Below are 72,089 nucleotides of genomic sequence, written 5' to 3'. Positions count from 1 at the left end.
TGTTGCTTATTAAAGTAGAGAAACAACAATTGCATTCTTCCCAAGTGGAAGATCCAAATATGTTCTCGACAATGGCCGGATTCTTCTAAAGAACATGCTTAGCACTCACCTCTCTGCTTTTGCAATATGGGTCACTATGTTTTGCTGCTCTAAAGAATGGCTCGAGTTTTGGCATCTTCAATTGTCTTTGAATCCCATCCTTTCTGAGCCTGCAGCTACAACCCCTCCTTGTACTCTGCGGAAACATCGATTCTAGATGTCTTAGATTCAGAAGATTCATCCTCTTCCTCCTGTGTGTCATTCACCCCCAAAAGCAGAGCACTCAGATATGAGGATCTGGGTCCTTGACCCTTGCTCATAGGCATACTGAGCTATCTTAAGACGCTGTGTCGTAGTCCTTCTCCCTGAAACTGAGAGTTCAGACATAGCACTACCTGTCTAATCAAAGGCCGTGGAGAAACTTACCTAAATCCTTTCATGCATCCTCCTCTAACAATATAGTCAGTTGGAGGAGCTGCTCCGGCCTGGCTGCTGCTCCCGTTGCCCCCCTCCCGCCACCGCCTCCTTCCCACTCCCCCTCCCCACCTCGCCCTCTACCTCCTCCGCTACCTCTCCGCTCCCCCCTCCCCGTCTCCCCTCACCTACCTCCCCCGCCTCCCCCCGCCTCGTCTCCCCGTGCTGCCCCCTCCCGCCTCCCCGCTCCCCTCCTCCTCCCCTTCTTCCGCCTCCCCCGCTGCCCCTCCCCGCCTCCTTCCACCACCTCTACCTCCTCCCCCCGCCTCGTCTCCCCGTGCTGCCCCCTCCCGCCTCCCCGCTCCCCTCCTCCTCCCCTTCTTCCGCCTCCCCCGCTGCCCCTCCTCCTCCCCTTCTTCCGCCTCCCCCGCTGCCCCTCCTCCTCCCCTTCTTCCGCCTCCCCCGCTGCCCCTCCCCGCCTCCTTCCACCACCTCTACCTCCTCCCCCTGCCACCTTCGCCGCATTTGGCACAGTGCTCGAGTCCCCGCCAGAGTCGGCCACCTCAATTTTAGCAGATGATGGAGTCCCCAAGATCAGACTAGTGGTTGAGAGCCCATAGTCCCTCCTAGAGTTGATCCTTCTCGAGACCCTTGAAGGGGGCACACTTTGCCAGAGGGTGGAGATTTCTGGGTTACTAGGCGAGTGTCTTTGGTGCATACAGATGGGTCACCTCACCAACGATTGCCCTCATGGCCTCCCTCGTGCGCCCCCCCCCCCTCCGCAGAGTACACAGAGTCAGCAGGCTCCGGCCTAGCATCCTCTCAGGTAGGAGCAACAGGAGTCTCAGACCCCTTGGGTTACCCCCTCAAAAAGGGGACTGGACCCAAGTTAAAAAGAAAAAGAACCCAAGCAAGCAGGCCCGCAAGTGCCGCAGACAGAGGGCCAATCGCAGAGAGAGAGACAGGATTGTTCAAGAGGCTCCAAAGGAGGAACAGCAGGAGTCACCTCCTCCAGCGGCAGGGGCCACCGTCCATCCAGACGGTCCTCCAGCTTCGGAGATTAAGCCTCCTATTCCACCCTTGCAACACAGCGAGCCTCTGGAGCTCCAGATGCGGCGATGGCAGAAGCCGCAAACGCTAACCCGTTGGGAGCCGTGGAGGAGCCGGTGCATTGCCCCAGCGAGCCTAACCACTGTTGGGGTAAGTATGATCAAGGGCTTGCTCTATGGTGCATGTGTGCATCTAGGGGAGTCACATGTGTGTTTGTGTGTGTGTTGTAAAGGCACATCAAGTGCTATGATGTGTCTAGTGTGTGACCTAAGTGATGATGTAAGACAAAGGGAATCCCACTGATGTAGGGATTGATTTCCACTGATGTAGGGGCTGATTGCCACTATGTAGGGAAGGTATTACCTTCTCCCCCTTTCTATAAAAGAGAGTCTTCTCTCTCACAATCAAAATAGAGATTTCATTGTGCTCTCACACCTCTTGCAAGATGCATCTATTCTATCCTACGGGATCCTACAAATGGTATCAGAGCTTTAGGTTCTAGATCTAGCCTAGCCTAGCATTAGATGCTATCTCTAGCATAAACTACAAGTTTCTTCATCTTCTCCATTTTCCTCCTTCTTCCCAAAATCTTTGAGAGCTCTGTTCTTTGCCTACAAACGACCATTGCCCAAACCCTCTGAGCTGCAAACTCCTCTTGTATGGGCGAACTTCCAGCTGCAAGCTTTTGGTGAAATTTCGACTGTATGAGAAATGCCAACACTTACACTCCTTGACACCTTTTCTTACAATGCGACTTGCTGGAGCAGCCATTCCAAAATTCCACTGAGCCAAGCTTGCACAACAGTATGAGCTAGCTCCTGTCCAGATTTGAAGGGAAATGGTCCACCAGGGAGGGAGAAACAGCAAAAAAACCAGTCGACTTTCAAGCTGCTGGCTATGGCAACGTGACGCGGCATTTCGCCTCTCCTTGCTGGTAGCCCTTCTCTGGTATAAGGCCCTTCTTCCTGCATAAAAATCCCCTTGAATAGAGCTATGAGTTGTGAGAATTGCACCCTCCAAGTTCTGGTCTCTGTTTTGGACAGTTTTGACAATGTTGTGAGTTTGATGCTACATTAGATGCTACTTTAGCATTTCTGATGTTTTAAAGTGTTGAATAGCTTCAGTACAACTATGGCTACAGCTTTGCTTTAAGTTGCTACACCTGGATTTGCTTGGAATGCTTTCATTTAGCCACCTCTATGAAGCATGCAAGTGAAAGCATCATTTCCATTATGTTTTGTAGTATGGAATTTGGTTACAAGCCTTTGCTATTCTAAATGCTTGTATTTTGAAGCTCTTCAACTCTTTCTAGCCTTGTAAGAGAGTAGACATTGCCCATTTTGGGTTAGACCCTCTCATGGCTACCATCTTGAATATGGATAAGTTCAATGGTAAAGGCTTTCACACATGGCAGATGAAGATTAAGTTTGCATTGATGAGGGAAAACCTCTGGGGGCTTGTCAAACCTGCTTCAACTACTTCTTCAACAGCCTCTAATGCTGGAGAATCCTCAGCTCCGACACATCCGGCAAGAGATCCTGCTAGAGAGGAGAAAGCCTATGGCATCATTGCTCTTGGCTTAGGAGATGACTATATTCATCACATTTCTGATTTAGAGTCTTCTTCTGAAGCTTAGCAGAAGCTTGACATTATTTTTGGTGCTAGCTCTCACATCTCAAAATTGTCACTTAAGATTGCTTTCTTTGAATTGAAGATGGCTAGTGGCACTCCTTTGGCTGCCCATGTCAATTATATGCGGAGTCTCATGACTCAACTTGCTTCTATCAACTCTCCAATCACTACAGATGATGCAATGGCAGTCTTGCTCAAAAGTATGCCTGAAGATTATGATCATGTTGTTACCACTTTGAAAAATCTTCCTAATCCTAATCTTGAAGGTCTTATTTTTGCTCTTCAAGAAGAAGAAAGGCACATGGAACTCCGGAGAGGTAATGACACAGTCTACCAGAGAGGCAATGACACAACCTATGCCATAAAAATTCAAAAGGGACAAGTTTTCACCTTGCAAACATTGTGGGAAGACTAATCACCTCTCAAAAGATTGCTTCAAGATCAATCCATGCAAATATTGTGGCAAAAACAATCACCATGAAAAGTATTGTAAAGCCAAAAAGGAAGAAACTACAAAGTCAAAAAATGCCAATCTACTTTCATTTGATGAGTCTCCACATGATGAAGACTATGCTTTTTAGGCACTTTGTCTTTTTGTTTATCATCACTTGGTCAAATTTTGAGGTTCTCTGCCTGGAGTAGTACTTGAAAAAGAATATGTAAATCACCTCTGGTCACCATATGATGTAGACCATGTGATATGTGTTTTGACTATCCCATTTCTGTAAACCTCACACCCTTGGGAACCCTTGCTAGCATGAGATCCTAGCCATAGATTAATCCTTGACCACCATGAGATGGCATGAGAAACTATGAGACTAGATGAATCCTTGACACTGCAAGAGGCAATCCCTTGAGGGGGGTTTGTTGGGGTAAGTATGATCAAGGGCTTGCTCTATGGTGCATGTGTGCATCTAGGGGAGTCACATGTGTGTTTCTGTGTGTTGTAAAGGCACATCAAGTGCTATGATGTGTCTAGTGTGTGACCTAAGTGATGATGTAAGACAAAGGGAATCCCACTGATGTAGGGATTGATTTCCACTGATGTAGGGGCTGATTGCCACTATGTAGGGAAGGTATTACCTTCTCCCCCTTTCTATAAAAGAGAGTCTTCTCTCTCACAATCAAAATAGAGATTTCATTGTGCTCTCACACCTCTTGCAAGATGCATCTATTCTATCCTACAGGATCCTACAACCACCAAGGGGGCCCTGTGGTCCTTGTCCCCCCTCCTCTCCCTCCCCCCCAGACCCTTCCCCCTCTTCTTCCTTACTTCCCCCCGCCCCCTCCCCCCCCCCTCAGTCCCTCCTCCCTGCCCCCCTCCCTCTACCCCCCGCGTCCCCACCACTCCCTCTCCTGTTGTCCCCCTCTCCACTTCAACAGCAGGTTCTTCCACTTCGACACCCCTACCAACTAACAAGGGAACGATGACGCCCCCTTCTGCCTCATCACAATAGCAGGCCCGTTCAGGGAGGGATCCTGAGGGACGAGGCTCATCTTTCCAATCAGCGACCCTTAACCTCCAACCTGGGCATCCCTTACCGTGGGACTTCTGGAGGTTAGAACCCTGAAACTACCGCACTCTTATCCTCTACCTTTGGAGGTAACACTCATGGTCCTTCAGCCCCGAAAGGGGGGTTTGATCACTATAGTGGGATCCCCGACACACCTTGTTTGGAGATTTCCGTTTGCCTCCACAGGGGTGGAGAAATGGTCCCCGGAGGTGTTTAATGCCATTTTGGGGAATCAGATTACACTCATGATGGATGAGTGGATGGGGCCACATGGACTAGACCTTTGGTACGCCCATGGTGCGGAGGTGAACTTTCAGTTGAGCTTCACGCGCGAGGAGCCGGTGTGTGGTTTGGCAACAAGGGTTATCAAATTGCCGCTGGAGGCAAAGGTGGAGCAGGCACACCTCTGGCCCCTCCAGAAGTGTGCGGAGCTGTTCGGGGTGAAAGCCTTCTTCATGATGAAGTGGGCGCGGAAGATCGGTATTGAGCCGATGTCCACACTAGTACGGCGACGCACAGATACTGACTACTCGCCCTCTAAACCCCCGACAAAATCACACAAAGCAGTCTTTATGGGACAGGCACCCACTCACAGGAGAGCCTTGTTCCCGACTCCCCCGTCCTCATGAGCTGGACCATAGTGAGTTGGAACGTACACGACCTCCACCACCGTGTTCATAGCCAGCCGCAGCACCTGATACTCTGACAAGAGTTGCAGAGAGCAGTGGTAGGACGGACAGTGGACATCCTTATGATTCAAGAACACATGTTTTCAGCTTCAGACATCAGATGACGCCATCACCTTCTTCCAGGGAGAGGTCCAGAGGAGTGGTCCCCTGCGGTAGGATGGAGTGGAGAGGTCTGCATCTCAATTTCACTGACTTTGGCCCCTGAGTTCTACGACCAGGGCGAGCTCATTCCAGGACGAGCAGTTTGGATGGGAGTTCGGACGGGAGAGTCCAGGATCGGAATCCTGAACGTGTATGCCCCAGCGTGCAAACACGCCGCCCGGCCTTTTGGAGGAAGCTGTCAGAGTGTCTTTCGGATGTAGACTCTTGGATTGTTGGAGGTGACTTCAACAACCTGGAGTTTGGGGAAGACAAGCAGGGCGGAGCCTCTTTTTTGAGATGCCAGCAACAAAGCGTAGCACCTGGAAGCAGTTCATTTTCAAGGTCAATGGCAGAGACCCATGGAGAGAGCCAGATTTCAGCAGGACTCCTGGCAGCCTTCTCTTCTCCTTTGGACAAAGGAGACATGATGGATTGCTAGAGAGACTAGACCGTTTCTATGTTGGGGACTGGGCACTACACAGAGGCAGATCTACAGGGATTCTTGCAGGTACCACGATGTCAGACCACTCTCCAATGGTACTGCACTTGGATCAATCCCGCCGAGGTCTCCCCCATAAGGGAGTCCGCATTCCGAGGGACCTCCTGCAGGACGAGGAGATTCAGCAGGTCATGGCAGAGATTTGGGAGCAGTCAGAGACGACACCCTGTGAGGGCTGGGCTACGTGGGTGGCCGATGCGATTCAGAGGAGCAGCGAGGAGCTACAGGCTCATGCCCTTCGACGGAGGAGTACCCTTCAGGAGCGAGAGCGGGCTCTGAGGAGAGACCTCGCATCCATCAAGAGGCTCAAGGAGCAGGACCCACAGTGTCTCAGTGGCTTAGTGACAGATTCGAGAGCGCTCGTCTCAAGCTCCAAGACACGGAGGTGCGGCGGGCTGAGTTCTCCTATCATTCCTCCCGGGCCCAATGGGTGCAGCAGGGGGACAAGATGACGAAGCAGTTCTTTTAGACCATTGGGCTCCGATCAACAGGCACACGGCTATAGCGTCTCCGAGACTCGCAGGGCATCATGCACACTGACCCGCAAGAGATTCTGGACATGACTACGGGTTTCTACAGCCAGCTCTTTCAGACGGAGAGGATGACCCCAGCTGATCTTGTGGCCCAAGAGCTAGTTTGGGATCATGTTCCACCAGTAGTCTCGTAGGACTTATGCAACAAACTTGAGGAGCCTTTCATAGATGAGGAGCTATGGGAAGCCCTCAAGGCTCTCCCAACCCAGAAGTGTCCGAGGGAGGATGGCTTGACTCCGGCCTTCTTCCGAAACTTCTAGGAGATTATCTCCACCCCTTTCCCTCTAGCTTGCCAGGAGATTTTCGACACATGCCTTCTCCCTCAGTCTTTGAGCAGGGGGTGGATTTGTTTGATCTCGAAAGGGGGAGATAGGTCAAACAACTGACAGTGGAGGCCGATCACTCTACTGGATACTGCCTACAAGATCCTTGCCAAGGTCTTGAGTTTGCGGTTGCGGCCCCACCTTACCGACATCATCCATGACACACATATTGGGATTGTCCAGGAGCGTAGCATCCTTGACAACATCTTCACGTTTTGGGAGGTAGTGGATTGGTCTAGAGAGGAGTCACAGCCGTTGGCCGTCCTTCTCTTGGACTTTGAGAAGGCCTACGATAGGGTGGAGTGGTCTTTCTTAGAGGGCACTATGAGGAGATTGGGTTTCTCAGACACATGGGTCAAAGGAGTTTCAGCGCTATATGCAGGAAGCTCTAGCCAGATGCTTATCGGAGGACACACAAGCGAGACCTTTCCTCTCTCTCGCTCAGTCCGCCAGGGCAGCCCATTTGCTCCCTTCCTCTTCTTGTTTGTGGCGGAGGCTTTGGGCTACTATTTGAGATCACAGGTGGCGGGTTTTACAGGGTTGAAGCTCCCAATCAGACAGGAGGAGGAGCTACTTGACTCGGAGTTTGCAGATGACACGGCCTTGTATGTTGAGGGCACCACAGCGAGTCTGGAGAGAGTTAGGGGCGCCGTGGCTATTTATTGTGAGGCCTCAGGGGCACGGATCAACTAGACGAAATCTATAGGTTTCTTCACAGGCTTTGAGGAGTCAAAGGAGATCCGGGAGTGGGGGAATGACTTTGGCTTCAGATGGATTCCGCGGGGCCAGACAACGAGATACCTCAGATGCCAGGTGGGTATTGACATTACAGCAAAGCAGCAGATTGCCCTCGTCCTTGAGAGTGTTCGGCGCAAGCTTCTCTATTGGAGCTCAGCCAAACTCTCCTTAGCAAGTCGAGCCTTGGTGGCAAACCAGGTCCTTGCTACGGCCTGGTATATCACCTCTTGTTGGTGTTTTCACAGAGGTTGCATCGGGCAGCTCCCACGGTTGGTATGGAACTTCCTTTGGGCAAGTTCAGATGGCACGAGAACACTAGGGCCCGAGTAGCTTGGCAGACAGTGATCATGCCGCAAGCACTGGGAGGCTTGTGTGCAGAGCAGGGCCCTTTTGGGCAAGTTGGTGATTCGTGGCCTCACCCCAAGGGCAGAGCCTTGGAAGCTCCTCTTACAGCGAGGGCTTCTGAGGAACACCCCACGCACTGGGGGACAGTAGCAGCCTTCACATCATTGGATCTTCTCAAAGGCCCCCCTTACAGGGAAGGGCTCCCCCCTAATGAGGAGTCTTCACACGGTATGGTAGAGACTGACAGGGGGTCTCATCCGTGCTCCGCCCAAATGCAGAGAGGAGTTTGAGCGCCAACCCCTCTTGTGGCACCTAGAGATCAAAGATTAGGACAGCCGTATGCTCGAACAGCGGACTCACATTGGCTGGGCACCAGCAGGGTCCTTTGGCCGCTGGAGCAGACTACCAATGGAAACAGAGGCAAGGCTTGATGCCCTAGCGCATCTGCGAGGGACAGGGCAGCAGATGGGCGAGATTGACTTAGCCATTCCGTGAGTCCTGGTGGGAAGGACTTCACGTTTGGAGAGACAGCAGATGGTTGGGGAGTTTTCCCGTACTGGTGTTCCCTTGAGGATGTTGATGCAGCGCAGCAGCACACACCCCAGCTTCTTCCGTGTAGGACTCGGAGGCTTACTTCATCCACTCACTGAGATTGACCCCGAGATGGATGGGAGTCTTGATGGGATACACTGGCAGATGATCAGAGTGGTAGGCCATTTGGGGAAGAGTGGCACATAGACCCTCCCAGTATTTCAAAGCAGGAGGCCTCTAGATGGCGCCTTTGGCTGTGGGAGGGTAGACCCCTGAGGGAGGTCCAGTGGGATCCGGGAGAGTGGTTCTGGCCCTCCAGGGGCGGCCTAGCTGAGCAGGTGGATGAGGTGCCCTTCTTTTCCTACACCACATGGATTGGCAAGAGGCTTCAGATGGACTCGTCGAGGTGGACCCCTTCGAGGGAGAGACACTGGGTGACCCAGAGAGTACCCTGGGATGTGCGATCCAGGTTCTCGACACGGTTGTGGTCCAGCTTGCGGCCGAGAAAAATCTCTTACTTCTTGTGGTTGGCCGCCCACGAAGGCTTGCCCATTGGACCGTGGTTGGAGCACATGCAAGTGGACGGGCAGTGCCATTGTTGCTCCGATGGTGCCCTCGAGACTATCCCGCATTGCCTGTGGAGTTGTCGTAGCGCAGCAAGGATATGGATGGGAGCCATCAGGATCATGCCACGCATGCAGAGTCTTCATAGAGACTACACCTGGGGGATGGTGGCTTGGTTGACAAAGGGGGGACACGCGTTTCAGATTGATGAGATCTCCCCAGCCTACCGGATACACGGTTAGAGCATCCAGAGGATCGCACTCCACGAGGCAGTCCCCCCTGACAGTCTAGCTCCTCCTCCTCCTAAGGAGGACAGTGTCTAGGAGGTGGTAGCCAGCATCACGGCTTGGAACATTTGGGTGGCTCGCTGCAGTCTTGTGATGGGTGAGCACCCGGTTCCACCCGCAGCTATCCTAGTTGCCATATGGCAAGATATCATTTACACTCTACGGTCCACCTGGGAGCACAGGACTCCAGGCTCCAAGGCGACTATCAAGAGGCGTGCTCATTTCTGCAAGGCTTGGCCTGCAGGTGTTTTCTACATCTTGACTTCACGAGGGATTCACTGGCTGTATAGTCCCCCCACCTGGCTGTTAGCCCCAGTTCCAGAGATCCCCTAGGCAGTGAGCTGGGTTTCTCTGGAACAGGCCGGTTTTTCTTTCAGCTTTTTCCCGGTTTTTTCCCGTACTCAGCACCTTCCGGGCTGCTGTCTTGTATGAAATTTTTCAAGCATTAATAGAAGGTTCCTTTTTTTGGAGGGAAAAAAAAAAACAATATAGTCAGTTGCATGAATTCGTGTAGAGGTAGACCAACTGAAAGAATTATTATAGAGGTTAACAAAGTCGTTGGGGCCTTAAATCATTCCAAAAATTGAGCCTGGAGACAGTCCATATAGTGTGATGGCAAGTAACAAGACAAAAGGCCTTAATAAACTCCTCCCAATCATATTGGCTACCTCCACATCTACATTGTAACAACCCATGTGCCATTTGTGCCACCAAGTGAATGCTTCATGTTAAGTCCGAATGCACCATGGTGTCCACGTGACGTTGGAAGTTACCTAGGAGGCTGAACTGAAAACAATAAACTAATCTAGTGAAAAGAATCTATCCTACAATGGAAAACCTAAAACCTAACTTATCCTAATGATCCTAACAACCTAACCTAACCTGCCTTAACAAAGCAACAAATGGCAAACAATATAACTTCAAACTCTCTCTCACCCTCTTCACCAACTCTCCCACACCACGTCCACACGTGTGAGGGTAAGGGCCTCTAGACACCTCACGGTACACAAGCTTTCATGTAAGCACTATTCACTCATGGCTACTTGAGTGCGGGATTTTACACTCGGGGATGGCTAGGTACCATGACCACACTGAAGCAACCCTAGAGAAGAAGAAAGGTATGCCACTTCTAGCACCTACGCAAGAAGGAACCTCAACTTAGTAATGCAAGCATGAGAACTCTCAAAGGGCCTCTCACACTCATAAGAGTCTCACACTCACAAGACTTCGAGAAAGCAAAGAGATGAAGAACTAGGACCAGTGGAATGAGGACTCCCCACACCTAGCTCTCAATATATAAATCAAGAGGCTGAATGGATTGCAACCAATAGGATGTGGAGGTGGATCTAATCCTCCTACCCTATGGTACAAGCCGTATGATATATGCACACCTAAATGTAAGACAAATATAGTGCAAAATGTGCACATATGCCTAGCTGGAATCTGACATGGATGGTCAATGTGTTAACCCTAGGAATAGGTTAACACTTCACCTAATAAGACATTGAGTATTTATTCTTTGTAGTGATATTAGAGAGAATGAATCTATAGCCTAGGGCATACTTTACAAAAGAGGTATCTTGATAGCTTTATTATGTTTGAAAAAAAAGGCCAAGATCCTCCACATTCAAAGGGAACATGAGATACCTTGCCCTCCTCTTATTTGTTCGATAGACTGCAACAACTTCTACAACAAAGTGAAAGCAGGGTATTTCTCTACAATTTATTTCTTGTGATGCTTTCATTTTTATGTTTATGAGAAGGAAAAGGCTTTTAAAATTATGTTAAAAAGAAGAAGGTTTCTTTGGATAAAATATTGGTTGAATGTAGAGATGTTTTTCAAGTGATTTGCATGATGACTCATCTCCAAAGTGTGATTTAGTCATAGTAAAGAAATAATTCCTGGATCTACTACTATTTGCAAAGCCCCTTATCAGCTTAGTAAAACTTAGAACGAGGGTTTTTCTGCAGCTTTAAATTCTTAACTAATTAATAGTTCAAGAAAATATTGGTTGCACTATCATCAACCACATGTACCGTATACAATACACGTGCTTTTTTTGAGATTTATCAAGAATGGGTAGTTCCTATTTTGTCCTTTTCCATGCCTAAAAAGTTATTTTCCTTGTTTTGCTTTCTCAAAATCTTCTCATTTTAGGAATAGATATTGTTCCCCTTTTGATTTCTTAGGCGTAGACTCAAAGTCTCCTTTTTCAACGGCCACTTTCTTTTTCCTATAGGGAAATTAGATGATCTTGGAACAAACCCAATTTGGATACAAAGCCCGTTTACTTTCATTGACTCCGTTTGGTTTCGCTACAGTGCCATCATATGTTTGGGCCTACTTTATGCTCTCAAGGAGAATTTTATCCCATCTCGACTATGTAACCATGATTGGTTGCATTGTTAGTTATGCCAACTACTATCATTTATTATTAGGTTTGGACCTAGCAATCACTAATGGTCTAGAAAAGACATCAGTGAGGACGCAGGCTCATTCAAATGAGGCAAAGTTATATTTAGAGAGTCCTAACTCTTGATCCTACAAGTGCCATGTCACAGAAACTAGGCAAGCACTAATTACCACAACAAAGGTCCATACACCATGCCAAATAATTTGCTTGCTACAGCCAACTCCCAGCAGTGGACGAACATCCCCAAGATCGTGCAACTTTGATCTCACTCCGTGTCACTTCTATTCACAAAACACATTTTCACAACACACATATCCACTTGCTTTATAATTCATTTCACGCATATCGTTATTTTCTAAAATTTCAAGTTCTATAAATTAAGATGTTTGCTGAAAGAATGCACATGTTTTCCTACCGTCTATTCAAGTACTAGTTGGCTGGGGTGGATTACAGGCATTAGTGTCCCACAAGTCGACACATATTTGTGTATGCGAAATGTGAAGATCACACCCCACCCGAGTATCAAAACACTGGACCAATCAAATGCATAGAATGTATATCAACCCAGCAACTATTAAAGAGAAGCCTTGAGTGTGGGCCTGTGAACATGACAAGACAACAAACTAAATAGGGCTAATAGTTTATGTGAGAACACCAACCAAACTCAAACGAATCATAGACCAGCCCTTTGAATAGAGCTAAAGGATGAAATCAGAGGTAAAATCAAACTAGTATTGACCACTCAAATAATCAGGCAAATAAAGTAGTTGATATAACCTTAGTCCAGAATTATAGCATATGATAGATGGCATGCTGATGCGGCGTGTGGAGGTGGCATGCTAATGTGGGATGCTGATATGGCATGTTTGATGTGGCAGCTGTGACATGTGGCATGGGACATGTGGCAGTCTGTGTGAGATGGAATCAGCAGGGCCACCCATGAGCCATGGCACCACTTGTCACAGCATGGACACTCTCCATGCATCCCACCACATTCCAAGGAAGCACCACACATTCTAGAGGGGAGGAAAGAGTCTCATCCCTTCATGCCATCTTGGGCCCAAATTCCCACAGTTAAAGCGGCCCCTCCTGCATCTATAAAAGGATCCCCACCCCTTCATTGTCCACACTCTCTTTCTCCCTCTTGTTGGTGCACATTCTCCTCCTCCTGCAGCAGCTCCTCCACAGTAGCAGTCTCCTGTACAGCATCAGCCTTCTTCTGCAGTAGCAATGCAAAAGCTCCTCCACAGCAGCAGCCTCCTGCAGAAAATCCCCTGCAGCAGTAGCCCTGCTGCAGCAGCACAACTCCTGCAACAGCCCCTCCTACTGAAGCAGCTCCTCCTGTACGCTGCTTCTCCACACAGTCCTACAGCAGCAGTTCTCTCTATGCAATTCTGCTCCCTCTTGGTTGGTGCAACTTCCCCTTATTGCAATACTACTCCCTCCCAACAGCTATACCAAATTTTCAAGACAATCTATAGCAGATTTACATTGTTTTCAGCATATATTTTGAAGTTGCATCAGCAAGCTAGAAGCACACAGTTATGCTAAATCTCCTCTTCAAAGCATTGGCTAAGTGTTATTGATGTGTGCAAGCAATGGTAATTGTGCAGGCATCTTCCCTCAGGATTGGATTACCCTTGGGGCCAAGCTAGGCTATCTTTCAAGAGACTGTTTATGTGTTTAGACTTCCTCAGCTTGAGCTCCATTTTCATGTCACATCAGACCTTGAACCCACCAAGAAGTCACCATCAAAAATCAATCCCGACCTGTAGATGAATGAGCTGTGCTCTCGAATTCGAACTTCGCAGTACCAGAAGTGCAATCCTCCCCTTTGCTTGACAGTGACAAAATCTCAACCTCGATTATTAAAAACCGTTGAATTCAGAGTCATAGAAGTCGAATGTCAACCCTAAATGACTACAACTTTGAGATGCAGTTTTGCCTGCATATTTGGTGCACCATGAACCTTGTGCCTCAGCTCTCTAAAGACGAAAAATACAGTGTGGCTTGGGTCAACTGAAAGACTTCAAAAGGTACCATTACAGTAAGTATTTGAGGAGAAAAAAAAGGCACTTGCTATACAAAATGTAAAATACAATGAAAGAAAACAGAAATTGGCAACAAATACATCAAAGCAAGATACAACAGTGGACAAACCTGCCACACCACATGTCAAATACAACACGTGTGTACTAACACTAAGACTACAGGGAGAAGGCACAATATAAGTGCAGCAAAAGAGCTTGCCAAACCTGCTGAAGGAAGTTAAAGAATAGGACCTACCCAATTCTGTCTCTGATTCTGAAATCACGGTTATCTCGATCCCTGTCTCTTTCTCTGAAAGCATTATCACGTCCAAACATCCTCCCATTTTTGTTCATAACCTCATTTACTCTGATTGTGCGCCCGCCCAGCAACTTTCAAGTTGAAAAAAATGTAAGTTAACTTCAGCAAAAGAACCCAGGTATTTTTTAAAGCACAAATCAGCACCCTCAACGAAGGCAAATATTGAATACAACTAACCAAAACACTAACAACAGAATCCAAACTTTCAATATTCTACTTCATAAGACCAGATTTTTTATTTTAAAAATTAACTTAAAAACTTCCCTTAGTAAAAGTCAGAAAACCCAAGTCACCTGATAATAAAAGCACTCCATCCCAAGCTATGGAAAAAAAGAAACTTTAACCCACTTTGTTAACGCACAAACAGAAGCTTTTAAGATTGAGAGTCGCCTACCCCTCCATCCATGGTACTGATGGCTTTGCCTGCAGCTCGAGGAGTGGTAAACGTGACAAATCCATAACCACGAGAATTACCAGACTCCCGATCAAAAATAATCTGATTCCCTCGAGCACACAATAGGAAACAAAAGAAACCTGAAAGATTCAGAATCAACACTAAAAAGAGCAAAGGCCACCAAACTAACATTTTCTCAGGAGGAAAGCTAATTAATTTGTTTACCCTGGACCCAAGTTTTCAGAACTTCTATTCACACCATTAAATAGTGAATCGTGACATCACGACACAGAAGCAACAAACAACACTACATAAAGAAAAGGTTTTCTGCTTAGGTACTCAAATGGAAAACCCAAGGGTAGATTTATGAACCACAGCTATGTAATATCCCTCGATAGATTGAACGAGGGAAAATGTCGGGGTAAACTACCTGATGTCATCTTACACATATGTCTCGCATTTAACTTATGAGCCCAACTAAGCACATCAAGTGGAATGCTTATTGCTTTGTAATGGCGGGTGAAAAAAATCTGATTACATGTTGAGTTACAGCAACAATTTTGGCACTATGATTATCGAAGCACACGAATGGCACAATCAAAATCAAAAGCATGAAATGATCATGGAATTTCCACTGTTTATCAACAGCGCTTGAGCTCTGTCCCAAATAGGCAACTCACCCGAATAAGCTCCTGCCGCAACAACACTATAGCAGTAGTGTTTGATATGATGAGATGTTTCCCATTATATGCACGAACAAAAGATAATAAGGCAGCAAGAAGACAATAATATAGAGAAGGTCCGCCACTGCTAAGTCGAATATATTGGAAAGACCCCAAGCCAAGAATTCAGAGGCAAAACCACATATTAATCTGCCCTTCATTTGAGGATAAAGGGCAAGTGAACCAAAGCACGGAGCCCACATCTCTCAAGCTAGAAAATATACGTATTCAATATTGAGGCATTATACCAGATACTTGAGAGTCCCAGCAGTGCGCAATGAGAATATCCCAGAAGCTTCAAATAAAAAGTTACTGCCAGAAATATGGGCTAGAATCAACGTATTAAGAAGCTCCAGTAGTGTTGTTTAATTTGATCCCTGCTGCCTGTCAGACTCAAGACACTACTGAAAATAACTTGAGAGGGAAGAATAAAGACGGCCTCTGAAAGCACCATAGCATGCATGTGTTCAGGGAAGCCATAGCAGTAGATCAAACTCTCCATCTTAAGAGAGCAAGCTGATAGAAGAAGCTTCATGTCCACTTTCTATCCCTCAACATATAACACTGACCGTTTTAAGAAAGAAACCCATTAGCAATCCCTAGCCCGATAAATGGATAGCAGCACTGACAAGTCCTGCAAAAGACTACCAAGAGTGCCTCCCAATCGAATGTCTGTTATTCGCACTCATCAAAACTTGATCATAGCTTGCTGGAAAATCAAAAGCCTGGTGAAATGCATGGTGCAGTAAACACTCGGACTGCTGAAGAGCGTGATACGATCTTAGCATGGTAACCATGATTACCACCAGCCGTTTAGAAGTAAACCAAGCTAGCATGCAACATACGTGGGAAGGTTGCACGAAGGACGTCACTTGGAAGCAACAGTGTCTCTTACAGGGTGCGAAATGTATCCACATCGTTAATAAGAATTTCAGCAAAATGTGAAACCGCGAACCGTTCTACAGCATCTTCTCAAGGAAAGGAAAATAAGGTACGACCTTCACGGCCACGATCGATCCAAACTGTTCGAATGCTTTCCGAAGAGAATCCTCCGTTGTTTCATACGAGAGGCCACCGACATATACGGAGCTTTCGTCGTCGAGCGTCATAGCCACAATAAAGTGATAGAGAGGAGAAAAATTGTCCGAGCCTTCAACTTCTGTCAAATAATGCTATGAATGCAAGGATGTCGATAACGGAGAATGTTGAAGCTGTTCCAGAACAAATGCATAGCGAGATCCAAAGACAAAAGGTGAAAGCAATCCTGATGAAATCCAACAAAAGTCAGGTGTCAAAAACCTAATTTGAGACAGCCATGGGAAGATCACCAGAAAGCAATGAGATCTTACAGGAATCAAGAAGTTTGTGTCTTATTAATTCCACGAGCCTTTGACTGGTGTTTGGCTACCTCGATAGATAGAAGGCTAAAAGCTTAGAGCAAAGGTACATATATATAGTTGAGCAAGACTTGTTGGTTATACTCAGGTGACTCTAGTTGTTTGAATGTGACCTAGGATGAGAGGGCCTTGCCCTTGGCCTGACATTAAAAAAAAAATTCTTATTCTTTCTCCCAAATGATAGTTCGTTCTGCCTCACAAAAGCAAGTACAACATGAAGGGAGGAGGTTCTCCCATACATGCTCAAACATAGGAATGCATAAATGAAAGCTTATGTATTCATCTATGCATATGAAAGTTATTCCATATATATAAATCAATGCTTATGTACCTAGGGCCCTTAAATAACTACCAATTTGTCGATTCTTCATGTCACTCACTCACTTGTCATCCCTACACTCACGCATGTGGACTAACCGTGATACAATGGATGATTGCTGACCCTACACTCACCTGTGTAAATTGATGCACTTGGATGGATTAGACGAGGACCAATAAACAACTCCCATCATTACCATCCTTACGATGACATGGGAAAGGGGTTTTTATGTGAAAAACTAATTTGTCATGTTACATATCATAAATTTTGTTGAAACTATGGATTTTATGTGCTTCACAAAGTCTTTTTTCCTATGAAACCATTGACCTCAAGAGCTCACTTGTTTTGTGGGAAAAAATGAGAAAAAAAGGTCAGATGCCACCTTGGCATTCAATTTCCCATTTCCCACAAAACTAGCACAATGTCATAAGGCTTTTAGCCCCATCCTTGGCCTATCATACAATAAGGAATGGGCTTATGGAAGCATGTCACCATAAAATGGTACCAAAGATCGATCATTCATTTCTATATTATTGATTTGACCTTTCTTGATAGCCTTTTCTCATGTTCCCTAGGATAGTCATGTCATGTATCAAGGGCAAAATATGCTCTTCCAAGGGATATCCAAAATACTCATCCTTATTTTCCCTCGATTCCCCCTCCATGACATGAGGGAGTATAACCAAGTGAGAGAGATTGGGAGCAACCAACAATGACTTTTTCCCGCTTCCTAAGACTAATAAAGTTATCCTTTTTCTCATCTAATAAGTCTTTGCCCGTGAAAAAAGAAAACAATGACTTTTGGATTTTTTTTGAAAATTTGTTCCCAAGGGCCGAATTCGAGCAATGATTGTTGTAAAGGTTGGTGATTTGCTAATCCAAGCATATTTTTAAAAGTGGAAATCTTGGGGAGCATCCTTATAAGAATTTGTGAAAAGTGGGAGCCATGAGGAGTAATTTTTTTAAAATTATAGTATATCATTTCTAATATGATGCTGTGGAAATTTAGAATGACTATCAAACATTTAGAAATTTAGCTACATTTTGTCCTATCCTAGACCCAAGCCTTCCTAATTTGGCAAAAAGAAACACATCCCTATTTCAGGGGCCATGTTGGATGGAATGATCCCATGGCAAGCGTGAGCATATTTATTAAGTAGTGTTCGATCATGTGGGGGTCACCAAAAATAGATAGCACTAGCCTTGTAGTCGAATTGGTCGATGGAGCTATAGCTTAAAACGCTAGGAGTGCTAAGGGACATTAAAATTAATACTTTCAACCTTACTTATTGAGTGTGGTTTGTCATAATGGACTTCCACAACCAAGTTGACTCCTATGACATCATATTGGGTAGACCATTCATGCATATTGTAGGATTTGGAGCTCTTATATAATATATTTCCACAAGGATGAGCACATCATGTGGATCAACCTTCGAACATGGAAAGCCCACCCTATGTCAAGAAACCTATTTGCAATTGAGTCAAATACCACTTAGCAAAATACTACCTTAAATGTGTTCCAAGCATGTAATGAGAAGGACACAAGCGAGGACTGGGATGAATATTGGCATGCTCCATTGTCAGAACTCGAGTTCTCTCACAATTGCATGCATATTCTTATAACCATAGATGTCAAAAAGAGGGGATCACATATCACAACTTTTGATCCGAGCGTGCCTTGGGAAATAGTAGAATTGAATATGATCAATGTGTGAAGGGCATCCAAGGAAAGGAAAGGACACGTTCCTAAGTCAGACAAGGGGGAGTCTGCCCACTGGGCTCCTGGGTCATATCAATGATTTCTTTCCCTTTGTGGATTGGCCTCTTTGGACAGCATTCTTGGTGGAGTTTCTCAGTAGCCGCTACTTCTTCCCCTGGGGGATGGTCGCATGGCTTACCAGAGAAGGCCCATGTATTCTCAATTGACCCAGCATCTCTAGCTTACCAGATCCAGGGCTAGCTTGTGGTTAGGATAGAGGCATATCATGCATTGCCTCCCTCCTGTGCACGCCATGCCTACCTCCTACCTTTGCATTGCTCGCTACAATTTCGTGATGGGAGGCCACCAGGTTTGCCACTCTTGTTGCAATTTGGTAGGACATAATCTACACCTTGTGCACCATTTGGGAGCATGGGACATCCGGTTCTAGAGCGATTGCCAAAAGGTAGGAGCATTTCTGCAAGGCTTGGCCTAAAGGTATTTTTCATGTGCTCACCATGATGAGAGGTATATGGTGGATGTATAGTCAACGACCTTGGTTGTTAGCCCTTGTACTAGAGATTCCCTAGGTAGTGGCTGACAACCATGTTCATTTTGCTTTACTTTCCCACGATTAGCACCTTTTGGATTGCTAATTTGTATGGATTTTTTTCCAAAAATTATTAGAAGCTTCTTCTCTATATAATTTTTTATTATAGCTTATAATTTTTTGTGTCAAAATATGCAAAACAACAAACAATGATTATACTTAAATACTTAGCATATTACTATGAAGTCATCACTTTATTAGACTAGTTGCATGCTACTATGAAGTCCTTGCTATATTAGACTAATTAGCATCAATTGATGACAACTTCTACATAAAAAGCTTGTCAATCACCACTCTCTTGAGGATGAAGTGTTTACACAACACTAAACTTATGACACACATGTATGACATGCAAAATTTGGCACTCAAGGATGAAGCGTCACATAAGACTCAACTTGTACACATGAGTGTCATGCAGTGGTGTCTAACAATGAGGAATGGGACATGGTGATTGAAATGTTGAATGCACAAGTGTTCCTTGTGTTGGAGTTGAAGACTACCATGTATGTGAGCAGAATAAGGGTCTTAGCAAATGGGAGAAAATAAGATCAAAATTTGATATATTTCATGCTATACAAATGGCATTTTTATCATAAACTTAACCCACCATGTGCTCATACTTGATTTGATTGTTTAGGAGAGGGAAATGTTCTCCTCCATCCAAGATTGTGGAACGTTCTTATATTGGTAGGAGATAGGTGGTGCTGTGTTTGTGTCGTCACTCTTGAAGTATTGGCCCAATTTGTTAATTAGTACCTTAAGGGAAGGTTTTGGTCCTCGGCTAGGGGTTCCACTACTAACAGGTTTGTTGGTTCTTGTGTCACTATTTGCCTGTTCATCTAGGCGGAGAGATCTCTCTAAATAGTAGGATTTCCTCATCATAATGTTGCACTTGGCATCTTAACTTTTGTTGATAGGAATGCAATTACTCTAGCCACATCATGACTTTTCCTTGTAATAATGTTGCACTGAGTATCTTGACTTTGCGCCATGCAAGATCTTCCTCGAACATCTTGTGTCTTAGGAGAGAGTGTCTCGATGAGGATGAGCTTTGCATTCCCTCTTCTTCTACTATCTCAAGCACATTAAAGGCCTTGAAGGCTCTATTAGTGGTTTTAATTAGGGTGGATGGTGTTCGCCCCTTTGCTTGCCTTAAGCCATTGATCAAATTTTTCCTCGCATTCACATACAATTGTTGTCCCTCATCAACAACATGTGGTTTTTCCATGATAGGATTAGGGTATTCACCATGCCCCTCAGGGGTTGTAGGTTTCCTATGGGTGCCTCCCCTTGGGTAGTTGATTGAATAAGTTACCGTCTGTGGTGGGGGTGCCACAAGAAGATGATGTGGACAAGGTGGCTATGTCCTCCTCTTACACATTTTGAATGATCATCATATAAGAACCCTTCCCCACTCTAATGGCACCTTGTTAGTTGCCTATTGTGGCTAATACGTACTAAGCTTTATCTCTTTTGGCTTGCTTACGAAGATCCTTACTAAAGGCCTTACCCTAGGCCCTTGTGATTACATTCATGTATACTGAAGAAACATGGCCTCTCTCAACACTTAGCAAGTTAATGCTTGCCTTAGGGTTAGCGTTAGTTTTAGGTGGTGTTTGCATTGAGTAGTCCTTGTAAAGACGATCCACTCCACAAATAGAGCACAATGGTATAGCCAACATTGGATGTGGTTGCCATTTGGTCATCCTTGTAGGGGAAATACTTTAGGAAGTGAAGTCCCTAGTACTTGTAACACGAAACTTGTTCGTTATCCATTGCCTTGTATGGACACTCACTAGCGCTATGAGGATGTTGACATGTATAGCATTGAATTGGTGGTTTCTTGATCAAGGTATTCATATTTGCCATTTGGTAGGCTAGGATGTATTGATCGTCTTGCATAACATAATAGTTTATGTAGTTGGATTGATTTTGTAGTGTTCTTGTATAAAAAATAATCACTCCCACTGAGGGTGTAATCCTATTCTTCCCAATCACCGAAGTAATTCCTCTACTAACAATCGGTTGTTTGGAGTGATTTGCGGTGGAGGTGGCTAAGGTATTAGTATAGGTGACGATGATAAAGGGAGTTTTTAAGCCCAGAATTGCCCCTAGTTGACAAGAGAGTCTCCTTGTATTGCTAACTAGCCTTCAATGGATATATTTGGTGGTGAAGGCAATGTTAGATGTGGCCTCTGTTGGTATACTGACTGGGGGATTACCTTAGGATAGCAACACTGTGATGTCTCGTGATTTTTCCAATGAGCACAATAGAGTGCATGCCATGCCCTAAGACGAGGGGACTCATTGGTGGAATAATTCCAAGTGCAAATTCCACACCACACATTATCATGCATTGGAAATAGGTGAGTATTGCTAGGGGTTTCCTTAGCCACTACTTTAAATTGTCGGCTTAGTTAATTTAACATGTTGGTGGCCAACTCTTCCATATTCTTGCCTTTAGTGGTCATGGTCATTTCTTTAGCTTCACTCAAGTTGGTTGCCTTCAAGGTTTGTGCTACCTTTGATGAGGTAGATGAGACCTCTCGTTGAGCCTTTTCCTTCATACAATCACCCAGACATATAGTAGTCTTGTTGCACAACTCAAACAATGTGGGATTCATTGCAAATAGATGATCATGAAGCTTAGAGCCCCATAACCCTATGGGGAAGCACATCAATAGTTGTGCATCGCTCATCATCCCATGAGGCTCACATTGTGAGTTCACATGCTTGATCCTTGCAAAATAATCACAAAGAGATTTTGTCTCCTTTTGTTTGTCCTCATATAGCTAGTTATTTGGGCTCCATTTGGGTCCACTAGGGGCAAACCCCATTATAAATTATTTATTCCATGTATCCCAATTCATTTTGTATTTGGGATTCAGAGACTTGTGTGGCCTTGCCATCCAAGCTCAGCCCAAAGGCACTAACCTTATCTAGGTGACCAATGTCCCAAAAAGTTCCACAACTCTATTCAGATCTTTCAACGTGGGACACTGGGTCTCCTTCACCTAAAAACTTGGTGATTAGCTTGGAGTTACTCCTCAAAGGATTAGTTTTCCTTCCAGTAAACGTTGGTGGCATGACCTCCCTTCCTATTGCTTGCACTAGGATCCTCGTAGCTTCATAGCTAAGCAATGTTGAATAACTCGTGAAACAAGAGAGATATTGTATTCATTCAAACTTGCATACAACAACTGACGACCAAAGTCAAACTTTTTGCCTCTTATACATTCCACCTTTTGAAGAGAGGGCCGACTCTATGCTCTCTCCCTATAATGTTAATCTCATCCTTCTAGCTTTACAATTATCCTCGCCCTGTCTGGCTCCAATGCAAGTTCTAACAAAATCCCAATGCTTGGAAATATATAGGAAGGTGCAAAATGTGGTAATGTCACCGATACAGTTAACAAAGGAGCCTTGATTTTGATGGCATTTGTGTTGATGTGATTGGTGCATTGTGGATTTCGAAATAAGATGTTGATCATCCTTGTCCTAAATTTTGGGAATCAATGATTTGCTGGCTTGTGTGCATGGTTCAATAAGTCTACATTTGGAGTGTCTTGTAGGCATATATTCTTGTAATGATTGGAAGGAATGAATGGGGATTTGTGATGTGGTTCTAATAAGTTTACAATTTTGTGTTGGTATGAAATTGTCTTGGTGGCCGTAGAATGGAGATATGATGATTTTCTTTTGATATAGGAAGGTGGCAATGTGGTCTCGATGTGCTCATTGATGGAGGTGTATGAGCATGTGCTGGTGATTGTTTTGTGTTACGTAGCTTGTTTGCTCTAGTTTTGAGTCTTTGATGGCTACATCATTAGGAGAAGGGGGGTCCAATGCACTTTTTGAATTCATATCCTTTGGCTCCATTTAGGGATCTACATTTAATTGTAGTTTCTTACACGTCCATGGCCCACCAACTAGACCTCTTGAGGCCACTTTACACCAATCATGTACAAAAAATTTATTCCCATATTGTGAATTGGAAAATTTGACAATTCTATATTGTATCAAGGGGCACAAATGGACTCCCAATACTTACCAATTCACAAAAAAAATGTGGCCAAACCACTATGGCTCTAACTGCAATGAAAGTAAGGGCAATAGATTGACTTGAAAGTTAATAATTTAATTCAAACATAAACGTTTACAATTTGTTTTGTTTCTTGTGTGTATATATATGTTCTTCTATGAGTAGTGAGTTTTGTTAGATTATCTATGCATATATAAGTAATTAAATATCTATGCGCATATATAAGATATTGAACGATCTATCCAATATGTATAAGAAGTTCCAAGGTTGGTTTGTTCCTTTGGGATGTTGCTCCTATGTGGTCTACCTGGCTACCATACATTGTTGTTGCTTCTGTAAAATGCAGATGTTAGTTAAAACTTTCATTATTTTTTGAAGCATCATTGAATTTATTGTGTTTTAGACATGTCAATGTTGAAATCACCAACACATATTGTTTATATGCTTTTATTTTATATTTTTTTATTATTTTTTGTAAGAATGTAATAAGTGTGTTGATATTATTTGTTGGTGGTATAAATATGTTTTAAAATTTAAAAAAATGATTTTTTATTTCACTTGCAAATGTGAGCTTATGTAATTTCAATGCCTCCATGGGTATTATGTATGAGATTTCTCCAGTAGTTAGATTTGTCTATCATACACAAGAACCTATATTAGAGAATTTTGAAATTGTGTTGAATTTGTGATGTATGTATGAATCATAGTTTTTTGTTTTATTTTCTTATAAACAAAGAATATCTAATTGTATTAAATTAGCAGTCCCTTCCATGTCGTTCATATTTTGGCAAGGACATAGTATTTAAAGATTGAATAATTATGTTATATACTCTTGTATCTTTTTTTAGTTCTTTTATAAGTTGAAATCTTGATGTAGTATTCAACCTCTCCATTTCAATGTGGACATCTTTTTCTATGTCAAAGTGCTTGTTTTTTAATGGCTCAAGTCAATATAAATTGTGTGTGTGTACCTTTTGGTGAGAAAGTTTTTCCATAGTCGGTCCTTGTGCTCTAGGGATTATTCTTGCAGATCTTGGCTATATAGAAAGTTGTTCACTTGTACAATGCTTGTTTTTTAATCATTTTATGAATCAAGTCTCATTATAATCCATGTATGGAAGTTTTTAGACACTCGTTTGGACTTCTTTTGACTCATTTCTGGTATTCAATGGTTCTCGGCTTCATAGGAGATGCATTCATGATGCATCATTTGTTTGTTTGCATCGATACAATGGTGCCCATGTTTTGAGGCATCTCAGGTTCTATTTTCAGAAGCGGTCATTACCGTGGGACTATGATTTCTTGAGCATACCTTATGCAGATCACTGTGGTTACAGTTTGAGTAGTGTGTGCTCATTCGTGGCATGCATTGGGTTGCATTGGATGATTTATAGGCCATTTGGATGCATTGCGATCCTTATTGGATGCGCTGATAGGCCCAAATTGCCTTGTGGGATGCTATTTTTATGGACGCTTTGCACATGGATGCTCTTTTATGCTGAGGGACAGCTTTGACACATTGCAGGTGATGCACTGATAGTGTTATGCTCTCTTGGATGAGATATTATTGATGCATATGCCCATGGACGGTGTTTATGCTTGAGCCATTGGACACCTATTGGCATTTTGGATTGCCATTGCAGTTGGCATTTTCTTTTCGGCTAGATTTGCTCATGTGGATGCATAGTACATGCACGTATCTTTTTTTGATGCTTTGAGCGTTGAGTTTTGTTGATATTTCAGTCTATTGTGGCATACACACTTGGGTGCACCTGGTATTTGGTGTGATTCTCTCTTGTAGGCACTAGCATTTGGGATTTTTGCTTCATTTGCATCATGGCATCCTCTTCCATGTCTGAAAAGGAGTTTTTTAGCATTAAAAAGTTTGATGGGACAAACTTTTCTTTGTGGAAAGAACAGATAAGGGATCTGCTTATTCAAAAGAAGGAGATTAAACCCTTGGCAGGGATTGAAGCTAAGCCTACAAATATGTCTGAGGATGATTGGAATGAGTTGGATGCATTAGCAAAGTCTACTATTAGACTTCATCTTGCAGAGTTAGTTTATTTCACAGTAGTAAATGAGCAGACTACGGAAGATTTATGGAAGAAACTGTGTGCCACTTATGAGAAGGAAAGTGCCTCTAATAAAGTTTACCTCATGGAGAGGTTGTTTGAGCTGCAGATGAAGGAAGGGGTCTCCATTGCTTCTCACTTGAATGAATTCAATATTATTTTCAGCCAGCTTCAGGCTCAGAAGATGAATTTTGATGCGGAGACTAAGGCAATATTTCTCTTATGTTCATTGCCATTCTCATGGGATACCTTCCGTACAGCTGTCAGTAACTCTGCACCTGGTGGAGTACTGAAATTTGATGATGTTGTGGGTAGCTCGTTGGCCAAGGAGATTATACGGAAGTCTATGGACGGCAACAAGCAGGATGTAGCCTTAAATGTGCAAAGGGGCAGATCACAGTTCAGGGGGAAGTCCCAAGAAAGAGGTAAGTCTCGTAGCAAATGTAGGGCACGGAACATTGAGTATTACCACTGTGGTAAGAAGGGCCATATGAAAAAGGATTGCTACAAGTTGAAAAGAGAGCAAAAGGATAAGAAAAAGAATGCAAATTGGGGTGCAAATCAAAAGGAAGAGAGTCCAAGGGAGGACAAAGGAAAAGTGAAGATCGAGGAGATCAATGCAGTTACACATGATAGTGACAATGACGTTCTCTTCATGTCTAGTTTATCTATAGAGTTGCTTACCACTTCAGATGATGCATATTCCCAAGATTGGATTCTGGATTATGGTGCTTCATTCCATGTTACTCCCCATAGGGAATGGTTCTCCACTTATGACAGTGGAAAGACAGGTTGTGTGCATCTTGGAAATGACTATGCATGTGACATAATGGGAGCAGGTGACATAAAGTTTTCTTTTGCAAATGGGTCTGCATTTATTTTGAAACATGTGAGACATGTGCCTAAGTTGACCAAGAGTCTTATTTCAGTGGGTCAACTAGATGATGCTGGTTTTCACACCACTTTTGGCTTTCAGAGTTGGAAAATTCAAAAGGGCTCTATGCTTTTGGCCGGGGGTGCTAAGTGTGGGACTTTGTATCCCTTAAGGGTATCAGGGGTATTTGATCATGTTGTTGCAATAACCGAGCAGCCAAGCACTTCTTTCTGGCATTGCAGGTTGGGGCACACGAGCCAGAATGGAATGAAACTCTTACGCCGTTTGGGTTATGTACCGCATTTGAGTTTCTCTGATTTTGAATTTTGTGAGCACTGTCTCTATGGGAAGCAGACTAAATCAGCCCATAAAAAAAGGGGAAAGAATGAGTTTGAAAAGCTTGATTTGGTGCATTCAGACATATGTGGTCCCATGCCTACACGGTCATTAGGCGGGGCTGAATACTATGTGACATTCATTGATGATGCAACTAGGAAAGTGTGGGCTTATGCTATAGCTCGGAAGAGTGATGTGTTCCAGGTATTTCAGAAATGGCTGGCCTTGGTTGAGCATCAGTCAGGTAGAACGCTTAAATGCCTACGGACTGACAATGGTGGAGAGTATCTCTCTCATGACTTTCAGCATTTCTGTGATACACGTGGGATTAAGAGGAAGCTCACATCCCCTCGTACTCCAGAGCAAAATCCAGTTGTAGAAAAGATGAACCATACCATTGAAGAAAGGTTGCAATGCATGCTTTCTAATGCAAGTCTTTCTGGTGGTTTTTGGGCTGAGGCAATGAAGACTGCAGTGCATGTGATCAATAGATCACCTAGTAAGAGTTTGGATGGTGGTATTCCTGAAGAGGCATGGAGTGGAAAGAAGCCCTCTTACTCTCATTTGCATATATTTGGGTGTGAGGCATATGCACATGTGCCAAAAGAGCTTCGAAAGAAGCTAGAACCTAAGTCTAGGAAATGCATCTTTCTAGGTTATAGTGAAAGTGAAGAGATGGGCTATCATCTCTGGGATCCAGAGGCAAAGAAGTTCATACGCAGCCATGATATAGTCTTCAATGAAAAGAAGATGCATAAGGCACCCATGAGGGATGTGGAAATGAGGAGAATCACTTTCCAGGATGCGAATCCATCTGCATATGTTGATAGACAGCAAGCTGTCCATGCACCAAATGTGCAAGAAATGGTACCACCAAGTACTCCCACAGGTATACAATCAAGGGTAGATGATGGACCATCTATTGGTGGAAATGATGAGCCAAATGTGACTGATATGCAGGTGGGACAGCAAGCTGAATTACCCTTGACAAGATCATCTAGAGTGTCTAGACCGCCTGATAGGTTTGTTCGAGGGGTAGACTATGTGATGCTTACTGATTGCGGGGAGCCTTCTTGCTACAGAGAGGCTATGATGCACGAGGATCAACGCAAGTGGGAGTATGCTATGCAATCAGGGATGAGTTCACTTATGAAGAATAAGACTTGGGACTTGGTTTCTTTGCCACATGGAAAGAAAGCATTGCCATGTAAATGGCTCTACAAAATGAAGGTCACAGGTGATGATGTGCCTAGGTACAAGGCCCGTTTGGTCGCTAAAGGGTTCAAGCAAGAGAAGGGTGTGGACTTTGATGAGATATTCTCTCTGGTTGTGAAGATGACCACACTTAGATGCATGCTTGGACTAGTGGCATCAGAGGATATGGAGCTTATGCAGATGGATGTCAAGACAGCTTTCTTGCATGGGGATTTGCATGAGGAAATTTACGTGGTGCAGTCGGAAGGCTTTGAAGAAAAGGGCAAAGAGCATTTAGTTTGCAAGCCGAAGAAGAGTCTCTATGGTCTTAAGCAAGTGCCTAGAGAATGATATCAGAAGTTTGATGCTTTCATTCGGTCCCATGGTTTTAGAAGGAGTAAAATTGATCACTGCCTCTATACTAAAAGGGCTAAGGATAATAGCCTGATAATCCTAGTACTATATGTGGATGATGTGCTATTGGCTAGCAAGAATACATATGAGCTAGATGCATTAAAGGCCAAGTTGCATGAGGCCTTTGATATGAAGGATTTGGGACTTGCAGGTCATATTCTTGGTATGCGCATCACGCGTGATCGGAGTAGGAAACTCCTTTGGCTTTCACAGAAGGAGTATGTTACAAAAGTTATTGCAGCATTTCAATATGGAGGGGGGGAAGGCAGTGAGTACTCCATTGCCTCCATATGGGAAACTGAGTCATACAGATAGTCCCAAATTAGATGAGGAGAGGGCCATGATGGCCAAGGTTCCTTATGCATCAGCAGTTGGGAGTCTTATGTATGCTATGATAGCTACTAGTCTAGACATTGCTTTTGCAGTGGGAGTTGTTAGCCGGTATATGGCTAATCCAGGAAAGAGGCATTGGGAGGCAGTTAAGTGCATCGTGAGGTACATGAAGGGTACTAAGGAGATGTGCATCTGCTTTGGTAGAGGAGACATGCGTGTACTTGGGTACACAGATTCAGACTATGCAGGGCATGTGGATAGTAGGAGATCCGCTTCTAGTTATGTGTTCATCTTTGCAGGTGGTGTAGTGTCGTGGATGTCTCCTGCACAGAAGTCTGTTGCTTTGTCTACCACAGAGGCTGAGTATGTGTGTTGCAGCCACAGAGGGTTGCAAGGAGGCTATATGGCTTGATTGGCTAGTGGGAGATTTGGGGATTCATACAGGTGTACCGACATTGCATAGTGATTCCATGAGCGCTATTCAGCTAGCACGGAATCCGGTCTTTCATGCAAAGACCAAACACATTGAGGTCAGGTACCATTTCATTAGGGAGGTACTTGAGGACAAGCGCATAGAACTTGTCAAGGTTCATACAGATGATAACCCTGCAGATATGCTGACGAAGAGTCTACCTAGTCATCGGTTTGAGTATTGTCGTGTATTGATGGGCATTGGATAGTATGCTCACTGGTTATTCTCCCTTAAAGGCACATTGTCCTTTAAGTGGGAGGTTGTGGGGGTTAAAGGTCACTGTGCCTTTACCTCGGTTATATACAATACTCAAACACATATATAAATGAATGAAAAAGAAGATTAAGGTGGTTCTGCACCCACCAAAACTTGTGTGGCTCTCTATTTCTCTCGCTCCCTCTTCCGTTCTTGCTTCCGTTGAGAGCACTCTCATCCACTTCTTTCCTTTCAATTTTATTGCTAGTTGTCTTGCATGGCTCAGTGGTCAAATGTAGTTGGAATGGCTCTTTTCCATACCAACTAGTACCTATTTCATTTTTGGGTTTGTACTTTTGCTGACTTATTATTTGTATGCAGATGTTTCTTTATACCTTTGTTTTGTTTTGATTTGTTGGTTTGTTCTATGAGAAGTATTCATGGACACCTTGTATGACTTGAAAAACTTGAACTATAACTTTACATCGACTTGCATTTTCACACTTGTTTGGTGAGATCTTTGGTTTTTGTGTTGTAGATGTCCACGTGTGTTTCATGTTTCTAGCTTTGTTTTTTAACTCTAATAGTAAACCCTTTAACTCTAATAGTAAGCCCCTAGCTTTCTTTTCTTGCGAATGTATGAAGGGATGGTTTTTTGTGTTTTGAGAAATCAATGCTTGCACTACATTCATAAGTTATTTTTTATATTTGAGTTAGTTTTTGAAGATCTATGAATGTTGGATCTATCTATAGTATTGTAAATTAGTAATTTTATTGGGTTGATGTGTTATTCTTCAACCTAGATATTAGTTCCACAACTAATGACGCATTTAATGTTATTTTTCATTTGTCAAGTGAAGATTTCATCTTCTCTTTCATGTGTTATAGCTTATGATCTAGGTTTTGATTTTTCGCCCCCTCGCAAAAATCGGATTCCAAGATTTTAAATTGCAAAGGAAGTGCAAATCCTAGATTACAATGAACTACACATGAAATAGTGTAAAGAGACATTCATGTACACCTATAATTTCAAGGCCTCAATGGGAATATCTCTACAAGATTTCTCAAGTAATTTAAATTTGTCTATCAATATACAAGTAGAGAAGTTTAAAATTGTGTTTAATCTGTGATGTATGAACAAACCTTAGTTTTTTGTTCTAGTTTTTGTTAAACAAATATTAGCTAATTGTATTGACTTTGTAGTCCCTTTCATGTCTAGTTCATATTTCAACTTACATTTTGAACAATTATGTTATATATCCTTGTATCTTTTTTTAGTTCTTTTGTAGTTTGCCATCTTGATGTAGTATTCAACCTTTCCATTTCAACATGGACATCTTTTTCTATGTGAAAGTGCTTATTTTGTAGTGGCTCAAGTAAATATAAATTGTCAATATTTTTAACGTGTGAAATAGCTATATATGCAAGTCCATTTGTATGTGTACCTTTTGTTGAGAAAGCTAGTTTATTCATAGTGATTCCTTGTGCTCTATGGATTGTTCTTGCAGCAACTAGCTTTACAAAAAATTGTCCACTTGTAGAACGGTTGTTTTTGAAGCATTTTATGATTCAAGGCCCATTATGGTTTACTTTTTTAAACTTCTTTTGCCTCATTTCAGATATTGGGTAATTTTTAACTTATATTTTTCAATGATTTATGAAGTTTGTGTTATGTTTTGGATGATTGCTTTGGATTCATGCATGCATTATGGCTTGGATTTCGGTGGGGGAAAATTGGTATTGACTGGAGGTGCCAAACTTTTGCTAATGATGATACATCTTACAGCTTTGAACATCCAAGCTTCAAGGCTATGGGTTGTGATTCGAGCCTCGTTTTCTGTGCGCATTGATGGCATTTGATTCACTTTCCCCTCTATGCATATGTTGCATTGTGTCTTGTCTCTTTTCGCTAATGATTCATATCCTACAATAGCTTTGCTCCTTTACTTAGTGTGATTAGTATGGTAGAGATGCTAAATAAGCTGTTTGTATTGTCCAAGTGTTTAGGTGTGTCGAAGATACAGTTAATCTTACAAGTAAAGGAGAAATATTCTCTCAAGATGCATGTGCATCTATTTTCACATCGAGTGACCAATTTGTCATAAATTACGCTAACGATTCACATATTTCTAAAGTGTTCTAGTTACCAATGATGTTTATATTCCTAATTAGCTCTAGTTTGCACTTTTATGTCTGTTAACTTAGCCACTTTCTAGAATTATTCAAAGTCATTGATATCGTAAGAACCTTCAAATGTTTAAATTATACTTATAGAGTGCCTCTAATCATGAAGGAGTGATACCAATTTAAAAAAGTTATGTATAGAACACTTATATATGGGATAATTCAAAACTATACATGTGCGATTTAATATGCAACTTGTTTTGATAGGTGAGATTAAGAGCACATAACATCTTTCAGCTGTAGCCTTTACTGTGATGTGGTGACTTTTCCCTATGATAGAATTTTAGCATTGTTAATATATGACACTTTATGCGTAGTATATAAGGATCCTTATTTATGAAATACGACTTACAATGTGACCCACTAGGCTAACCACTTCTTATTACTAAATCAATCTTGCCAAAATTTTTAACAAACTTTTGTTACTCTTAGGTGTTTAATAACTTATACACACTTGTAAAAAATGCTAGCTCATTGATTTTTTTTTAAAGTTTAAAGCTTGCTAGATACATTTTTAAATTTGAGTACTACTTGCGTGAAAAACTATGTTACCATACATTTGTGAGCATTTTGTAATCACATGTAATGGTTTTTTATGCTCCTTCTATTTTCAAAAAATAGTCCTATGAGTCTACCTTAAGGTCAAGAGAGGGGATCCTAAAAAAATACCCCTACATCAAGATCTAACTTTTGTGCCAAAGCATAAAAAGACACTTTTATGTCCTGTTATGCTACCAAACTAGTGATAACATTCTTGTTTATTTACATGCAAGTTGTTGGATAGGTGCCTTCACTGCTCTAGGGTTGGAGGAAGTAGGTAGTTCTATAGCTGCCATGCTTCTACTGGTGTGTAGGCCATGCGCCTGCATCCATTTCTTGTGCATGGTGTGCTTCATGTGTTTATTATTATGAGTACCTCATAAAAGGAGCAGTGTTGTAGAGCTCTGTTTAGTTCATATTGTGTCTTCGAGTGGTCTTTCTTCTTTTCTTTACTTTGACATAAAGAAGGCCGATTCCGAAGGTGCGTTTCTTATCTGCATCTTTCAAATTGTCAAGTTTTGAATGCAGAACTATTGATTTGTGCATTGGTCAAAACTATTCACCTTTCATACTAGTTAGTACTTGCTTTATTTTTGGGGATGTGCTTTGAAATGACATGATTATTATATATAAGTGTAGCTTTGAACCTTTGTTTTGTTTCGATTTGTTGGTTCGTTTTATGAGACTTATTCATGGACACCTTGTATGACTTGAAAACCTTTAATCTATAACTTTGCATCATGCATTTTTGTACTTTTGGGAACAAATCTTCAGTTTTTGGGCTGTAGTCGACCTATCTTTCATGTTTCGAGTTTTGTTTTTTAACTGTAATAGTAAACCCCTAGATTTTATTTATTGTGAATCTACCATTGGGATAGTTTTTTTGTGTTTACGGCATTGAATGCTTGCACTACATTAGTAAGTTTATTTCATAATCAAATTAATTCTTGAAGATTTATGAATGTTGAATCTATCTACGGGATTGTAAATTTGTAACTTTCTTGGGTTGAAGTGTTATTTTCAACCTGGATACTAGTACCACGACTTATGGAGCATTTAATGTTTTGGAGTAAATATTTATTTTGTTATGTGAACTTTTCATCTTCTCCTTCATGTAAAATGATATAGCTCTTGATTATATAACTCGTGATCTAGGTTTTGATTTTCCCCCCTCCCAAAATTAGATTCCAAGTTTTTGAATTACAAACGAAGTGCAAATCCTAAATTACACAATGAACTGCAGATGGAATAGCGTAAAGACACATGCAAGGACACAAGAAAGAGGAATAAAAGATGGTAACTATAGAATAGGTTGAACAAAAGATCGTCAGTTGTGAGTAACTACAAGGTGAAAGGCGAGAGAAAGGAGGAAGATGGTCAGTTGTGAGTAACTTTAAGGTGAAAGGTGAGAGAAAGAAGGAAGAGCGAGCGAGAAAGATAGAGGTCGGAATAGCTAGGAGCAAAGGAAGAAGAGGGGAAGAGAGTTGTTGAGAATTGAGGCACAAGGCCATGGAGGAGGTGATGTGAAAAAGATAGGATTAGGAATCAACCACTAACCTGAAATTTACAAATTAATCAATAATTAAGGCCGGCATGTGAAGGGCAGCCGTGTCCTAGGTGGCCTAATAGGAGGCACGGGCTTGGACTTTCATTGGGTCTCGAACTCTCGTCAACTTCCTCCTTCAACCATGAGACCAATCAATTGTTACTGACTTTTGGTGCAACTAAAACTATAAAAAATGGTTGATGGGTTCGTGTGAATCACATCACCCAACGAGCACTTGCCGTATTCCTCCATGGCTACTGGCAGGCTGAGTTCACACCATCTGGGAGCTATCATCCAAAAGGCGGTGTGAAAGGTTGCCGTCCTAGTTGGCCCAATAAGAGGGATGGGCCCGCTCACTCCATGGCTACACCAATCAAAGGTTGGACAAGAGAGGCTGGTTGTTTGACTTTGAACGTCATCAGTTAACTGCGATTTCAAACGTCGAGATTAGCGGCATTAGGCCATGAATCAAGGACAGAAATTTGAAGAGCGCGCGTCGGATTCAATTTTGCGGTGAAACTTCGAAGTTGGACGCTTGTAAGGCGGCGCTCAGCTTACGTTTGCAACCGATAGTTGATCAGAAAGCTCAATTTCCGAGAATTGGATTTGAAATTCAGAATATGGTCACTGGAAATTGAAAGGAAGGACCATCGGACGGTGCCAGGTTTGCGGGAGGCGTCTGGAGATCGGGTCTGATCGTCGTCTACGATGTTCAAAGTCGATTGGTTCAAACCGAGGTGGCGCGGTTAGCTCTCAAACCCTCCTGAGATCTTGGCCCTTGGGGCGTGCCAAAGATTCGCGTTCCGATTGAAGACAGGTAAGGTCTCTCTTTGGTACTGTGCGTGGGCGAGAGAGAGATTTGGGTTGTTCCCATTTGGCCATGCGCACCTTCAATTCACCCGGTGTCTGTCCGCATCTCCTATCTTAGGATTGGCGCAAGTGCATTTTGGGTGCTCTTTTTTCTCTGAAAGTTCATCGCCTTAAGGGACGCCTCTTAGGAGGTGCAGGATGTTCGCTTCTGCCATGCTTTCCGGCAACCCATTATTTCATGTGTAGCGATCGAACGTTGAATAATGTCGCCCTCGATTTGCAGCCTACAGGTGTTCCACCAGATCTGTTTTTCAGAGCACCAAGGTTCTTATTATAACGTTGAATCATCGTTCTTTCCCCCTTTTCTGGCCAGGGCCATGTACATATGTTGTCTTCTAGTCTTGGCTGTTGGCAGCTTCCTGATCTACTACATGTGGCTCTTCCAAAGTGCACCCGATAGGGATGCTCGATGGTCATGATCACAGGGTTGGTCAATTTTTGTAGTTTTTCGTGTCCTGGTGAGCTTTTCGAAGTGCTTGACGTTTGGGAGACAGAAAGCGCCTTACTTTAGGAAAGAATATGCTTGTTATGTGATCTGGATAGTCTCATGGTCTTTCCGTGCTTAATGCGTTTCAGGACGCAACATAAAACCATCACCAAAGGCATAGTGACCAACCTCTTCATTGCATTGTGCGGAAAGAACAGCCAGTGGGTGGATAGAGATTGAGACCTGAATACAGTTGAAAAGATACTCAATGGATTGACCTTTACAATTATTTTACCTATTGCTTGACGTATGGTAGTGAACAACCATTGCGTACCTAATACGACCTAGGATTTATGATCATAGCCACGTAAAATATTAGCCAATTTAAGTCACACACATAGCACTAGTGTGTGCGAGAGAGTGCATTATACTTCACTAGGTAAACAGGTTCGCGACAACTGACATGAATGTTATAATTCCTTGAGTTTTGAGAGCCGGCTTTGCTGTGTGAGTGCCCATTTCTCTTAGTACGTGATGGTAACAATACCACGTTCATATACAATGCATCTCAATTCCGGAAAGTTCTAGATTCGCCATCTACCTCCTCATCTTCAGAAATATCTAAATCAAAATGGTCCCCTTCTTTGGCTACTAACTAGTCCCTCACTTTAGGTAAGGTGAGCTTGCAAAATTGACTGTTGATCCACGTAGCGATGCAAACAAGAAACTTAGGCCTAGGTGTGGTCAATATGTGAGCATACTCTTGGTTCATATGACTGATTAGAAGGCCTTGCAGTTGACTTTTTGACCAAACTGATGATGGAAGCATTGTATGTAGGCCATGTGCATGATTAGGTGTATAGTTTGGCTGTGGTGAAATTGTCACCTTAAACTAGGCTTTATGACCAATAGATGGTCTTGCAAGAACGAGGAAGCCGAGATAGATGGTACACAACCTTAATGCTATCTACACATTTTATTAAATGATAGGATTCCAGTGCATTTCAAGTCACTCCAAGGAAGACAGTGATAGAAGAAGAAGAAGAAGAAGAAGAAGAAGAAGAAGAAGAAGATGCTGCGCCTTGAGTAGGAAGGTCGCTATGCGTTGCTGATCGGGATGGGCCAGGAAAATTGAGTGGTCCATATTTGCTCCTGAACAGGCAATGGCTTGTAGTACACGAGCCATTTGAATGCAAAGTGCTTCTCTTACTCAACCCCTGCATGTGACACGACGTGCAGATCTGTCCCTCAGGCAGGATGCCCTCTGCTTGTCCTGTCTCAATGCGTACTCGGCGAGCAAGGACACTCAGAACTGCCCAATTGTGATCCTCAAGGCATGTGCGAGATGGATCTGGGTATAGCCAGGGGATCGATAAAACCCTCTTCCGCTGTAGGGCATAAGATGGGGTACCATCAGAAGGTGTTCTTCAAGACGAGTGGAGCAGTATCTCACTGTCCACGTGGTGATGCGTGTATGGTCACTTTTGTATTCATTTTTGGAACTATATTTGTACATGTTTTGGTTGCCTATCTGGCTGTCTACATCTTCAGATCTGTGGGTGGTTTGTTTCAATGCTTGTGAGTAGGATCTTACATATTGTAAGATCTCATAGGTCAACAATTTTCTGATGTGTATAAGGGTGAAGGCTTGACTCAGCAGCAAGTCCCTTTCTCTATTTAATTCTGATGTTTGTAAGAGTTAGGGCTTGACACAATAGCAGGTCCCTTTCTCTATTTAAATATTTAAGATCTCATAAGCTAAGAACTGTCTAATGTGTATAGGGGTGAAGGCTTGGCTCAGCAGCAAGCCCTTTTCTCTATCTTATTATAACATAATATCAGAGCCAGTCTATTGAGAGCCGTGGCATTAAAGCCATAGGGATTGACACAAGAGTTCAGAGTTCTTTGCTTGAAGACGAAGGCCTGGAAAGTTAGGTGACTTCAGATCCACAAAGAGGTGTACTCATACATCTGAAGGAGGAGTGCTTTTTGTTGGAATATAAGAGTCACCTCCCCACCTGTGAGCCCAAATTAGGACATGAGGGAGGGCCTTCAGTAGGATACGGGATTAGAGGAAAGGGGGGCAGATATGAGAGAGAGGAGAGTTGACACATGGGTGGCATACAGGATGCCGTGGGTGGCAGAGACCTGCAACAGGCTCTGCAGGGGGCAATAAAGCAGTACAGGAGCCTGTACAGCTGCAGGACAGAAGGTACAGGGACATTCAGACGCTAGGGACAGGTTGGCAGCAAGAGTTATAGATGGCTGGAGCAGGCGCATGGTACAGCAGGGGCAAAAAAACCGACTAGAAGGGGCCGACTGAGCCCCTTCAGCCGACCTGGCCAGCATCCCCATGGGGCACCCTGCAGTCGGCCATTTGGTCGACCAATCAGGCCCAAATCAGGCCTTTGCTGCCCCACAGCCAACCTTCTTGCAGGCCCTTTTGGAGGCCTTATGTGCAGGCCCCCTATGCTTTAGTGGTGCCTTACCCTTCCTCCCTACAATCTACTGCCCCTTTTCCCCTTCAAATTGGGGGCTCGCATGTGGGGTCAATGATCTCTAACACACCCTCTCAATGACACAACTGTGGGCTGATCCCCATGCGTCGAATGAGGTGCTCCATCTGTTCCTTGGGGAGCGCCTTCCTGAAGACGTCTAGATGTTGGTGGTCGGAGAGTACACCAGCTCCATGATATCATCAAGGATGAGCTCTTGTACGAAGTGGTAGTGGGCTTTGATAGGCTTCTCCCGTGCATGGAACACAGGGTTCTTGGCAATAGTAATGCAACTCTGGTTGTCGTTAACTGGCTGAGACGTATCATGGATGCTCAGCTTCAGACCAACCTCCATGGGAGTGATTGCCACCTTGCAATCTTCCACCTGAGACGGCTTCAGTAACTCCCTGCAGTATTTCTCCTGAGAGATGAATATGCTGCTCTTCTCTTGCTTGACTTTGATCCTAAGAAAGTAATGAAGAATATCCAAATCTGTCATCTCAAACTCCTCCATGAGAAGTTTCTTGACTTGAGAAATTTTCTTCGAATGGTCTCCTGTAAGGATAAGATCATCCACCTATAGGATAAGTACCAGCTGCAACCCCCTCTCAGTGAATAAATAGAGGTTTGTCTCATATGGACTCTGCTGTAGTCCGATCTTCAAGAACTCCTCGTCTATCTGCTGGTAACCATGCCCTTGGGGCCTGTTTCAGCCTGTACAACGCCTTCTTTAACTTGCATACCTTGGATGTTGACCTTGGAACCTGAAAGCCTGGTGGTTGATCCACATATACCTCCTCCTCCATGGTTCCGTTCAAGAATGCGGCCTTCATGTCCATCTGAAAGATAGGCCAACTATGATGAGCAGCCAAGGCAATAACAATGTGTATCGTCACCATCGTGGTTGTGGGGGTGAAGCTCTCATCAAAATCAAGTCCCTCTGATTGTGTGCAACCTTTCACCACCAATTGAGCTTTGTATTTGTCCAAGCTCCTATCAAACTTGAACTTCAGCTTGTACACCCATTTGGTACCAATTACCTTCTGCTTGGGCGCCTTGTCCACCAAATCCCAAGCGTCGTTCTTCTGAATGGCGTCCATTTCTGTTTGCATAGCATCCTACCATTTGGGGATATCCCCGGACCCCCGCTTGCTTGAAGGATTTGGGCTTCTCAACTGAGCCACCATAGCATAGTGTATGGAGGGAGTCTTCACATTGCGTTGCCCTCTTCTCTATTTGGAAGGGACGAGACCCAAACTTCTTCTCTGTGCTATCCTTCTTGACACCCTTGAATCCAAAAGTCTTTCCTTGCATCAATGCATATGCTATGCTAGCATTCTCAATCAATTGAGACATGTTAGAAACTTTTGTTTTTTTACAGTGGTCTCTAAGCTCCTTTGGTAAGCCACAACAATACTTCTCCACCTGCTTAGAGAAAGGAACATGCCGATAGGAGCTTATAGGCAACAAAGCCGCCCAAAAATTGCTATTGTACTCCTCAAGATCTCACAACTGTTTGAATTAAGCTCATGCCAGGCAGTCATAATGTCAACCTCAAAAGTCGTAGTAAGCCACACAGCTGAGAACACTTGTTCAAAGCCTACCCAAGTAGTAAGGTGTGGCATAAGCATAGTGGTCCACCAGTGGAGAGCATTACTCTTCAGAAAACTTGCAGCTCGACGTATCTTAGATGACTCAAAAAAACTTCCTCCAGTATACGTTGCATCAAATTGTTGGAGAAAGGTCAAAGCCCCGAGCTTATCTTGAGTACCACTAAATGTCTCGAATTTGACCGTAGCTTCAGCTTCTTTATAGTCTTTCACTTTCTCCTTCGGTGCCAAATTATCATATGTAGGTGCCTGAGCAAAAGGAACATCAACACTCACACTATATCCAGTACCAACACCATGAGGCAAAGCTGTATTATTCAGACCAGCTCCTGAATTTTGCATATTTGGCATAACCATATTGTTTGCTACTGCATTAGGCATTCCGGTTTGCATCCCTAGGGCTGGACCAACATTTGCATATATTAAATTCTGTCCCATGGACTGCATAATAGGTTGAAACCCCACCATTTGACTTGTAGGCATACCAGCAAATTGTGCTTGAGGGCTGGCCACAGCTTGAAAAGCTAATTCTCCACAAAATAACCCTGCCGCATAGGGGGTGCAATAACTCCTTGCTGTTCGGAAACCATAGACTGAAAATTATTACCTTGATTTAATTCTGGAATAACATTAGATTGCTGCAAACCATAGGGGTTTTGCGGGTTGATCCTAGAAATTCACATGCGGCCTCTTGTTAACTTTGAACTCCTTATCCACATCATCGGGCTTCCTTTTCTTTGGCTGTGTTTTAGGGTTCAGAATCTTTTGAAGACGAGGGTCTTGTGAAAATTGAGAAAAAGCTCTCATAAAGCTCTACAACTGTGTTTTGAATAAATCCATGCCCTCCTCATCGGAATTGTCAACCTGCTGCTCAGTAACATGCTGGGATCCCTCTCTCATACCCTGATCATCAATAGGTGTCTGTGACATCCTCTCTTCTTCTTCCTCTTCTGTGCGAGTTAGAGATCTTTCCCTATGAGACATATTTATTGGACTGTATGCTGTATCCTTTGCCTAGTCTGCTGGACTTGCACCAAGCCAACCACAGGCTCACCTCTTGAAGCTAGGTGGACCCCGGCAATGGAACCATGAAACCAGCCTTCACTAATCAAAGGGTGGTAGAATCCACTTTAACCACAGCATACACAACCACAGTGCTCCTACTTAGAAAGACACCGATTGGACCCAAATATTGGCGCCCCTTGTGGTATTTCTTTAATATTCATATAAAGCCAAGAGGCTAATTACAAGGTCTCCTGAAAGTTGCACCATAGGCAAATCACTGCCTAGAGACTTCCAATGTCTTGCATACCTCGCAATTCCTGCTCAACTTTATATGGCGAATATGCATCCAATCACTAGGCCATCACACATCCTTCCTTCTAACCAAGCGTACAACAGAACCCAAAGGCATAAGCTATCCCTCTGCCCACTGCACATGCACAACCAAGTGTCCAACCAGCCAGACACGGCTAAACTGCTGCAGAACAGCCAAAGACAGCCAAACCTTGGCACAACCAACTAGCAAACCCTTCCAAAGCAGGTCGCCCCTATCTGTAGGCACCCTAGCCACTGCCCAACAACATGAAGCATCCTTCCTCTGCCTGGAATCAATACCAAATGCAATAACCAGCCAACCACCAGTCCGGAAACGGCAAAAGCAAGCAAAGACCAGCCTTCCTCTACCCAGATCCACAGGAAATAGGTCGTTTGAACTGGAAAACCCTGAATCCAGCGAAGAACATACGATTCAGCCTTGGCACAGCCCAATGGCAGCTCTAAGTTGTCCCACCTTGAAATGGTCCCGAAATCAACAACTGCTAGAAATCAGCCAGGAATAAATTCGCCCCACTTTTTGGTGCCTGTCTGCAACCCAGGAAGGAGCAAAACAGGTTGCCTCTTCTCCTGGAGCCTGGAACAGCACAAAATCAGCCTGTAGGAGAAATCACACCACTTATGGAGCCCGGAAACAGTTAAAACAAATTGATTCGGAGGCTCTTGGCACAAAACTGAATTTCGTTTTTGAGTTTCTGGCAGCCTTGGCAGCCCACCGACAGCCCACAGACTGCCCTGGTAGTAAAAAATCAGCAAGGCGATGTGATAGAATAGCCCTGGAGCACTTTCCCTGCCTGTGACTTGCCTCTCCTTGTTCTTTTGTGGTCCAGAAAACAACCCTGAAAGCAAATTTCGACTTTCCTGCTTGCTTTTTGGCCTCTTGCATGCCAAATAGGTGTCTTGTGCTGATTTTAGAGTCCCGTGCCAAACATAGCAAGTTTTAATTGCACTACTCTTTTCCCCCTCTGTTGCACACACTGGTCCTAGGAATTAATTGCCTAGTAATTGGCTTGCACATTCACAATTTCCAAGGGCCCGCTAGGAATTTTAATTCCCTAAGTCCCGCACACGTGGCCAAACTTTTGCGCCCCAAAGGCCCAAGGCAATCACACGTAAATTATGGGAGTCGCAAATCAAAATTGCCATAAATTCACGTCCTTGTGGCCTGTTTGCCAAGGATGGAATGCTGATGGGTTGATTGATTAAGGTGGGAAAGGGCCTTGCATATAGGCTTGGGGCCTTTTGGCTGCGAGGCTGATGTTCAGGTCTGCTAGGCTGACCTGGCAGATATCCTGGCCAACCTGCAGTCCCTGCTAGCTAATGGAACCTCCACCACCTGCTGCTGTGTCATGTGGTAGCTCTACAACGACCTGCAATTGCTGCTGCTATGCATGAATGGCATGTGTCTGCTGCAGCCCTTTGCTGTGCTTGGATGCCTGCTCTTGCTGCTGTCCACTTGGCATCCTGCATGGGAGCTTGTGTGGAGCTGACGTCCCCTTTTGTGGAGAATGAGATTAGGGTAAGGCTGATCAGGGAACTCCCACTGGTATTTGGCCTGTCAAGAAAAGGATGGATGGAGGGTTATGCAATAATTATAGAGAGCTCAGAAGGGTTACTATGAAATCATATTCCTATCCCATGGGTGGATGATCTATTAAATGAACTTAAGATGCTTAATTCTTGACAGGTTAGATTCTAGGTCTGGACACCATCAAATTAGAGTTAAGGAGGCTAACCAGCGTAAGGCTGTTTTTAGCGAAAAAACAATGTTGTATGAATACATGGTAATACCCTTTGGGGTTTCTAATGCACATGCCTTTTTCAAGTTCTAAATAAATTCAGATTTAGGGCCCTATTTTTTTGGGTCAGCTTTGGGTTTTGTTGATGACATCTACAATATGCAACAAAACAAGGAGGTTCACTTGATTCATATCAAGTCTGTCTTGAAGATCCTAATGCTTTACAAGGTAGATGCTAGGCTGCTGTGCCTTATAAAGTGTTTTGCCTTTACATGTGAAAAGAAGGTGTTTTGCCTTTATGCCATCTTCCAAATGTGTAGAATGAAGTTTTCTATTTGGAGATGCCAAAATTTCAAATCTTTTTAAGAACTGTTGAAAGAAAAGCCTGCATATAAAGGTCTTCCATAGTAACGCCAGTGCACTTCTATGACATCAACTTTGAGAGCATATACTCTCACATATTTCTTTTATTCCTTAGCCAAAAAAATTTCCATTCAAGATGATTGAATACCATTTAATTTAATTTTAACGGTATCTGCTTACACTTGTGGCAGAATTCTTATTTCATTCTTCTAGGTTCATGGAAGCTACTTCAACCAACTAAAACCCAACATAGGTCCTAAGGCAAGACCATCAAGATCATCACGCAAGGTGTGAGCATCAGAAAGCTTGACCTTGCAAACTTAAGAACTGGTAATGAAGTCTCATTAGCCACTTCAACCGTGAGTCTATGATGTACATCAATGGTAGAAAATCTGATAGCTTGAACTATCTTTTGAATTGATGAAATTATGAGTACTTCCCACACCCACCATTATGAATACATCTCTCCTGTTAATGCTCCCTTTTAGCCTCATACTTTTTAGAGCCTTGGGCACCCACTAGGGCATCTTTTGAGATAGAATACACCTCTACATGAATATACTGGTAGAGTTGCTCCTCATCCACAGCTGCATTGCCATCATTATCTTTCCTTTCATTGAAGTGATCCAACTTTTCCAGATTTCTCCAACCTGCATGTCCAAAATAAGGCTAAGTCTCAAAACAGAATCTGCAGTATCTACATGCAAAACCTTGATACAGCCCAAGACCACAATCCTTGGAACAATTCCATCATCCACTCATGTTTTACAGAGTTTGGTAATTTATTCCATTCAAAACAAATTATACATGAGGTAGGGGTCTGGCCTCTACAATATGATAGGAAAACCAAGGGGGATACATCCCAAGTGTTGTCAAATGAAAAACAGAGAGCAATCCCAGGTCCTCATGAATGAGATCAATATCTCTCGAGCTGTTGCAGAGGAGGCAGTACATCTCCGATTTGGCTCCTGATGGTGAAAGTAAGATCCCGCCCGAGTACAAGTCAGTATATCAGCCACAGTATATGATGGCTGCCTAAAACATCTGCACATCTCGAACGCTAGATCTGCCACAATGTAGTAGTGGAAACCACCTCCCAAGCCAAATCTGCCAGTGAGCTGGGATAGGAATAAAAAACAAATCCTGCGGATCCGTGATGCTAAGATCTGTAGATCCACTCTTGTTTTGAAGCCATCATCACCCGTTTTGATAAGATTTTAGCGCTCAACAGTATCCATCTATACCGAAAATAACAGTTTGTAACAAATAAACTTAATTAAGTACCAATTACTTCTGTACAGAGCCATAAAAGGGGGAGCACAAGCATGCAATACAAACTGTTATCATGCTACGTGATTTAGAGGAAACGGAGGAATACAATTGTTTCTCCTGCAACAGAAAGAGAGGCAGAGCAGGATAGAGTGTAGACATTTGGTTTCGATCTCCATTCTTCTGACTGTCTGGCCTCCACCATACCACTATTGCATCAAACAATGGTCTGCAGATCTATGAACCACACTCGTAATTCATTACTTTTCAGCTACCTTAACTAATCAAGCGACTTACATTACTTCTTAGTGCTCATATCGCCAACCTATGGATAAAGCACCACACCTCTAACAATTGATGAGTGTTTTTTCTCTTATCACATTTACGGTGATAGGACAAAATCTGTATCAAGTTTTTGAGCACTGTATGTTAGAAACTCACTGTCCCCACCTGCGAGCCCCCGATTTGAGGGGACAAGGGGCAGTGAGAGGTAGGAGGGCTGGAGAGAGAGAGACTCAGGTCGGCATCATAGGCAACCAGCACACGGGCTGGTTGCAGCCTGCAACAGCAGGTAAAACAGGGCTTTAGGCCTCACCTGGTCGGTTTTCTAGGGCCCATGTGGTCGGCCACCAGACAGGGTACCGACCCTGCTGGTCGGTCAACTCAAGGGGCTTGGGCAGTCCCTATAAAAGGCCCACTCCTCCATTCATTCCAGCATCCAGTGCAAGACTGAAAGCCCCTCTTCAAGGCTGTGTTCAGCTGGAGCAGGTTGTGAGAGAGAGAGTCCATCAGTTTTCTCCAGCAGTTTGCTGTGTTTTGTACTGCTCCCTTGGAGCTATTTTTCTGCCCACCATCTGGTGGATGAATATACTCTCTTTCTCTCTCCGTCCATATTTATTTCTGAGTGAGGGTTTGTTGCATCTGTGATCATCTATCTGAGTTGAGTGTGTGTAAGAGTTGGAGAGATCTTGGGTGGAGGTTTGAGTGACCTCTTGATTTCTAACACTGTATATAGCTGTGGGTAGGCACATAGTTGTACGCATCTAGGGTAGGTGTGGGCTTTTGGCATTTGTGGATTTTTCTTTCACAAGCATCATGGACTAATGTATAGTTTTTTGAGACAATAAAGTATGTTTTGCAGGGACTTCATGGGAGATGATGAAATGCAATGTGGTTGTACCAGTTTTCCAGAGCAAGGGTGTCCAGTGTGTGGTCAAGTGAAATGTTTTTGGGGTCATGTAAAGTCAAGTCATGAAGGGTTTTTAAATATTTTCCTGAGTCAATGTGCACTTGCATGTTACGGGAATTTGACATGTTTTGGTGCCCACGTCAAGGGGCTTTTCATGTGTGTGTATTGGGGTGTATGCAAGCTTTAATGTGCATGCTAATGTGTGTGGGAATTTTGTGACTAAACTCCAAAATGTGCATTTAATGTGCCTTGGGGGGATATTTGCATTTTTTAAATGGGAGAGTGGTAAAATGTCACTGATGAGGTGGCAAATTAGGCTGAGGTGGCTGGACTGATTGGGAAGGCATCTTGCTCATGCAAAGGTGGCTATGTAGCAAGGAATGTAGAGTGTCTGGATTGCGATCGATCACGTGTAGAGAAATCTAGAATTTTTGAAGAAAAGAGGAAGCGACGCATGTAACTAGGAGTCTCCTAGATGAAAGCGAAAGGCTAAGCGCCCATTAAAAAAAAGGCCTACGTACGTGATGGGATGGGGATTTCCGATTGCATGCTTGGCACAAATGAACACTAGGTGCTTGGTGATGATGAGCTCGGTGGTGTAAGTGGCACTTATTGAAGTCCTGTAGAATTTTGGCCGTGTGTTGATAGTGCGGTTAAAGGAGAGGATCTTGGGCGATTGAGTCTGTGAGCTCCACGAAATCTAAGAGCATGGGCTGACTGTTGTTCTGGGTACACGTTCGCTTCAAGGCTGAGAGCAGGGAGGCTTTGGCCAAGCAAGTGCCCGGCGATGCTGAGGAGACCTTGGCGCTGAAGATCTCCAAAGATAGCGATTTGTTCGTAGTTGGCTGAGCAAGGGTATCTTACAGGCAGGACCATCGTCGTTTGCACGTGAGCTGATACGAGGAATGTATGGGCTGGTTTAAATCATCTGAAGGATTGTTGGCGACGTGAAGTATGAGCGTTGAGTACTCTGTGGGTAGGAGAAGAATACATACGTTGGAAGTGGGTTTGTAATGCAGAGATGGTTGATGCGACCTGATTTGCCAGTCCCTTTCACTCTTGGGTCGTTGACTGCAGCTTTGGGGAGAGTTACGTGCTGTTGTCCTTGATGGAAGCTTAGGAGTGTGGACTGTGGGTTCATAGTATTCTGAGGCCGACTGTTCTCTGAGTTTTGAGGGGAAGTTCAGTTCTAAGTTTATCTGTTTCGGGCTGTGTAGTCTTTTGGCTCTCTTTGAGTCTGTGTGATTCATGTTCAGTCAGTTTTTGTGGGGGTTTGTCTCGGTGCCTAATACAAAGACATGCTCTGGAACTTGGCTCATAAGCTCATCATCTACGAGCCCACATTGCAGCTGATCCCTATGAAGTCTCAGCTATCTGATGTGGTGAAGTACATAATTCCTGGTTGTCTTTCCTTTTTTTTCCTTATCATCTTTTTGGCGATCTTGCTGGGGACAGGAGAAGTTTTGAATTGAGATTGGGTACTTAAGACAGAACGGCCCAGAAGATTGGCTGGGGAATGTTGCTTGAATTTCTGTGTGATTAGGGATTGAAACTATGAAGACAAAGCCTCGCATGAGAGTGATTTATTGTGAGTTATGTGGGGAGTGTGGACACAAGAGAGATAGATGCCTTGATGTTGAACTTTGGGTGATACGTCCCCATGCTAAGGTTCAAAAGACTTTGAAAGTGATTGCTCTTAGGAAGAAGAATGTCAGTCAGATGCAGGGTAAGTTTTCTTCAGTAGAGTTATCGTTTTGTTTTCTTTCCAAAAGAGGTTGGGTGGTATTTCTGGTTGGGAGTGTGTTTGAGATAAGTTAGTCAAGAGGAGAGATGGCTCATGAATTTTCTCGATTTTACGGGTTGCCCAATGAAGACTTAGAGAGGTTTTTAGAGTGCTTGGAGTTCACAGCTCTTATTAAAGACAGGAATGCTCTAGAAGTCCTTCTTCTATCCTTTTGTCTGTTGGGAGAAGTGAGAACTTGGCTACATACTTTCTCTGCAAGGATGCAGGGTGCTCAAAGAAACTTGACTTATCCAGAGGTGAGGACAGCTTTCTATTGAAAATGGGGAGAGGGTGAGAGACACATGATTGGAGACAAGAGCTGAGGCACGAACTGATGTTGATAGATAGATAGATTGTATATCACAGCAAGTACATTGCCTCTTTTATAGGCTGGGCAAGCCTTATCTTCCCACACTGATACCTCATAGATGAGGTCACACACAAGAGAATCTAGATCCTATAATCTAGGGGAGGAATCACACCTACCACATGAGGTGGCACAAGTGGCCTCAAGACTCTTCACACTCACACAATTGTAGGACACTCCTAGGACTCTAGGACCACTAGGATCACACACACTAGGACTCCGATTCCAACAAACCCCCCTTCTGAGCTAGGGTGAAAAACTATGACATCATCCAGACTGTGCATCCCAGGCAATCTCAGAGGCTAACAGCTGAGCATAATTCAGAGGTTGAACCAAGCACTCCCATGGCTTAGGTGTCAACGTGATCAGAGACTCAAATCTGAGCATGGATGCATGACCAACTCATAGGTCTAGGGAGTACACCAACATCCTGGAACTCGGCCAGGCCTAATAAAGGAAAGACATAACAACCCCCCTGTCTCCTAATTGGGTACATGGAAATAAGTGGAGCCTTTTATAGGACAAGGCACACAAAAATGAAAAATTATTACATCATTTTAGGGGGACTACCCAAGACAGAGTACCTAATACACATGACTCTAGAAAGCCCACTCTTCATCTATCACCTCATGGAGGGATAGACCAGAAATAGCAGCAGTGCAGGCTTGTTCCTCAGGTTCAGAAGGTGTAGCTTCATCGTCTTCGTCCTCGCTCTGCTCCGCAACCAGATTGGCATGTTCTTTGGCTTGTACCTTTGCCATTTTCTTGAAGCAATGATCCTCTGGATGGCCAAGTTTCTGACAATAATTACATTTAAGAGGTTTTCCTTTCTTCGTGGGCTTATTCTTGAGAAAGAATGCTTTGCCAGATTAGAAGGAAGATTCTGCTTTCTCTGTAAGCCTACGGTTCTCATCAATGAGATGAGCTACCATATCCTTAAAGCTCATATTGCGGTTGACTCTTAGGACAGCAAGGATCTCATTGTACTTGGAAATGTCTTCAATACTTGAGAGAAGTACAGCAACTTGATCATCATCTTCAACAATGGCTCGGATGGCAGATAATTGTTGGAGAATTGACCCAAGATTGCTCAAGTGTTCATTGAGGGTTTCAGTTTTCTTCATCTTGAGCTTGAAGAGTTTTTGTTTGAGAAATACTTTGGAATTATTGATCTTATTTCCAAACAAATTCTCTAATTTTTCCCAAACGTCATTTGCTGTCTTATCAAAATCCACATGGTGGATAAGGTTGTCAGCTAAAGCTAGGCCAATGATAGCCATTGCTTTATCATTTTGGTTCTCCCACCAACTGATTCTAGCATCATCACCTTGGGGTTTTGGCTCCTTGCCATTGGTGATATTCCATATGCCTTCTCGCATAAGAAGAAGCCGGAGTTTTGTCTGCCAAGTTGGGAAATTGCTCCATGAGAATTTCTCGATGAACGAGGAGTTTTTTATGCTATCCATTGGTGGGAAGGTCTTAGCTGTTATTACAGCCAGTGTCTAAATCCCTTACAATGTTTACTCAGATTTCAAAAAAGGCCCAAATTTTACATGGTAGAAGCTTCAATTATGCCAAAGGAAGACACAGGACAGAAAAGCCCTAAATTTTTGGGTTAGGGTTGCTGCAAAATTAGGGTTTGCAAAAAATTGGGGCTTTTCTAAATTTCTGACAGAAGAGTTCTCGTTCAACGGTTGGAAACCCTCACATCATGAAAACACCCCAAAAATTCGAGAAGTTGAGCATAAATTGTAAAGGGGCAAAAATTAGGGTTTCGGGCAGGAAATCGGTCACGAACAGGGCCTGTGGCAGTCAAAATGACGATTGAATTGCTGCAGCATCTGATCCATTCCGACTGAGGGAATTACGAAAGGGGAGCTGCAACGTGGGCAGAGAGGTGCAGCGTAGAGCAGCAGTTGCGTGGGCAGGAGCTGTAGCGTGGGCAGCTTCGGGTCAGTAAGAGTTGCGTTGACGTGCGAGTCGATGGCCACGACCCTCAGATCGTCAGTCGCCAGTACATGCGAGACGCCGCCAAATCATCGACGGATTTTGACACCTTCGTAGGAGCTGTCGCAGGTCTAGCTACGTGGGCAGTAGGAGAAGTTGCATGGGCAACTAGAAGTAGCGTGGGTGTACGGGCACTCAGCAGGCTCGAGCAGGTAGAAGATCCGCAGGATGGCGGGCAGAATGGCGCAGCATCAGGGAAGATAGCGGAGAGGCGGCAACATCAATGGGCAAGGCGTGAGCAGATTGCGAGGGAGGCCGACTGCTTCAATCTGTTGCTGGTCGGCAGCTTCTCCAGATCTGGTGGTGCATGCAGCGTAAGTAGAGGCAGCAGAAGAGTGGCGCAGGTGTGGCAGCGAAGGATGGGCAGGACGCTTCCTCCATGACGAGTGCTTCCCCTTTGCTTTCGCTCCCCTTCATACGCAGCTATGGAAGGTAGGTGTGCAGCTCCACGTTTATGAAGCTCATCACCTCAAGGAGAGGCTAAGGAGAAGAGGAAATCACGAGTAGCTACAAGAGGAGCTCACGAGGAGAGGAATGCCATCAGGCAGGAGCTTCAAGGTGGCTCTGATACCAATTGTTGAAAATGGGGAGAGGGTGAGAGACACATGATTGGAGACAAGAGCTGAGGCACGAACTGATGTTGATAGATAGATAGATTGTATATCACAGCAAGTACATTGCCTCTTTTATAGGCTGGGCAAGCCTTATCTTCCCACACTGATACCTCATAGATGAGGTCACACACAAGAGAATCTAGATCCTATAATCTAAGGGAGGAATCACACCTACCACATGAGGTGGCACAAGTGGCCTCAAGACTCTTCACACTCACACAACTGTAGGACACTCCTAGGACTCTAGGACCACTAGGACCACACACACTAGGACTCCGATTCCAACACTTTCTTGGACAGGTTTATGTGTGTTAGAGATCCTGATGGCATTTGGAGAGAGCTATGTTTATTGCAGCAACAGCTGACTCAGCTAGTGGATGAGTATGTCGGTAAGTTCACTGTGTTGTGGAATAAATGGCAGGTGGCCTTATTACCTGAAGTTCCTTCTAGAGTCATAAAAAAGGATAGGTTTGTTGCTGGTTTGTGAAGCTGGAGATTAGGATAAAGATTGAATGTAAAGAGCTGGTCACTTATGAGGATGCTCTCAGGGTAGCAAAAGAGAAGGAGAGGAAGCAGATAAGATTGTCACAAATGATGCAGGAGATGCCAATGGTTCAGCATGTGCATGAAATTATCTCTCATGTGAAGCCAGAAATAGAGAAGCCTGAAGTCAGGAAGGAGGAGAATATAAAAGAAGAAATTCATGAAATATCGGAGCTTATGAAGAGTTTGAGTTTGAATTTGATGAACGGTAGGGGAAGAGGTAGATCATCGGGTGGTTATGGCAGAGGCAACATGCCTTCTTCAAATAATCCAGGCCCGTGGCAGGCAGGATGAGGTCAAGGGTCATTTGCGCCTTGTGTCCAGTGCTTTAATTGTGGAGAGTGAGGACATTACAACACACACTGTGATAAGCCTCCTTGTGCTGGAGGTGATGCTTATCCATTGCCAACAGGGTTAAATAATAGGGTGAATGATCATAGTGTAGAAGTAAAAGATGCAGGTCAGCCTAATACCTATGGAATCCGTACAGCCACTGCAGAAGAGAAAGGGAAAGGTAAGGCAGTTACATTTGGCTTGTTGGAGTTGGAGGAAGTTAAAGATGTCATGCCATTAGGGAAGAGAGATAGAGAAGAGGAGGTTGGTCCGAGTGCAAAGAAGGGGAAGCAGTCTGAGGAGATGATGACCTACCAAAAGAAGAAGAGCAGGAAGTCCAGAAGGAAGTACAGAACTGCAGATTATCCCATGGGGAAAGAGCAAGGAGATTATGATTTGGTGGAAGATCTTTCAGGGAGGAAACCGGACATTACATTTTGCCCAAATGATTGGTCTATGCCCAATGCTTAAAAAAGAATGTAGGCGGGCTGTAAATCCAGCAAAGAAGAACTCTCATAAAGGTACAATTAAGCTGATGTCTGTCTCAGAGTTGCCAGGTCTTTTACCTGCTGTAGAAGCCTGGCATAAAGGAAAGGGTTTTGGAGAGGCCTATATAGATGGGGGTGCACAGATTTGTGTGATTACTCAGGCTTGTGTGGAGAGATTAGGATTGAAGATATCCCGCTCCTTTAGTTATCGCATCAGAATGGCAAACCACTCCAAGGTGAAGACTTTAGGGATAGTACCTAGCCTGGAGGTTGAGGCATTCAGTGTTTCATGTTGAGTGGATTGTCATGTGATGCCTACGGGGTTGGGAGCCTATCCTTTGATTCTTGGAAGGCCGTGGTTGATGAAGGTAGGTGCAATTCAGAATTGGCAGAGAGGAATCTTTTTTGTACATACGAATGGGAAGAAATTGAATTTTGATATGGTAAGCAGGGCTGAAGTTTGAGATAAAGGAAGGTGCCAAACCTGTTTTTCAGAAAATAAGGAGATTAAGCCCGGAACAGAGAGATGGGTTGAAGGAAGAGGTAGATAAGCTTCTCAAGGCAGGAATAATTTATCCTGTAGTTCACTATGATTGGATAAGTCCTGTGGTCATAGTGCCAAAAGGTGTAGACAAATGTAGAGTCTGTGTCGATTACAAACCTTTGAATGCAGTGACAAAGAGAAACCACTATCCTTTGCCTTTTCTGGATGATATTCTTGATAAAGTGGCGGGTCATGAAATGTACAGCTTGTGTGACGGATATTCAGGGTACTTCCAGATAGCCATAGCCCAGGAAGATCAAATCAAGACTACTTTCATTACCCCCTGGGGCTGTTTTTGTTACAGGAAAATGCCTTTTGGAGTTACCAACGGCCCCTTGCACTATCAGGAGAATTCAGATCTGATTTTATCACCTTTTTTGGATAAATTTTGTAAAGTGTTTATTGATGACATCTGTGTCTACAGTGGAAGAAGGGAGCACTGTGGCAAGCTGGATCAGGTATTCTATGAGATTGATAATAATGGTGGTCAATTAAATCCTAAGAAGACTCAGTTAGCTCAGACCAGCATTAAAATATTGGGGCATATTGTATCTGAGAATGGGATTGAGCCGGATCCAGGTAAAGTGAAAGCTTTAGTTATGCTGTCCTCTCTTGAGAATACCAAGCAGTTGCATACCTTTCTTCAGAAGGTGAAGTATCTGTCGAGATTTATTCATATGTTATCTCATATTTTGTATCCTCTTCAGCAGGTAGTAAAATTTGAGCCTCTGAAATGGACGGTAGAGAGTGAAGAGGTGTTTGAGGCAGTTAAGGAATCCTTGACTCATGTTTCAAGTGTAAAGCCACCAGATTATTCCAGGACTTTTTATGTGAATCCATCCGTAGGACCAGATGCTATTGGTGCTATTCTTTTGTAGCAGGGAGAGGGTTCCAGATATATGAGGCCAGTCTATTGTGCCAGCAGGGTGAAGAGTGAAGTAGAGAGGAAGTATTCAGCGGCTGAATTGGTCCTGGCTAGCCTCTTGTATGCTTGTAGGAGATTTCGGTCTTATCTATTGTCCAGACCTTTTGTGGTTCTCACCTCATGCTCACTACTGCCTCATATGTTGACTAGTACAAACATCTCCAGGAGCATGATTAAATGGATAGTAGAGTTCCAAGAGTACTCTTTTACCTTCTTGGTTGAGAACTCTACCAGAGCTTCCTTGGCTGATCTCCTCACCTATAAGGAAGGACCTATTTTAGTTGAAGATGTGGAGAAGAACACTGACATGAATGAAGAAAAAGTACTAGAGGATGCATTTGTTTTACACTTTGATGGATCTTACAAAAAAAGTTTAAATAAAAGTACAGGAGGAATTGTCATTTATGATCCTGGAGGAAAGGAGATTCGAAAAATGGGAATTCAGCTCGAAGCCAGTAGTAATAATGAAGCTGAATATGCAGCCCTCTTCGAAGGTTTGAAAGTATGCATTAGTCTGGGTATAAAGAGACTCATGATTAAGGGAGATGCTCTGTTGGTTGTGAAGCAAATTTTAGGTGTCTGGAAGGTTAAGCATGTTCATTTGAAGAGATGGATAAGCGCGGTGAAGAAACTGTTAAATCGATTGGATGCTTGGACACTCCAGCATATTGAAAGAGGTAAGAATGTAAATGCACATGATGCTGCGCAGGAAATTACAGCAGCTTATGTTGATGCAATAGGAGTGCAGGAGCCCTTATACAAAGGAAGGGAGACATTGGCTTGTGAGGAAAGCTTCCTGTTAACTGGTAAAGTGCTTGAAGAAGTTCCGAAACAAAGAAAATACAGATTTATTAAAAGCTGTACTTATTATTGTCTGATAGATGATGTTCTTCACATGAAAGGGGCTGATCTGGTGCTTAGAAGAATTCGCTGGTATGAGGAAGTTTTTCATATTCTACAAGCTAATCATGAGGGAGTATGTGGAGGACATTTTGATTTCAAAATCATGCTAAGGAAAACACTTACAGAAGGGTATGTGTGGCCATCCATCTAGAGAGACATAAGACATTGGTGCAGGTCATGCCTACAGTGTCAGCAGACGAGTAAGAGGATCTTACATCCAGAACTCAGAAATATCATGCTTGCTTATAATATTTTTGAGAAATGGGGAATAGATGCCATCGGTCCTCTACCCATGACAACCAGGGGAAATTGTTATGTGCTGACAGCTGTGGATTATTTGACGAGATGGGATGAAGCACGAGCAGTACGGGGTGTCAATGCAAAATCTGTATGTAAATTTGTGTATGAGGATATCTGCTGTAGATTTGGTGTGCCACCGGAGTTGCTTTCTGACAGAGGTCTAGGTTTCAGGAGTGAACTGGTGGATTTAGTATGTGGTAAGCTGAAGATAAGACACATATATGCAAGTCCCTATTATTCCCAATGTAATGGGATGAGTGAAAAATTTAATGGTGTGTGTACTAATATCATGGGAAAGATCACGAGAACACATGAGAAGGAGTGGGACCTTGCTTTGCACTGGGCTTTATGGGCTTATAGAGTTGCAGTAAAAGAAGGCACCCAGTTTTCACCATTTCATCTTGTTTACGGGAAAGAAGCTCTATTACCCTGGGAAGTAGAAATTCCTGCATTACAGATGTTAATGAAGATAAACGAGGATTCAAATTCTACTTTCTAGAACCGATTATTGGATTTGCAAGAAGCACAACTAGACAGACAAAAGGCGGTGGAACATTATGCTTTAATTCAAGAGGAGAATCAGAAGAGAGCAAACAAGAAATTCAGGGATAAGAAAATCGAGGAGGGTGATCTAGTTTTGAGATACAACAGTAGTCTGGATTCTACCTTCAGGAAGAAATTTGTGACTAAATGGGATGGACCTTTTCGTGTGACGAAGAAATTCAAAAATGGCTCATACCAACTTGAGAAATTGGATGGTCAGCAGCATAAGAATAGAGTCAATGGCTTCAGACTAAAGAAATACTTTCATAGGATCATGAGTGTGGGCAGCTGTGGACCTACTGTGATGAAACCAGACAAGCCGGAAGACCTCATGGATGAGGATATCTTTGAAGAACTGCAAATCTTATATACCCCTGTCTGCAAGACATGAATGTCTGCAGACTTGGGGATGGGAAAAATGATAGGAAAAAATCTGTATCAAGTTTTTGAGCATTGTATATAGCTGTGGGTAGGCACATAGTTGCACACATCTAGGGTAGGTGTGCGCTTTTGGCATTTGTGGATTTTTCTTTCACAAGCATGATGGACTAATGTATAGTTTTTTGAGACAATAAAGTATGTTTTGCAGGGACTTCATGGGAGATGATGAAATGCAATGTGGTTGTACCAGACTTCCAGAGCAAGGGTGTCCAGTGTGTGGTCAAGTGAAATGTTTTTGGGGTCATGTAGAGTCAAGTCATGAAGGGTTTTTAAATATTTTCCTGAGTCAATGTGCACTTGCATGTTATGGGAATTTGACATGTTTTGGTGCCCACGTCAAGGGGCTTTTCATGTGTGTGTATAGGGGTGCATGCAAGCTTTAATGTGCATGCTAATGTGTGTGGGAATTGTGTGACTAAAGGTCCAAAATGTGCATTTAATGTGCCTTGGGGGGATATTTGCATTTTTTAAATGAGAGAGTGGTAAAATGTCACTGATGAGGTGGCAAATTAGGCTGAGGTGGCTGGACTGATTGGGAAGGCATCCTGCTCATGCAAAGGTGGCTACGTAGCAAGGAATGTAGAGCGTTTGGATTGCGATCGATCACGTGTAGAGAAATCTAGAATTTCTGAAGAAAAGAGGAAGCGATGCACGTAACTAGGGGTCTCGTAGATGAAAGCGAAAGGCTAAGCGCCCATTAAAAAAAAGGCCTACGTACGTGATGGGATGGGGATTTCCGACTGCATGCTTGGCACAAATGAACACTAGGTGCTTGGTGATGATGAGCTCGGTGGTGTAAGTGGCACTTACTGAAGTCCTGTAGAATTTTGGCCGTGTGTTGATAGTGCGGTTGAAGGAGAGGATCTTGGGGGATTGAGTCTGTGAGCTCCAAGAAATCTAAGAGCATGGGCTGACTGTTATTCGGGGTACACGTTCGCTTCAAGGCTGAGAGCAGGGAGGCTTTGGCCAAGCAAGTGCCCGGTGATGCTGAGGAGACCTTGGCGCTGAAGATCTCCAGAGATAGCGATCTGTTCGTAGTTGGCTGAGCAAGGCTACCTTATAGGCAGGACCATCGTCGTCTGCACGTGAGCTGATACGAGGAATGTATGGGCTGGTTTAAATCATCTGAAGGACTGTTGGCGACGTGAGGTATGAGCGTGGAGTACTCTGTGGGCAGGAGAAGAATACATACGCTGGAAGTGGGTTTGTAATGCAGAGATGGTTGATGCGACCTGATTTGCCAGTCCCTTTCACTCTTGGGTCGTTGACTGCAGCTTTGGGGAGAGTTACGTGCTGTTGTCCTTGATGGAAGCTTAGGAGTGTGGGCTGTGGGTTCATAGTATTCTGAGGCTGACTGTTCTCTGAGTTTTGGGGGGAAGTTCAGTTCTAAGTTTATCTGTTTCGGGCTGTGTAGTCTTTTGGCTCTCTTTGAGTCTGTGTGATCCATGTTCAGTCAGTTTTTGTGGGGGTTTGTCTCGGTGCCTAATACAAAGACACATGCTCTGGAACCTGGTTCATAAGCTCATCATCTACGAGCCCACATTGCAGCTGATCCCTATGAAGTCTCAGCTATCTGACGTGGTGAAGTACATAATTCCTGGTTGTCTTTCCTTTTTTTTCCTTATCAACGGTGATGCATTTTTGTAATTTGTTTTGTTATTCACTTGCTATGGTTACATTGGTCAAGAGCACTTTTCTGGGTTTTGTGAATTGCATCATATTATCTTATGCCTTTAAACTTCTTGGCTTGTTATCAGTTTTTCAAGGACTAAGGATGAATTGTATCATTCTTCACAATGTTTGAAAGATTGCTACTGCAGAGTCTTTGTATGGGACAGTAAAGAACAATCTACATATTTTTACAGGTGATTGCTATGCCTTGAGTAGATTTCCAAGGACCAGCATGCATGAGGACGCTGAGAATATCTATTTGGTGAGGTATGCCATTTTCTGCTCTGTCTCTCAAGTAGAAGATGCTGAAATTCATGGATCCATTATTTTTTTGGTACCACCAGCTTTTTCCATGATGTGTTGCCAAATCTGATGGTCTGGATTGTAAAAGCACTTTTGTCCCTTTAATTTTAATGATAGACAATAAATCCCTTTACTTTATGGGGGGGTTAGTGTTTTAAAGGTTTCATCGAGTGATCTTTCATAATTACGTTAGTATCCAGAAAAGTAAAAAATTCTGTTGTGAAGAAGATGGATGGTCTATACCATTAACAGGTTTTGTAAGTTGGGTTCAAGGATATGTTTTCTTTGCTTTCCTTTGAAATCTAAAATTGGAATTATCTTTTCCTTATTTCAAAATTCCATTCTAATGTTGCTTTCAAAATTCCATTCTAACATTGCTTTCGACTATGCTACAGGTCATATATTGAAAGCAAAATCTGCAATAATGGTGCTTGCTTTTTCTAGGGCAGACTCATTGTTATCGATCAGAGAGCAAGAAGCTCACACGCAGCAACTTATGAGTATTGCTGCAAGTCTTCTATATGGATGCGTGGCTCTAGTCATGGGGTTTGTGAATAAGGTATATAGATGGCACAAAAAATTTTCCGTATGGCATTGACCACCTGTAAGTTATTACTTGATGAATACTCATGCTCAAGGAGGTATGGCTTTCAGGGGATACTTCAATTGTGGCCATATTCAAATACTCTGTTGACATTACAAATGGCTGCTTCTGTGGCTATGGTCTACGCAGCCAAATATTGCAAAATACTGCATGCCAGGCCTCTTCAGTTCAGTTCAGCAAGAAGCCTTTTACCAGTTGTATTCTTCTACAATGCGAATGTAGCTTTTGCCTTGGCTGGACTTCAAGTCCTGAATATACCAATATTTAATGCATTAAAACGTATGACACCAGTCCTGATAATCATTGGAAAGTTTGCAATAGGTGATGGGCTTCCCTCAAAGCAGGTTCTTTTATCAGTTTCAACAATTGTGGTTGGTTGTGTAATTGCGGGCCTTGGAGACCTGAGTTTTGATCTGCTTGGCTATCTCATGGCCCTGACCAGTTGTGGATTGCAGTCCACTTACTTGATTCTTGTGGAAAAGAGTGGAAAAGAGCAAGGTTACAATTCACACGAATTGCTTCTTTACAATGCAGTCTTGTCATTGCCAGTTCTTTTAGTGCTTATATTATGCTCTGGAGAAGGAATCACGGCCTTGTCTGCAATTAATGTGCAGATGAAGTCCTCAAACTTCTTTCTTGGTCTGTTAATTTTTTCATTGTTCTTGGGATCACTCTTGAATTATTCATTGTTTTTGTGTACCTTATGGAATTCTGCATTGACAACAACAGTGGTTGGGGCAATGAAGGGCTTAGTTTCCTCTGTAAGTTCCTTACTTTTAAAATGGGTAAATTCTAATACTGTCTCTTCTTTTCTGTTTGTTCAAGCAGCTAGCATGTTCTTGTTTTACCATCCAGTTCTTGCCCATCTCTGAAGCTGGCGTGTATATTGTCTAACTTCTTTCTGTTTGATCCATGGATGAAGGTGCTTGGATTCTTTGTCCTTGGAGGAGTTAAAGTCACACTTCTTGTAGTTCTTGGTGTTTTCATGAATACAGTAGGGGGGATATGGTATGGTGCTGTGAAGTTCCACCAGAAGCACAGAGGAATGACTGGATCCTCAACTAGGTTCACTGGAGATTCAAAAAGGCATCAGCCAGTTTTGCCTAGATGACGTTGAAAAATAGCCTTTTGTAACAGGTCTTTGACAGTGTGTTTTGTGAGGTAGCATGAGCATCTTCTAGTCTATCTAGGTCTGTGACTCCTGGTTTCTGAGATCCAGTGTCAGTTCTTCAAGCATGTTCTATACATGGACATATACCGGTCTCTGGTTTGTATTTTAGGAAAATTCTGTTAGATTTGGTTGTTGTAAACTAGTTGTTACTGTGCATAAGGATGGATTTGTGGTTCGGAATCCCACCATTAAAAATGTTTTGTCTGGCTCGAAAAAGGCACCATTCAATACCCACCACTATTTTTGTTCTCTTGTATACAATTAATTTGGAGGACTTGTTGTGCAGGCTTTCATGTATGCACACCTTCCAGGGACACGCACATTCCCTTTGGTGTAGAATTCAGGATTCTTTGTCCTATGCCATCACCTGAATTATATGGGTAATCAGTGTGATTTGTATCCAAGTCATTATGGTGCTGTAATTGTATGAAAAAAAGCTTGCTGCAGTGTGAGGCATTCTTGCCCAATGTATCCCCATGAACACAATGGGTGATATGATTTTCATTGCTTTGTGTGAATGTTATCATACTCCTTCAATGTTATGTGACCTTATTTATACATTATGTTTTACGCCCAAATTGTAAGGTCGCTTGAAGTTGTTATGGTTGGACTAGTGCCATTGCTGAAATATGGAAAACGCTTTACATGATATACAGCTTGTTTTCTTTATTGATGAGCCGTTCTGGTGCAAATATATCAAATAAGGATTCGTTAAGCTTGAATCTGGAAGCTAATAATTACATGTATGGAAGCTTTCCTTCTTAACCAACCATTGTATATACTGCTTATGTTAACCATATGTTAACCAGCGCTTATGAATTGTCATTATTTTGACCATCATCCACCCCTTGTCTTCATTCCATGGGCTGTGAGAGCTTTACAATTTCAGTGAGACAATTCCAGGTTTATTCATGCAGCTTGATCATGGATCATGTTAGCCCCTAAATAGGTATAAATTACTTCTCTTTCATGTGATGTGTGGATCATGTTAACCCCTAAATAGGTATAAATTACTTCATATTGTTCTCTTTCATGTGATGTGTGGATCATTAGTTTTGCCATCAAGATTTTCCATGGCTTGCCTTAGTGTTCCATGGAGGAAATTTTCATGTCGCTTGTATTTGCTGATTTTCCTTTACTCATCTTTGAAGCTTGATAAGAATAGGCATTATAATATATATGAGTAAATGTCTTGCACGTATGCTTTATGCACTTTGGGTCGATTCACATCTTGATTGCTTTCACTGTTTGAGAACGCCCCCCCCTTCCCCCCTCCTTTCTTCTTCTTTATTGAGGATAGAATTGCAAATTTGTGATGCATAGAATGATGGACATGAGATGCGATGTAGACTCGATTCTCCTTGCAATTGTGAGGGATAAATTTTTTACTCTGGAGTTGGTGATGGCCAAAGCTCACGTTTTTGAGAACTAAACCCAACCAAAATGTGAGTAGGGCATTGCTTGCATGGGCTACTTTAAGACTTCGATGATAGAAAGTTGCACATATTGTGACGTAGACTATATCTTGAATGTTGTAACATATTGTGGCCTAGACTATATCATGAATACTTGGTTGTCCTTACATTTTGCATCATCGTTGTCGTCCTTTAACTCCCCAACACTCCATGTGGTTAAGAACATGTATCAAAGTGAGGGTGAGTTAACTTCTTAGAACATCAAATTACTTGACTATAACAAAATACTTATTTTTATACGTTTTATTTTTTCAAATTCTATATCACAAGGAAATATTTTATATTGTGATCTACTCAAGAAAGCAAAGGGTCTATCACTCTTAGGGAAGCTTTTTATTGAAGCTCATGCTTAACCCATTGCACGAGAGGTGAATAGATTCCTTCAACATATGATCTCTAGTATTGCAATGATTACCAAGTTGGGTAGTACAACCATTGTTGATGGAAGCATCCTAAGAATCATATCTATGAGTTGTAGTTGCTTCATGAAGCAATAAAGAAAATAAGAAAAACAAGAAGTAAGATTAGGAGAAAAATGATGTTAATGAAAACATGTAGCAAAAAAATTGAGGCTAGTTTGCATGCGGTGATTGATATGCATATATTGGAATGATATAGCTATACATTGGATTGCTAGATAACATGGTAGGATATATCCGAAATGTAAACAAGGGATAATTCTTGGGTTTGGGAGGCATATCGAGGTGGGGGTGGCTTCAAATAGAAAAGTCTACAAGAGTGTGTGAGCTCAAAATAGAAGAGTGGAGGATAGAGATAGTGAAGTTGAGTAAAACTGAGGGCATCTTAATCCTATGACAACAAGGGCCAAAAGCATAGTCAAGAGCAGCTAATATGTAATCATTGTGTGTGTGTAAAGTAGTGGCACAACTCTTCTTGTAATAACTAGATCTTGAAAGTAGATTTGATTGATCTAATAAGATAGGAATAACCAAAACACTCTAGAAAATATCTAGACATACTTGCAAAATCATGATCTAGAGAGAGAGAAATCCTTGACCTATACTTTGTGTTGGTTGATAGACTAAAATCTGTGACCTACACTTTGTGCTAGAGATAGAGACTAAATTCTTGACCTCACTTGTGTTGGAGAGAGAAACTCTAAGTTCCTTGACCTACTTTGTGCGTGAGAGAGAGAGTCTAAAACCCTTGACCGACACTTTCTGTTGGAGAGCTGAAACTCTAAATTCCTTGACCCATACTTTGCGCTAGAGAGAGAAACTTTAAATTCCTTGACTTTGTCTTGGATAGAGAAAGTCTAAAATCCTTGACCTACACTTTTTGTTGGAAAGATAAACTCTAAATTTCTCAACCTACACTTAGTGCTAGAAAGAGAAAGACTAAGATTCTTGACATACACTTTGTGTATGGATGGAAATGAAGAACATGTATAAATATATCTTAATGGAAAGAAGCTATGACTCTTTGGGGTTTAATGTTCAACTCACTTTTGTGTTCACGTGCTTGATCTCCTTGTGTCCATGCTCCTTCAACACTATTGTGTGATAGCAAGCTCTAATCTTACAATCTCCCATCCTCCTCCCTTCACATCCCCATCCTCCCCTCCCTCCTCACCCTTATTCACTCCTCCTCAACCCTTAACCCCATGAACCTACGAATGAAGGAGACTAGTTCTCTATTTCTAAACTTTGCAACTTTTTTCCAACCTTGAACCCATCATAAATACTACATCGCTCTCATAACCTTAAACCCCTAGTTAGATTTCTCAACCCTAGCGTTCCTTTAAACCCTACAAACCTTTCCTAAACCCTTGAACCCCTATGGAGATGAGACCGAGGTGAGAACCTCCGCAAAGCTTGTTATTAACATTTCTTATCAACCTAAGTGATACAAAAACTACTTTCTGTGTTTTAGCTAGATCTCGCACCAAAATACGACGTGAGGTCCTATGCTACAATTATGGAAACCTACAATTATGGAAACCTATGCTATAATGAACAACAATATAACTATACATCTCCAAACCCTTAGAATTGAAAATGAAAGAAAAAGGGTGGGCTGGGAGCCAAGTCAAGATAGACATGAGTGTCTTCTTAAATGAAAAATACACATTGAAAAAAGATCAACGGTCTTTAGGAACACTACCTTGCAATGTCACAACATTCTTTTATGTGCGATTGTATTTTAGTTCAAACAGTTGAGATATCTATATGCTCAACTATTTTAGTTTAGTCATTTGACATACCTATATGCTCAACCATTTTAGTTTAGTCATTTGACATACCTATATGCTCAACCATTTTAGTTTAGTCATTTGGGATACCTATATGCTCAACCATTTTAGTGAGACAATCTTATCTTCATGTCGTTATGTAAGCATAGCTTAAGCTATGTATGGAAGTGCCACATTGTGTGGTAAGTTTTATCCCTAATGGGCAGCCCTAGCATAGTCATGTATAAGAGGCTATATTTATTTCTTATTTTTAATAGTACAACAAATTTAGGTTGCTTTCTATTGTGTGCTGATTTATCTATGCATGCATTTATGTTCTCCATTTTCTACCATATAACAAACAATTGTGATTGTGTCTTTGAGATAAATGATGGAATATAATAAATCAAATATCATGCTTGTGATCTTGAAGAACGTTTCTTTTCATTGAGAGAGAGAGAGAGAGAGAGAGAGAGAGAGAGATCATGCAGGGTCAATGCCATGTTGAGGTGGTGCATAGGTATTAATAAGGAGTGTTACCATTGGATGCTCCTCCTACATAAGGGCCACCCAACCCAACCCATCCCCCCCCTTATATAAGAGCCACCCAACCCAACCCATCCCCCCCCCCCCCCCCCCCCCCAAAAAAAAAAAAAAGCTTGACTCTCCCCAAACCCCTCAAGATGCCCCCTCCCACTTGCATGGCGTAACCTCTCCTACAATCCCTTGTGGGACGTTTCAAATGAGATCCTACTCCTATTCTAGCTTGTAGCTCCTTTGCTCCCCCACACTGGTCTAGTAGCTCCTCACTCCTTATTTGTACTTGTAGCACCCTATAATATCTCCCTACCTACTATAATACCTATAGCATCTACTCTCTTGCAAGCTATTGCGTTTGCTTTACCTATGCATCTGCTCTATTTCCACCCCATGCATTTGCTCTACTATACTAACTACTCTTTTGCAAGCTTCTTGATCTGCTCTGCTACATCTTCTAGTCTTCTAAGGCTTTTCTACAAGCACCTTGGTCTTCTCACTAAGGAGAATAAATTTTGTTTCAAAGGGGATCACAAGACAAGTAAGCAAGTAATAGATTCAATACCATAGAACAAGAAAGTATACGAGCTGCACATTTCCATGGCATTTATCATAACAGAGATCAAAGATACTATGCAAAAAGTTAGTGATGATAGAGAACATAATTTCTACTATTGACCTAGGGGTTACTCCACACCCAAATAATGCACTGAATGAGTACATGATAACTAGTAATAGCCATGAGTGCATGTTTTGATTATCATGTATTGATCAACTAACATTATACTGATAACCAATGATCTTGCTAGACATTGCATTGATAACAACTAAGTACTACAATTTAATCAAGTAATTGGTACTTTGTTGACTAGTGGTAACTAATCAAGGCATAATCAATAGATATTCAAGGTAGAACATAATTTTTGCTAGTGTAAAGTGACAAATCTATATCAGCAAAGGACAAAAAATATTGAAGACAATAGCTTACATCATCAAGTGCTAGTAGGAACCATAAAGGAATAATAAATCCATGATCTATATCTCTATGGAAAAATTAGTGATAGTATAATGAAAAATTATATAGTTAGTGTGAAAAAGGTAGTGCATCACTCCATGGTGGGTTATCAATAGAATATATTCTTTTTAGAGATTGTATCATAAAACATCCTGGCATCATAAGGAATTTAGGGAACACATGATAACTAGTAGCATATAATGACAACAATGTAGAGTATATTATGGAGATATCCATAAAGTAAGAAAGCACGTGCTAACATTGCTATCTCTAGATGCAATAAGATTAGATATTGAAGGATACCAAATGGCAACTATGATTTAAAACACATAGGAGTGTATTTCCAAAGATGACATATTAAATGATAGTACTTTCCAATTGGTCATCAAAAGATAGAACAGAACAAAAAAAGGCTGGAAAATTGACCATATATGCTCATAAATTTCTATTCATATCCAAAAGGCTAGAAAAAGTATTAAAAAGACAACCCTATCACTAAATGTCAAATGACCATGAAGGCAAAAAACCCATTCATCATCATTGACAAAGAGGTTAGATAATGGCAATAGATCATCCAAGTTTAATATAGTTATTTACCATATTGTAAGTCCTAGATGTCAATAAATACCATTAGATGCTAGTCATTTGTAAGAAAGACATAGCATTGAGTCAATCCAATAAATGCTAATAGGTTATAATAGTTGTTATTAGTCATTATGAATCAATTTTATATCAACAAATGGCACCAAAAGGTATTTGGTGCCATTGCCAAACAAGTAGTCATGTCTTCCCCCACCAGGTGGTGCATCTGACAAAGACGACTAGGTGGCCATGACAATGATCCAAGTCATAGCTATTTTATGGTAGGTGATTTATGACGTGATGAAGTGGTAGGTAAGAGAACTCCACCAATTGAGCTTTTATCTGACATTGGAGACTTTCGCCTGATTGTAGGGATCAATTAGACCTACTCTAATTGGAGGCACCTACCTTGAAATCGAGAGATCTCAACAACAGAAGCGGAACGAAAGAAGGTGAGAGAGAGGGAGAGCTAGAAGAGAGAGCCACACAAGTTTTGGTGGGTGTAACACACCCTAATATTCTATGTCATCCATATATATATATATGTTTGAGTATTGGCCTTTAACCCCCACAACCTCCCACTTAAAGGCAATGTGCCTTTAACGGAGAACAACCAATGAGAACACTATCCAATGCCCATCAATACACGACAATACTCAAACCGTTGACTAGGTAAACTCTTCGTCAACATATTTGCAGGATTATCATCTGTATGAACCTTAACAAGCTCTATGCGCTTGTCACCTCAATGTATTTGGTCTTTGCATGAAAGACCGGATTTTGTGCTAGCTAAAGAATCACTATGCGATGTCGATATACATGTATGAATCCCCAAGTCTCCCACTAGCCGATCAAGCCATATAGCCTCCTTCCAACCCTCTGTGGCTGCAACATACTCGGCCTCTATGGTAGACAAAGCAACACACTTTTGTGCGCGAGACATACATGACATTGCACCACCTGCAAAGGTGAACACATAACCAGAAGTGGATCTCTTGCTATCCACATGCCCTGCATAGTCTGAACCTGTGTACCCAAGTACATGCATCTCCCCTCTCCCAAAGAAGATACACATCTCCTTGGTACCCTTCATGTACCTCATGATGCACTTAACTACCTCCCAATGCCTCTTTCCTGGATTAGCCATATATTGGCTAACAACTCCCACTGCAAATGCAATGTTCGGTCTAGTAGCTATCATAGCATACATAAGACTCCCAACCGCTGATGCATAAGGAACCTGGCCATCATGGCCCTCTAGTAGCTATCATAGCATACATAAGACTCCCAACCATTGATGCATAAGGAACCTTGGCCATCATAGCCCTCTCCTCATTTGATTTGGGACTATCTGCCTGACTCACTTTCACATATGGAGGCAATGGAGTACTTACTGCCTTTCCCCCCTCCATATTGAAACGTTGTAACACTTTTGTAACATACTCCTTCTGTAAAAGCCAAAGGAGTTTTTTACTCCGGTCACACGTGACTTGTAGGTCCCAAATCCTTCATGTCAAAGGCCTCAAGAAAGCTGTCTTGACATCCATCTGCATAAGCTCCATATCCTCTGCTGCCACAAGTCCAAGTACGCATCTAAGGGTGGTCATCTTCACAATCGGAGATAAGATCTCATCAAAGTTCCACACCCTTCTCTTGCTTGAATCCTTTAGCAACCAAACGGGCCTTGGAATTATTAGGCACATCATTACCTGCTGTGACCTTCATCATGTAGACCCATTTGCACGGCAATGCTTTCTTTCCATGTGGCAAAGAAACAAAGTCCCAAGTCTTATTTTTCATGACTTAATTCATCTTTGATTGCATAGCATACTCCCACTTGTGTTGATCCTCACGCATCATAGCCTCTCTGTAGCAAGAAGGCTCCTTGCAATTAGCATCACATAGTCTGCCCTTGGAACAAATCTCTTAGGCGGTCTAGACACTCTAGCTAATCTTTACAAGGGCATTTCAGCTTGCTATCCCGCCTACATATCAGCCACATTTGGTTCATCATTTCCACCAATAGATGATCCATCATCTGCCCTTGATTGTGTATCTGTGGGAGGACCTGGTGGCACCATTTCTTGCACATTTGGTGCACGGACAGCTTGTTGTCTATCAACATATTCAGGTGAATTCACATCCTGGAGAGTGATTCTCCTCATTTTCACCTCTCTCATGAGTTTCTTATGCATCTTCTTCTCATTGAAGACCACATCATGGCTTTGTATGATTTTCTTTGCTTTTGGATCCTAGATACGATAGTCCATCTCTCCACTTTCACCATACCCCAGGAAGATGCATTTCCTAGACTTAAGATCTAACTTCTTTCGAAGCTCTTTTGGCGCATGTGCATATGCATCACACCGAAATATACACAAATGAGAGTAAGAGGGCTTCTTGCCATTCCATGCCTCTTCAGGAATACCACCATCCAAACTCTTGCTCGGTGATCTATTGATCACATGCATTGTAGTCTTCATTGCCTCATCCCAAAAACCATAGGAAAGACTTGCGTTGGAAAGCATACATTGCAACCTTTCCTAAATGGTGTGGTTCATATATTATGCAACTAGATTTTGCTCTGGAGTACGTGGGGACGTGAGCTCCCTCTTGATCCCACGAGTATCATAAAAATGCTAAAAGTCATGAGAGAGATACTCTCCACCATTGTCAGTCCATAGGAATTTAAGTGTTCTACCCGATTGATTTTTAGCCAAAGCCAGCCATTTCTGAAATACCTGGAACACATCGCTCTTCCAAGCTATAGCATTAGCCCATACTTTCCTAGTTGCATCATCAATGAATGTCACATAGTATTCAACCCCGCCTGATGATCGTGTAGGCATGGGATCACATACATCTGAATGCACCAAATCAAGCCTTTGAAGCTCTTTCTTCTGCCTTCTTTTATGGGCTGATTTAGTCTGCTTCCCATAGAGACAATGCTCACAAAATTCAAAGTAAAAAAAACTCAAATGCGATACATAACCCAAATGTCATAAGAGTTTCATTCCAGTGTGGCTCATGTGCCCCAACTGGCAATGCCACAAAGAAGTACTTGGTTGCTTGGTTATTACAACAACATGATCAGACACCCCTGATACATGTAAGGGATACAATGTCCCACACTTGGCACCCCTTGCCAAAACCATAGAGACCTTCGAAAGTTTCCAACTCTGAAAGCCAAAAGTGGTCTGAAAACTAGCCTCATTTAGCTAACCTGCTGAAATAAGACTCTTGGTCATCTTAGGCACATGTCTCACATTTTTTAAAACAAATGCAGACCCATTTGCAAAAGAAAACTTTATGTCACCTGCTCCCACTAGGTCACATGCATAGTTATTTCCACGATGCACACAATCTGTCTTTCCACTGTCATAAGTGGAGAACCGTTCCCTATGGGGACTAACATGGAATGAAGCACCGAACTCCAAAATCCAATCCTGGTAATGTGCATCATCTGAAGTGGTAAGAAACTCTGCAGGTAGACTAGACATGAAGAGAATGTCATTGTCACGATGACTGCATTAATCTCCTCGATCTTCATTTTTCATTTTTCCTCCCTCAGGCTCTCTTCCTTGTTATTTTCACCCCAATTTGCACTCTTTTTCTTATCCTTTTTCTCTCTTTGCAGATTGTAGCAATACTTTTTCATGTGGCCCTTCTTGCCATAGTGATAACACTCAATAATCCGTGCCCTGGATTTGCTACGAGACTTCCCTCTTTCTTGGGACTTCCCCTTGAACTGTGGTCTACCCCTTTGCACATTTAAGGCTGCATCCTGGTTGTTGCCTTCCATAGACTTCAGTCTAATCTCCTCTACCAACTAGCTACCAACAACATCATCAAACTTCAGTACTCCCACTAGGTGCAGAGTTACTAACATCTGTACAGAAGGTATCCCATGAGGATGGCAATGAACACAAGAGAAATATTGCCCTAGTCTCAGTATCAAAATTCATCTTCTAAGATTGACGCTAGCTGAAAGTAATATTGAATTCATTCAAGTGAGAAGAAATGGAGACTCCTTCCTTCATTTGTAGCTCAAACAACCTCGTAAACTTTATTAGAGGTAGTTTCCTTCTCATAAGTGGCACATAATTTTTTACACAAATCTTCCATAGTCTTCTCATTTACTACTGTGAAATAAAGTGACTTTGCAAGATGAAGTCTGATAGTAGACTTTGCTAATGCATCGAACTCATTCCAATCATCCTCAGACATATGTGCAGGCTTAGCTCCAATCCCTTGGCAGGGTTTATCCCATGCTTCTTTCGATGTCTTGACTGTCTTGAGCTATCCTAGCATGACATCTTGCACATTCTGCTTGATCAGGTGATAGGCATACTTGTCTTTCTTATCCCATTTTGCTTGAGCTCGGGCAATGGCAGGATCTGCTACTGGTGCAAAAACTATTTGTGTAGATGTAGATCCTGATGTAGATCCCATTGCTGGTGCTGTGACAACAGATGGAGTAGAGCTACTGGTAGCTGGATTGTCCAATGGTCTGGGTGTAGACCCATCGACGTACTCCCATTTGTCCTGAAGTACAAGAATGGTCTCCATTCGGTATTTCCATGTACCATAATTGGAGTTGTCTAACTTAGCAGATGCCTCCAGATTGAGGTTGCTAGTTGACATGGTGCAAGAAATGTACTCAAAAGTGTCGTGAAGATCTCTGTATGAATCAACTGCAAATACACTGACTATGCCAAGTGAAATCTCTGTACTGTCGGTGAAGATAGAACTGCAGTATATAAAATCTGATCTGTATTACAAGGCTTGTGGCAATGATGCTGGGAATAGCCAAGAGGCTTTACAAGGCTGAAATGATGTGCACAATGCCGTGAGATAGCCAAATAGGCTTTACAATGGTGGCATGTGTGTGAAATCAAATGCTATCTGCCCATTGAATCAATCTGCAATGCCTCTAAACTCTGAAGTTTGTTCACTGAACTGATGAACGTAAGGTTTTAGGTAATGTAATGATGCGAAACCGTATGTGAGCATATGGATTGACTCCGAGTAGGTTCTAGTCGAGAATTTCGGGCATGGCTTAGATTGGCAACTTGGGGAAATTCAAAGCGTCCCCTCTATGGCGATCTAGTCTACTCTGATCTAGATCTAAACCAACTGTCGATCGATGAAAGAACATCAAATAATTCCTTTTCTTTTGTTCTTTTTAAGTGCTGGGTCAGATGCGTTGATGTAGAGGCAAATGTGCGTAAAGGAAGTGGTTTTGTCGGCGAGGCTCACATGTGAGTGTAACTTGCACCAAAATGTGTGCGTGATGTGACGAGCGCGTAGAGCATGAGAAAACGAGCGACTTTCCTTTTTGGAGTGCCCTCAAATTCTTCCTGGATCAAGAGATACGACTTGATCTAGGTGGAGGGGCAAAAGGAATGCAAATGTGCTCAATGATGATGTGTCACTGTGAGTCACATGCAATGATGATGTGGCACTATGACTAGCAAGAGGTGTGCCAGTGAAGCCCTATGCTGAGGTGGCAGGAGTGGTCACATGAAGTGACTATGAAGCACTGTGTGTGCCTGCAGAGGTTAGTGCTGACTGGACAGCTGAGGTGGCACTACTGAGGTGGCACAGATGATGATGTCAGCAGATGATGTGGCAATGTTGACGTGGTAATGATGATGTGGACTACTGATGTGGCACAGGTGACGTGGACTACTGATGTGGTTGATGATGTGGCAATCGGTGATGTGGCTGATGATGTGGCAGTCGGTGATGATGTGTCTGTGCTGACATGGCATAGGTGACGTGGTTGATGAGCTGGCAAGGGTGATGTGGCAGATAAGGATTGCCATGTGGCAATGAACAAATCCAGGGTCAACTGACCTAACTCGGGTCAAAGCCTATCTGCCATGTGTCGTTCTATTGGAGGGTGAAATCTTTTGAAGATTTTGACGAAATCTAAAAAGAGTCCGTTGGCCTCTGGATTTTCGTTGATGGAGTCGTGTTGGCTCCCGTGGAACTCGTTGCACATTGGAGCATCGTCTTCCAGCAGTGCAAGTAAGCAATGCAATGGTGCTTTCCAAGAGTTTGTGCATTGCGCACAGGAGTTTGTTGGAGATGGCGCTAGGCAAGGCATTGGAGCCGTCGGTAGGCTGGCCTTAGAGGCTGGAGAGAACTTTGCTGAATGCATCGTTGGAGACTTAGAGATCCAGTCGTTGCAGAGACCAGCTACTCTATGTAAGTATCGATTACCTGAGGGCGCAGTCAGCTTGGAGTTGCACGTTGTGAGCTTGGAGTAGTAGTGATGGTGTGTTGCAGCTACGAGATATGTCATCCGTTGGAGAGCAGCCCTTGCTGTTGTGGCGGCTACTAGATAGAGGATTTGAGGCTTAGAAGGCCTAAGCTGCCTGACCACTTATCATCACGTAGCCTTTTGTTGTAGCTTTGCCACCTATAACTGGGCACCACACCCATGCAATTCATTAAAATTGAAGGTTGGCTTGGAGAGACCACCACGCTGGTTCTTGGCGTAATAATTAGATGCAATCTATCATTCTGAACACCATCACAACCTAGTCTCTGTCTGACCACCTGTCATCATGCAACCTTTTGCTGCATCTTTGTTCGCAGCCCATGCAAATCATAGTTTGGCTTGGAGAGACCACTACGTTGGTTTTTGGCATAATAATGAGATGCAATCTATCATTTTGAGCACCGCCTCAGCGCAGTCTCTGGCCTGACGACCTATCATCGCCCAGTATTCAAGGTTGTCTTGGAGAGACTTGTGGTACATGGAACAGATAGGAGGGGGTTCAAAAACTACTTCTCTAAAGCATTTAGTTACATGCAAATACAGATGGGGATTTAAAATCTAGGCTTAAACATGGAAGAGGCGTAAACAATTATGAAAGAAAATGCCAATTTTAAACTCTAGGGGTATTTTAAATGTGTGCTTACTTGCACGTGTTTTATGGGTTTTAAGAGAGTGACTGGCCCCGTGGGCATTCCCCTCTCCCCCTTTCATTTTTATCCCCTCTCGTATTCATTTCTCGTCTCATCTCATATAATGCATCCATCCTATCCATCTCATCTGGTACTCCTCATAAATTCCACCCATTTTTCATATTCAGACTCTCCCATGCATTCATATCCTTGTGTCCATCTCTCATCCATCCCCCCTAACTTCAACCATCATTTTAGCCATATCTCCTAAAACCCTTGTCCTCCCCTCCATCCCATTCATAAATTTAGACCTTGCTCTTTGTCCTTTCCTTTCTTCCTCCTTACTCCACTCCCCTCCTATTTGCAATTACATTCATTAATCCTTCCTTACACACTTACTATCTTCAGATGATGGAGCATACTCAGCCTCAAAGTGGCTCTTGGAATTTGGACCTTATTGCCAATAGCCCTTGAATTATTATTATGACATGTTTAAAAGAAACTCAAAGATATGATAGAGCCTTGATTGAATGTAATGTGGTAGCATGTACTAGGACTATTTAAAGTCATTTTTATGAGAATACCACTTTGTAAGAGGCAAGAAAGATCTTAAGAAATAAAGAACCTTAGGAGAAATCTGTTGAGAGTTCACGCTCAACATCATGTGATCATGTGTGCATAGCACCATCACGTGATCATATGTGCATAGCACTAACCTTATAGAGTGCTATAAAGGAAAGGGTTAGATCCCCTAACCCTAACCCTAAATGGGTTTGTATATATTCTATTTTTTCAACTAAATCTAACTGTGTACAGTTAGTCATTTGTGGTGTGCTCTCTAGCTATGGTATTAGAGCTCCCTTGCCTTCCGCTGAGGCATTGCGATTCTTGAGACTGTGAGAAAGATTGTGAGATTGAGAGTTCTCTTGAGTGTTCTCCGTGAGAGTCCACTTTTGGTGAGAGATCTTCATCCGTCCATTTGAGAGAAAATTTTCGTCATTCCTAAAGGGAATTTCGTTCATTCTCGAGAGATTTTAGTTCCTTCTCTTGAGTGTTTGTGAGAAAGAGAGTCTTTAAGTGTTCTTCTCTCCTTTTGAGAAAGAGTGAGCATTGAGATTGTGAG

The 72,089-nt window shown here is 42.9% G+C and overlaps 2 protein-coding genes across 11 annotated transcripts in view; one reads left to right on the top strand and one right to left on the bottom strand.

Moving 5' to 3' along the window:
* The window catches only part of LOC147896340 (uncharacterized), a 77,380-nt gene extending 60,722 nt beyond the window's left edge, over window positions 1–16,658 (bottom strand). Inside the window, exons 1-4 of one of the 5 annotated variants that reach the window (XM_087382755.1) lie at window positions 16,528–16,658; window positions 16,177–16,442; window positions 14,457–14,558; window positions 14,000–14,133 (exon numbers count right to left, since the gene is read on the bottom strand). In XM_087382755.1, coding sequence (XP_087238881.1) covers window positions 14,000–14,133; window positions 14,457–14,558; window positions 16,177–16,287 — 347 coding nt within the window. In that variant the 5' untranslated portion in view covers window positions 16,288–16,442; window positions 16,528–16,658. Of the gene's footprint in view, window positions 1–13,999; window positions 14,134–14,456; window positions 14,597–15,136; window positions 16,443–16,527 lie in introns of all 5 variants that reach the window. The other 4 variants (XM_087382756.1, XM_087382759.1, XM_087382758.1 and 1 more) reach the window with 4 other exon arrangements.
* A 17,109-nt stretch (window positions 16,659–33,767) lies between these two features.
* LOC147896339 (UDP-galactose/UDP-glucose transporter 7-like) lies at window positions 33,768–58,815 on the top strand. Of its 6 annotated transcripts, none has more exons than XM_087382726.1 (6): window positions 33,768–33,948; window positions 34,076–34,156; window positions 56,365–56,437; window positions 56,869–57,032; window positions 57,128–57,838; window positions 58,000–58,815. In XM_087382726.1, the coding sequence occupies exons 4-6, from the start codon at window positions 56,898–56,900 to the stop codon at window positions 58,186–58,188; spliced, it is 1,035 nt and encodes a 344-aa protein (XP_087238852.1). In that variant the 5' UTR covers window positions 33,768–33,948; window positions 34,076–34,156; window positions 56,365–56,437; window positions 56,869–56,897; the 3' UTR covers window positions 58,189–58,815. The 6 variants fall into 6 exon arrangements, with proteins under 6 accessions (XP_087238852.1, XP_087238849.1, XP_087238853.1 ...); XM_087382723.1 differs by having other exon boundaries at window positions 34,076–34,228; XM_087382727.1 differs by having other exon boundaries at window positions 33,768–34,228; window positions 57,128–57,575; window positions 57,807–57,838.
* Window positions 58,816–72,089: the final 13,274 nt, after the last annotated feature.

Source organism: Dipteris shenzhenensis, chromosome 12 (assembly GCF_047967505.1).
Source record: "Dipteris shenzhenensis isolate YYH24624 ecotype China chromosome 12, Dip_SZ_1.0, whole genome shotgun sequence".
NCBI lineage: Eukaryota > Viridiplantae > Streptophyta > Polypodiopsida > Gleicheniales > Dipteridaceae > Dipteris > Dipteris shenzhenensis.
Note: the sequence above shows the minus strand (reverse complement) of the source record. Positions and strands in the feature narration are given on the sequence as shown.

Excerpts from the sequence above, each read along its gene's own strand:
- LOC147896339 (XM_087382726.1), top strand. The coding sequence starts at position 56,898 with ATGGTGCTTGCTTTTTCTAGGGCAGACTCATTGTTATCGATCAGAGAG. Across the intron at positions 57,033-57,127 it reads TCATGGGGTTTGTGAATAAG|GGGATACTTCAATTGTGGCC; the intron begins GTATATAGATGG and ends TATGGCTTTCAG. Across the intron at positions 57,839-57,999 it reads TGAAGGGCTTAGTTTCCTCT|GTGCTTGGATTCTTTGTCCT; the intron begins GTAAGTTCCTTA and ends CCATGGATGAAG.